Below are 72,089 nucleotides of genomic sequence, written 5' to 3'. Positions count from 1 at the left end.
AGAGCAGCAGCAGCGAACTCTTTTGGGAACTGACCGCTAGCTGAAAGGAAAACATTTGAAAACATGAACTGGAAGCCCAGTGAGTGACTAACATTTAAGCATAACGTTCATACATAAATTTCATATCAAAACTGAAAGCTTTTACTGAAACATAAACTTGGCAACTATTATTCATGTTATCATCAACATCATATAGCATTTTTATGCTTTGTTGGACTATGCCTTAGCCTATCAGTCTAGAGTGGCCCTCATGCTCACTCTTTATCATCCTTTACTACATTACTACTTAACTAGGAAGGAACATTTTCTGTTCACTTCCTACAATCATAATCTACATCCTTAGTTGGAAGATAACCTTTACTCAATCTCTCAACATCAAACCATGGCTAAATTGGAGTGTTCTCAACACTACCAATAACAACTTTACATTTATTTGTACAATTCTAGTTTAAGTACTGTCATACCTTAGGTACTATTGCTTAGATACCTTCTCCATGTACTTCAGTATCGAGCTGCTCATATACCTTCTCCATGTCCTTCAGTATCGAGCTATTCAAATTCCAGGACAATGCTTCAGTACCTTCTCCATGTACTTTAGTACTGAGCTATTCACATTCTAGTCCAAACCTCCGTACCTTCTTCGAGTACCTCAGCACCGGGCTATTTATACCTGCTTGCATATTCTTATCTCTTAATAACTTAGTTGCCCAAACACATTCCTTACTAACGCATCCTCATGGTCATTGTAAAGTATAACATAAACATAATATTAATGTGAGATGCATTGCTACATAGCTATTTGAGAATAATTGTCATATATAGCTTTCAGTAAAAATGCATTGCTAAACATTCATAAGCTTAAGCAATTGACTTAAAACATTTAAAGCATTTAGAGTCACTCACAGTCTTTGGCAATCTCCTTCAAGTATATGCTTACTGTGTGTTGAACACTTAGCCAAATTCTGAGGCCTTAACTTGACTAGGCAGTAACTTCATTACCATGCGTCCATGCCTTGCATCCATACATTGCGTTAGGCGTTCAAGCCTCCGATGCGTCCAAGTCTTCAGCTCATGCTTACTACCCATCGCATGGCCTTTCGCATAGCAATCTTTGCACCCATCGCTCAGCTCATGCACCCATCTTGTGGCACATCAATGCATGCCCCATGCGTTCGTTCGGTTGTGCCCATCATCCGACTTGTACGACCGTCTTGTGGCACATCAACACGTGCCCCATGCGTTCGTCCGGTTGCGCCCATCATCCGACTTGTGTGCCCATCTGGTGGCACATCGACGCATGCCCCATATGTTCATCTGATTGTGCCTATCATCCAATGCAACCTTGTACTTATGGTTTCAATATGCATTACATGGTCTGATGCTTCTCAGTGCATCCTTGCGCCCATTCAACCTCCAATGCATGTGCTTATCATCCTTGTCAAGCCCTTAAAGCTGCTTGCTTGCACAACCCAAGCAGCTGCCTGCTTGCTCAAGATTCCGATTTAATTTACAATTTTAATAACTAATTTTCCAGGCCTTTTCTCAAGTAATTTCCTTCTACAAACATTCTCTAAATTATCTTAGCAAGCTTAACTTAAAATTTCAGCTCAGAATTCCTTGTGGTTATGCCAGAATCCTTAAATTATCAAGACTAGCCCAACTTACCCGAGAATTCGACCTCCAGCCGGATTCTTCATACTCTAGCTCGATTCTGCTAGAATCTCCCTCTAACATATTAACCTCAACAACTAGACATACTTAGTGTTTGAATGGCTTTGAAATTACTTCATTTTCCTGAGTCAATTTCTCTAACCTTCTGTTTGAAGTCAGACTTCTTCTTTTAAACTAACAGCTGCATGCTTTCCTTTTAACATCAGGCTGCCACCTCATGCTTAGAGGATTATGTCAAACCTGAGTATGACAGCTGGCTTAGCTAATCAATCTCCAAGATAATCTTTCCTTCTTGGCTATTAACGCAAGGGTCAGCTCCCAGGCCAACGCTTGCAACCACATGGCCGCATACCTCCTTCTCAACGCATTGCCCAATCTAGTTAACGCATAGCTCATCTAGAGGCTTTTGCATCCTTCCTTTGGTCGCACATTTCTAAGCCAACGCATTTCCTAGCCCATGCATAGCTTTTATCATATCAACCATGCATTAAACCTTCCTCGCTTCGTAGCATAACACCAAAACATAGGCCGCATGGCGCCAACGCATAGGCTGTATAGTACCAACACATAGGCTGTATAGTACCAATGCATAACACTTTACCAACGCATAGTACCTTACCAATGCATAGTGTAGCACTGCTGCGTCCATCGCGGCATATCATCGTACAACACTGTCGTGTTCATCGCGTCCATCGCGGCATATCATCGCATAGCACTGCCGCGTCCAATGCCGCATGCATCCCTCGCTACATGCCATCCCTCGTCCCATGCCTCGCACCGTATCAACGCATGCCTTCGCCTCACCGCATGCCTTTGGCTGCTTACCAACACATCATAACTTTCACTCATGCATTCACCCTTGGTACCAACACATAGCTTATCCTTACCTTCAACACTTAGCCTCTACAAGCCTTGGTTGCTTCACAGGCAACCTCATGCGTCCACACTTCTCCATCAACGTATGTCTATACTTTGCTTTCATACTTAGCCAAATTTCCTCTTGTTATATAATCTAAATTCACACATCTAAGTATTTCTAATACTTAGAATTTTCTTTCTCCATCTTCCCACTTCCTTTATCTCCTTTCATAATTTTACTTAACACATTTGTTACTTACTTTTGTAGGAAAAATAGAGTACGGGGTTGACACACAAACTGGTGAATCCCAAAGGAAACAAAAACTAGTGAATCCCGAAGGAAACACAAACTAGTGAATCCTGAAGGAAACACAATATCTGGTGAATCCCGAAGGAAACATGGTGGGCATTCTAACTAATCAGTAAAATCACTATCACAATCTCGACATCACAATCTCAACATGGTTCTATAACATACATATATATCTCATCATCATGATTCTACAATATACATATAAATTTCTTCATCATAGCTTTACAACATATGTATGCATCTCATCCTAATCAGATTCAACAGGATGTCCAATAAAAATAATATACTCCAATCATACTAGTATTCAAACATCTCTATGCGCAACTAGCCCTTTAAACTCTCATATCAGCAAGGCATACATAAACATCAAACTATCAATATATCCTCAGTAAATCATATTTGTCAATTCCTGACTCTAGTCATTTCAAACCTCAGTCAATGAAGGAAGACATAAATATCATGCTAACTAATAATTCCCAATAAATCATAATTATCATTGTCGGGCACTAGGCCAGTTCCAGTAGTAAGATTACTTACCTCAACTTGGTAAAAAAACACAAAACAAAATCTCCTTAGAACTTCTTTAGCACACTTGAATCAACCTAAAGTTGTGGCTTGGTCCAAGACAAATTCCAATACTCGATTTAATTAGCCAATCTGATCATGAATTAAATCCAAAATCAATAACTTAATTTTCCCACTATTACTCTCGATCCAAAAGAATAACCATCCAACCACTTATAAAACTTACCGATCTTCACCAATTTTCTGCAAAACAAAATGGTATCTAGCTTAATGGTCAATGCCTCAAAACTTCCAAACCTTGAATCTAAGTTTCAAACCACAGAGAGGTTACTAATTTCCTAAAATCAAAGGGGTGAAATTTACCTCCCAAATTATAAGGAAAAAAATAAGTCTTGCCCAAGGTTTTCCTCAAAATTCCGGCAAAGATCAGGGCAATGGCAACCGACTGCTCGTTGACTTGTGGTTGCCATAGATAGGTAGCGTGTGTTGCTGTCGGACGACATAAATTGTTTAGGCTAGCGACTGGTAGTGAGGGTCTTGCATGAGGAGGGTTTGCGAGAGTAGGAGAGAAGGGGAATTTCTAGTTTACAGATTTTATTTAGCAGTGATTACAAATAAAGCAAAGCTTCAAACAATGATCCATCCATTCAAAATGAAACTCTATATGTCTCGAACAGACTGACCAAATTTGAGCACGATCCAATGTTCAAACTCTGGGAATTGACACTTTTGTGGAAGCAATCGCTGAAAAACCGAATCGCTTTCTCCCCCATTTTTACCTCTTTTCACTCTCATTTAATTTCGAAAAAAATCTCAATTCTTTTACTTTTTTCAAATTTTCAAAGGATAAATAAAATATTTTATCAAAATATCTCCAAAATCTCTAAAGATTCTATTAAATTTAGAAATCAATTAACTTTTCAAATTATCTTAATTTATGCTTCAAAAACCAAAATTAAAGGGCATAAGATCCATAAATTTGATACAAATTAAATTCTTCTAAATATTTAAATCAATTCAAAACCACATGAAATTAATTATCTCTTTTATTTTATTTTTTTTAAGTTGGCCCTAAAACCCAAAATCAAAGGGAAGCAAAATTCAATATTTTCAAGATAATCAGTTCAAATATTTAATCAAATAAATTCAATTTAACCAATAAAAGTTTTTCAATTATTTCAATTTAACCACAATTTTTCAAATGAAAGGGAAATTTAAACTCAATAATTTTAGATAATTAACTTAAATTTTCCTGAAATTCGGGATGTTACATTCTTCCCTCCTTAAGAAACTTTCGCTCTCGAAAGTTCAAGTCCTTAAAGGCTTGTGATACTTAGTTCTTATCTCATCCTCATGTTTCCAAATTTCTTCTTCAGATCGATAATTCTATCAAAGAACTTTTAATTAGCACTATCTCCACGTTTCAAAAAGTCTTCACCTCCTACCATGAATTGTATAACTTATCTGAGATAATACCATGTTACCCTTTAATCTTAAAATAAACACATAACACCATTTAGACCCTCCTTTGCACGAGTCTGAAAATCTCACTTAAATGAGACTCTTGAAGTCCCCATAAAAATACATCACCATAACCTCATAATAGCTGTAACCATTACCTAATGTCAGTTTCTAAGATAAAGACCTTCATAATTGCATACATCTATATTGAGAATGTTCACACTCCATAGAGTGGGTCACCTCACTGTCCATGCAATAGAAAATATCTCTCTTGTGGAATCTCAAGTACAGGATTCAGAATTCGGATTTGGCACCTAATTGCCCTGACAATCCCCTACAACCGAGATACACTATCATATTCAATTCGTAATAGTTGATACAAAATCACGTGAATCATCTTTCTTTCCTAATAAACAAAGCTGGTGTGCTCCAAGGCAAAACATTAAGGCACATATGAAACACTTTGCTAAATGGTTCTTGTATAAATGACTTGGGCTATTCCAACTCTGCTAGAGTCCTTCTATGAGGAGCCTTAAGGATAGGAGTTTCTCTCAACTCAAGTTCATCTCTAGTGCTAGGGGTCATTCTGGGAGAACAAATTTACTCAACCTTAATACTCATATAGCTTGTTTCTTACTTGGAGCTAGATTACTTTCACCTTCAAATAAAATTGATGGCTTCATTAATTCCTTGTTCTAGATATTCATATCCACAATCAAAACCTCAAGACCTTACTAATACCTTTCAACGCCTTCCCCCTCTTTAACGAGGCCTTACCCCTTCCATTTCTATAGTTTTTAGCAACTATTGCTACTAAACATCCTTTCATAAAATGTTATTTCCTTCTATTCTACTATAATTTGAAGAAGATTGCTAAGCACTCTTCCAACGCGTGATAGTCTAGCTTAATCAAATTCTCATGCTAAAATTGAGTTCTATGACCAATAGCTTAGGCAGGATATCCATTCAACCAACAAATACTAAGATCCATAGTTCCAAATAGTAATGAGATTGTTCATACCAACTCTAAAGGTTCGTAAACATATATTTCCTATCTTGGACACCAAACCAAACCTTTGTTCTTAATCTCAAAACATCAATTCCCCTTACCTTCTCAAAACAACAAAATATTTCTCAAATCCTTTCATCTTCCCTTATCTTTTCCAAAACCAATAAATCCAAGATGCTCTATTTCACTTTCCTAGTGAAATATATCTGTACCAAAACATGTGACTATTCTAATCCCTTTTCACAGTCTACAATCCAATAACCTAAGCAAGCTATATATTTATATATATATTTTCGAATAATGCCTACTGCAATCCAAAGTTCCAAATAGTAATAAGAGATTCCTCCTTTACACTAAAACCAACGCCTCTTTTACACTAAAACCAACGCCTTATATCCACTCATATCATGTTTTAAAATCCAAACCATACTTAACTATTTGGGAGTCTTGAACACATTAATTTCCATTTATCCCCCCAAATGAATAAAACCCTTCCTTAAATACTTTTATTTTTCTTCATATTTATCCTTGCTTAACCCAACAACTTGAAGGTGCACTTTTCATTTCCAGAGTGAAACATAATCCCTAAACCAAGACATATGACCCTTTATATCCTTTTCTATAAATCTAAAATTTCATTCCAAACTTGGAACCATAGTAGAGTATCCCCACAAGATCACATTGCTTTTAAACATCAAAACGTTTATCCTTCCTCTTGGTATGGTTAATTAAACTTGAACCTTTTCCTTGCAACAACCACATAGTTCAAACCCAAGCACCTTAAGAATTTCCAATCCAATAACTCATTTTCTCCCATCTAAAGGCAACTATAAATTCAACCATCTTGACATTCCTTGACCAATTCATCTTACCTAGGTCTTGTAAAGAGTTCCTCATACTATCGCTTTATGCTCCATCTAGTAATTCTTCTTCCTTTTATGCACGTTACATAAAGAACCAAAACACCATACATTAATCGCTCCACCAACTTTGATACCATGAAAGTGATCATGACCTATTAATCCTTTCATTTTTTTTTCTTGGAACATTTTGACTTTAATATTTAGTAATTCTTAATAAAATTTATAGTTTCTTCTTCACCTCTTTCTTATCTTATAAAGAAACTTTAATTTCGTAACTAAGAATGTGTGCCTTGTGATAAAGTTCCTTGTAGCACCACTAGTTTTATTCTCGTAATGCAAAACTTAATATTATTCCTCAATGAATTTCCAGTTCATCTACCTTATTTTATAACTTAACCAAATACATCCATTTTTTTCTTTCATGTCATAAGTGCATAACAGTTCATAGTTCTATCAGGTTTCAATATCCCTGAACAGAAATATATGTCCATTTCTAACAGTCCTTCCATGAATTAAACTAACGTCAAATGGCCTTATTATGATTCTTCCTTCTTTCTATAATGCCAAAACAAATTAGCCATCTCATACTAACTTCTTTTAGGTCGTTAAACTAGCAATAACAATCAGTCAATACATAAATCTTAGACATGAAGGCTTTTAAATACATCTTCCATAAAACATTTAATGAAAGAACATACCTGGCGAGGATGAAGGATCCGTGAATAACCATAAAGGACACAAAACCAAGACTTACATCGTAAGTTAGTCTATCGAACCTAAAACTTAGGCTCTAATACCAACTGTAACGACCCAACCCCTTAGGACTTAAGTTAGGCCATTACTAAATACATGCATGCATGGAACTTAAAACGACACTCATTTATGGTGAAATAAATGTTAAATAAATAAGGTAAGTGCAAAAGGTTTTCATTAAATTCAAATATTAAAAACAACAATAGGGTACCCATAAAACATAAATGATAATAAATAAGTCTGAAAACGATTCTTAATAGTAAGTTTCAAACATCAAAAATGAAAGTTAAGAAAAACATGAAAAGAAATCTAAATGTCATGAGCGGAAGCATAAAACTAGTTCCAGTGGCTCGATCACGAATTTCGCTTGTTCATCGCCGGTCCATCTCTACCCTTACCTGAAATAACAACATGAGAAAGAATGGGTATAAAATATTCAGTAAGTAAACCCACTACTGGAGTCAAGTTAGGCATCTTTGTCCTCTAGATGCCTACTTCTGGTGGAACATATAAACTGTCCTGGTCCTCATGGGACACATACATACATGAAAAACTGAGTTCTATCCTACTATAGCTAAATATGCCCACTATCTCTGGTGAATCCCGAAGGAAACACAAACTGGTGAATCCCGAAGGAAACACAATATCTGATGAATCCCAAAGGAAACACAAACTGGTGAATCCCGAAGGAAACACAATATCTGGTGAATCCCGAAGGAAACACAAACTGGTGAATCCTGAAGGAAACACAATATCTGGTGACTCCCAAAGGAAACACAATATCTGGTGAATCCCGAAGGAAACACAAACTGGTGAATCCCGAAGGAAACACAATATCTGGTAAATCCTGAATGAAACACAAACTGGTGAGCATTCTAACTAATCAGTAAAATCACTGTCACAATCTCAACATGGTTCTATAACATACATATACATCTCATCATCATGATTCTACAATATACATATAAATTTCTTCATCATAGCTTTAAAACATATGTATGCATCTCATCCTCCTCAGATTCAATAGGATCTCCAATAAAAATAATATACTCCAATCATACTAGTATTCAAACATCTCTATGCGCAACTAGCCTTTTAAACTCTCATATCAATAAGGCATACATAAACATCAAACTATCAATATATCCTCAGTAAATCATATTTGTCAATTTCTGGCTCCAGTCATTTCAAACCTCAGTCAATGAAGGAAGACATAAATATCATGCTAACTAATAATCCTCAATAAATCATAATTATCATTGTCGGGCACTAGGCCAGTTCCAGTAGTAAGATTACTTACCTCAACTGGGTAAAAAAACGCAAAACAAAATCTCCTTAGAACTTCTTTAGCACACTTGAATCAACCTAAAGTTGTGGCTTGGTCCAAGACAAATTCCAATACTCGATTTAATTAGCCAATCTGATCATGAATTAAATCCAAAATCAATAACTTAGTTTTCCCACTATTACTCTCAATCCAAAAGAATAACCATCCAACAACTTACAAAACTTACCGATCTTCACCAATTTTCTGCAAAACAAAATGGTATCTAGCTTAATGGTCAATGCCTCAAAACTTTCAAACCTTGAATCTAAGTTTCAAACCAAAGAAAGGTTACTAATTTAACCCAAAATCAAAGGGGTGAACTTTACCTCCCAAATTATAAGGAAAAAAATAAGTCTTACCCAAGGTTTTCCTCAAAATTTTGGCAAAGATCGGGGCAATGGCAACTGCGTGTCGACTTGTGGCTGCCATAGATAGGTAGCGTGTGTTGCTGTCGGACGACATAAATTGTTTAGGCTAGCGACTAGTAGTGAGGGTCTTGCATGAGGAAGGTTTGCGAGAGTGGGAGAAAAGGGAAATTTCTAGTTTATAGAAATTATTCAAACAACGATCGAACCGTTCAAAATTAAACTCTATATGTCTCGAACAGATTGGCCAAATGTGAGCACAATTCAACGGTTCAAACTCTAGTAATCGACAATTTTGTGGAAGTTGTCGCTGAAAAACCGAATTGCTTTCTCCCCCATTTTTTACCTCTTTTCACTCTCATTTAATTTTAAAAAAAAATCTCAATTCTTTAATTTTTTCCAAATTTTCAAAAGATAAATAAAGTATTTTATCACAATATCTCCAAAATCTCCAAAGATTCTATTAAATTTAGAAATCAATTAACTTTTCAAATTATCTTAATTTATGCTTCAAAAACCAAAATTAAAGGGCATAAGATCCATCAATTTGATACAAATTCAATCCTTCCAAATATTTAAATCAATTCAAAACCACATAAAATTAATTATCTCTTTTAATTTTTTTTTAAGTTGGCCCTAAAACCCAAAATCAAAGGGAAGCAAAAATCAATATTTTCAAGATAATCAGTTCAAATATCTAATCAATTAAATTCAATTTAACTAATAAAATTTTTTCAATTATTTCAATTTAACCCCAATTTTCCAAATGAAAGGGAAATTTAAACTCAATAATTTTTTATAATAAACTTAAATTTACCTGAAATTCGGGATGTTACATTGCAAAACTAGATGTCACACGGGGCTCAGTTAGATTTTGCTAAACCATATTGGATGTTGTTTTCAACGAGTATTTGCTAAAATCTAATGTAGATCAATGTGTTTGTTTTTCCAGCAACATGAATGATTTTTTGTTAGTTGTCTCTTTTAATTTGGCCGATTACATACATTATAAAGAGTCCCTTAAAACATATTTCGTGGTAAACAACCTCGAGTTTGTCATGGTTGAGGAGTATCCTAAAGTCTCAACCCTTGATGCACTGTGAAATGTTCATAATGCATATGAAGTGTGGATGAAGGCTAACTCGTTGGCTTGACTTCACATTTTGTCTAGCATACCTGATGCATTGGCCAAAAGGGTTGAGAACATGGTCATTGCACGTGAGATCATGGACTCGTTGCACGAATTGTTTGAACGCTAGTTCTTACTTTTTGAGCACAAAGGGATAGATGACAAAGAAACCAGTAGTGTCAGTTCCCAAGATAACCTCCAATATTTCTTGAATGTCAAGGGACTAGAAGAGAAAGTAATTGTTGTTGACTCTGATGAAGTTCATCGACGAGAATTGTTCTCTGAAATGGAACTTGGAGCTTATTTAGGTTCTGATACTGATCCCACTACTCTCTATAAGAGGAAGAAGTCTAAAGACAGTAAATATGATTTATTTGTCTTGGAGATGTGTTTGGTAGAGAATGATGATTTTGCCTGGATACTTGATTTAAATGCTACTAACCACGTTAGTTCTTCCTACCAAGGATTTAGTTCCTGGAAAACGATGGAAGATGGTGAGTTGACTCTTCGAGTTGGTACTAGTGAGGTTGTTTCAGCTGTTGCTATAGGCAGCTGAAGATATTTTTGTACAAGAAACGTTATTTGTTACTTGATAATATTTTTGTAGTTCCTTATATCAAGAGGAACTTAATCTCGGTTTCTTGTCTCATTGAACAAGGTTATATTGTCTCATTTTCTGAGAGTAAAGTGTTTATTTTCAAGAATGATATGGAGATTGGTTTTGGTTCAATGGAAAATAACTTATATGTACTAAGGCCGTTAGTCATAAAAGCCTTACTTAATACTGAAATGTTCAGTACAGTGACAACTGCAAAAAGACTAAAGGTTCTCCTAAGGAAAACGTCCATCTTTGGCATCTAAGGTTAGGTCACATCAACCTCAATAGGATTGAGAAGTTGGTGAAATGTGGACTTCTAAAGAGTTTAGAAGAAAACTCCTTACCGGTATGTGAATCATGCCTTGAAGGCAAGATGACCAAACGACTTTTTACTGGAAAAGGTTATAGAGTCAAGGAAACCTTGGAGCTTATATGTTAAGACCTTTATGGTCCGATGAGTGTTAGAGCTCGAGGTGGGTATGAATATTTTATCTCTTTCATAGATGATTATTTTAGATACGGGTATCTATACCTAATGCAACGTAAGTCTAAAGCTCTTGACAAGTTCAAGGAGTATAAGGCTGAAGTTCAAAACTTGTTAGGTAAGAAGATAAAAACACTACGATCTGATCGTGGTGGAGAGTATATGGACCTCGAATTCCAAAACTATATGATAGAACATGAAATCACGTCCCAACTCTTGGGCCCAGGTACACCTCAACAGAATGGTGTATTAGAAAGAAGAAACAGAACCTTGTTAGATATGGTTTAGTCTATGATGAGTTATGCTCATCTTCCAGACTCGTTTTGGGGATTTGTAGTAGAGACTGCATATTACATTTTGAACAACGTTCCCCCGAAAAGTGTTTCTGAAAAGTGTTTGTGTCGAAAAATACTATCTTCTTGGAAGAAGACCACATTAGAGATCATAAACCACGAAGTAAGCTTGTTTTACATGAAATTTCTAGTGAGACTATTGAGAGTTCAACAAGAGTTTTTGAATAGACTGATAGATCAACAAAAGTTGTTGATGTCAGTTCATCTAGTCAACCATCTCAAGAGTTGAGACTGCCTTGACGTAGTGAAAAGGTTGCGAATCCACTAGAATACTAAATGGGTTTGATTGAAGCCCAAAACATCATGTATGATGATAGAGTTGAGGATCTATTGTCTTATAAACAAGCAATGGAGGATGTTGACAAAGATAAGTGGATTAAAGCCATGGACTAGGAGATGGAGTCTATGTACTTCAATTCTGTTTGGGAAATTGTGGATCTGCCTGATGGGGTAAAACCTATAGGAGTAAGTGGATCTACAAAAGAAAACTTGGTGTAGATGGAAAGGTGCAGACCTGTAAGACTAGACTCGTGGCAAAGGATTATACCTAGGTCGAAGGAATGGACTATAAGGAAACTTTCTCACCTGTTGTCATGTTGAAGTCTATCAGGGTACTATACCTGACATTTATTATGTAGTAGGGATTTTCAGTCGATATCAGTCCAATCTAGGATTAGATCACTGGACGGTGGTCAAAACGATTCTCAAGTATCATCGTAGAATGAGAGACTATATGTTCGTGCATGGAGATAAGTATTTGATCCTTATAGAATACACAAACTCTAACTTTCAGACTGATAGAGATTCTCGGAAATCGACATTAGGGTCAGTGTTCACTCTGAATGAAGGGTCTGTAATTTGGTGAAGCATCAAGCAGGGATGCATTGTGGACTCCACTATGGAAGCCAAATACGTAGCTACTTGTGAAGCTGCTAAAGAGGTTGTTTGGCTTAGGAAGTTCCTTACAGATTTAGAAGTTGTTCCAAATATGTCATTGCCGATCACTTTCTATTGTGATAACAATGGGGCTGTGGCAAATTCTGAGGAACCTCGGAGTCATCATAGAGGCAAGCATATTGAATGGAAGTATCATTTGATCAATGAGATTGTGCATCGCGGTGATGTGATAGTCACAAAGATCGCATCAGATCACAACGTTGCTGATCCGTTTACAAAGGCTCTCGTGGCTAAAGTGTTCAAGGGTCATCTAGAGAGTCTTGGTCTACAGGATATGCGACACGTTTTCTAGGGCAAGTGGGAGATGATACTAGGTTATAGAGTATGCCCTAGTTTATTGTATATTGCACTGGTTTTTCATGTTTTGTACATTAGTCTCCCGAGGCATTAGACAAGTGGGAGATTGTTAGGATTGGTGTCCTAATTCTCCCAAAGTCTCGTAGTTTGTAAATAGTTTGTAAACATTGTTATAAATAAAATAAGTGTTATTTTATTTGCATTTACTCATATCCAATAAACTAAGATCCATGGTTATTTTATGTAAACTTAAGCATGTATGTGAGACATACAAGTGGATCATGCCTTAAGTAATAACCTAAATGGTCTGTAGTATAAGGATAAAGGAGGGATACCTTATCTTGGTGACACTATGGATACGACCCATTTTGTAGATAGCTACAAGTGTTGTAACATGCTACAGATGGTCTGATTCTGACCATTCATGTGGAGACATGCGAGTGAAGATTCCATATACAAAGAGTTTATATAAGACCTGACCGTGAGATGATTAGTCTCTTTATATAAAGCTATTGATAATTGAGACTTACATTTCGATAAAACGACCATAGATGACATGACCTTAATCCTGAGTGTTTTGGGAACTCTTGCCTATGAGGGCGGTCCTTTAATTAGTATGGGTGAAAGTGGCTAGATTGCCAACTCAACAAGCCTACCTTTTTGGGGATTCGTCTAATTGGGGAGCTGGAAACTCAATTACACAAGGCGGAATTCACTCCTTCCTCAAAGCAGGGGTAAGTAGATAAATTGCTCCCTTAAGGGCTGATTCTGGGTCTTGAACATAGTGACCATATCCTCTCTTTGGAAGAGAGGACCCAGTCATAGTAGGACTATGACTTATTGTTCATTAGAGAAATCAGTGGTACTTAAGGAGTTAGATGTAACAATAGGGGCAAAATGGCAATTGGCCCAGCGTACTTACGAGCGATTTGTGAAGGGTTATCACACTATTGATTGGTTATATGGACACAAAAATATATCTGTAGTAAGAAGAGTGCGGCTGTCAGTCTTTAGTGGATTGCTCGACAGTTAATGGATGGTGGATCTCATGACTAAAGAGTTTAGTCAGTTATTCACGTACCGTTGGAGCTTCAAGCTACAGGTCCATAAGATCCCCTTAGTAGCTCAATGGGTTCAAGTTGAGAATCAGATTTTGGGTTAGTTTGAAGTGTTCAAATTAACAAGAGGAAATTCAATTATATGTGATATAATTGGTATGCTGTATGAGACACATTAATTGGAGGAATTAATGTAAATATGATTTACATTAAGTACCATAAAATAAAAAAAGAACTATAGTTTATATATTTCATGAGATGAAATATTAAAACTATATGTTATAAATATAATATAATAAGTTGGATATCATTTTTATTTATATTCTTTTTCTGTAATAATCGATTGAGTGGGAGGTTATTGAAAATTTTATGGTAACCGTGAGATAAAAAGAAAATTAGTTTTCCTAAATTTAGAAGTTGTTCCATTCGAAAATTACTCACGGAAAAAGCTATCAAGTAAAAGAGTTTTACTAAGTGATAACGATGATAGAAACTAAACGATCGTGTAGAGTTGACTATACGATAGTCATTCAGCTGATCGTTGCTACACGATTGAGTAGCAAAGTCTATGTGATAGGCTTCATTTACTAAACGATCGAGTACATCGTCTATGCGATAGACAGTTTCATATCTCCCACTTACTCGATCGTCTACTCGATCATAGACCTCCTCTCTTTCTCAAGCCAAGATCATACAGAGCCCACAACTCCTAGATTCTCACACCGAGAATACCAAGGTAACATTTATGGTAGTGTCCTTACTCTGTTTGTGAATCAAGTTGGCCTCGATTGGGTTCGTGGAGGCTGTGTTCATTGTTCGTGTTGTTGGTCATAGTCTGTTTATTGCATTCGAATGTTGCTGTGGACACATTGTAGACTGGTCGAGGAATTCTTAAAGAATGGTTCTTCAAAGGTACGCATACTCTATCCCTTAAATCACTTATAGCATATTGTAATTTCTGTATATGCATGACCAGTTAATTTTTGTTTTAGAATGTAATTGTTTGTGTCCAATCTGAATGGAATTTGAAACGATCTCTTTCGCTGCTCATGAAAATCCTCGTGTTTGATTTCCTTCAGAGCCTACTCAGTAGCTTCTTCAGATTTCTTTGAGGTAGACTTATGGCACAAGAAGCTATCTCATAAAGGTTCTAAAGGCCTTGAAGCCCTATCTAAGCAAGGCATACTATCTAAAGACATTTGTAACCAGCTTGCTTTCTATGAGCACTGTGTCCTAGGAAAAGCTAAGAGGCATTGCTTTACAGAAGCACATCATACTACTAAGGGAATCTTTGATTACATCCACACAAACCTATGGGGACTAGCCTCAACCACAAGCCTAAGTGGTTGAAGGTATATCTTATCCTTAACTAATTATTTTTCAAGGAAAAGTTGGGTTTACTTTCTAAAAACAAAGGATCAAGTTTTTGGAAAGTTTAAAGAGTGAAAACTCATGATAGAAAAATAGGCAGGTAAGGAAATTAAATATTTGAAGACTAACAATGGCCTGGAGTTCTGTGGAGAGGATTTCAGTAACTTTAGTAGAGAAAATGGCATCACAAGACAAAGGACTGTGAAGTATACACCTCAACAAAATGAAGTGGTTGAGAGACTCAATAGAACTATCATGGAAAGGCAAGATGCCTATTGTCTGACGCTATCTTAGAAGAGAAGTTTTACGCTAAAGCAGCTGTCTATTCAATGTATACTCTGACTAGGAGCCCTCATACCCCACTAGAGTTCCTAACACTAGAGGAGAAATTGTCTAAACACCCCCTTGATCTAAGTGATCTTAGGGTGTTTGGATGTTTTAGGTATGTACACCAAAATCAAAGGAAACTAAAAGCTAAAGCTGCTAAGTGCATGCTTGTTGGCTTTACTAAGGTGCAAAAAGTTTCAAAGTGTGGCACCCCACTGAAAAGAAGTTCATATTCAGTAGAGATATCACCTTCAATGAAGATGATATGTTTATACAAAAGGGTGATAAACTTAATAAAGGGGCAGAAACCACATAAACCTATACCACTTGAATTAAGGAAGACCCAATAAGTGAATTAGAAGAAGTAGAGGATACATCAGGGGAATAAGTTGAAAATGTTGAGTTCAACCTGATTTGAGTCAATACTCACTAGCTAGGGACATACAGAAGAGAGTTATTATACCTCCAGCTAGATATGCCTACATTAACTACATGAACCTAGTGTTAAATGCCACTATGGCCCCTAATGACCTCAAACCTGTTGGGATATATGTTATAAACCCATAGTTTTTAAATTTGTAAACAAATTTTCTATATAAATAAAATGTTATTTATCTTTAATTAATAATCGTTATTTATTTAATCACTTAAATAAAATCTAATAAACTAAGATCCGAGGTTATTTTCATGCAACTTGAACAGTATGTCTGACATACAAGCGAATCATGTTCAAGTAATAACCTAAAATTTCTATAGTATATAGATAAGGTTGTGTGTCATATCTTTGTAACACTATGGATACGACCCACTTTGTAAGTGTTACAAACGATTTGATTGAAATCGTTTATGTGGAGACATGCGAATAGCAGGATCCTATGAAATGAAATTGTATAAGACTGGACCACGAAATATATAATTTCTCATTATAACACCGTTAGCTGAAGAGATTAATATTTCAAATGATTACCATATAACTCAATTTGAAGCCTGAGTGAGTTATAAACTTCTATTTATGAGGATCATCCTTTGATTTGTATGGGCGATAGTGGCCCTAGTTGTCGACTCAATAAGCCTACCATCTTAGGGATGATACCGAATGGAGAACTGGGAACATAGTGTCACAAAATGGAATTCACTCATTCCCTTCTTTAGGGTAAATAGATAGGTTGTTCCCTTAAATGATGACTCTAGAACTTGAACAATGAGGTCTCACCATCTCACTGCTTCGAGAGAGATTTTGTTTATGGTTGGATAGTAAATACATTGTTCAATAGAGGATCAATGGTACTTAAGAAGCAAAAAGTAACTATAAGGGTAAAATGGTAATTTCAACTAATTGCAGTTACATAACAACATGTGAAGGATTAACTTACAAGAAATGGTTAAAAATCAATGAACACATAAATATTCTACAGTTCATAAGGTTGCAACTATGGGTCTATAGTGGAGTGCTCCATAGTTAATGAATGTTGATTAATTTAATTAAAGAGTTTAATTAATTAATCTCGTATTGTTGGAGTTTATAACTATAAGTCCATGAGGTCTCTCTACTAGCTTAGAATGGGATTAAACAAGGATTTAGGTGTTGTAAACTTGAAATGTTCAAATTATTGTTTAAGGGATTCTATTGTATATGATACAATTTAATATAATGTATACATATACATTATAATATATAGTTTATTTAAATTATATTCAAATTTAAAACTAAACAATATGAGAGAATAATATTTGAGCTTCAAATGTTAAATAATATGAATTTGGTCATATTAAACTTATATAGTAAATTTAATGTGAATGAGATTCATATTAAAACTATAGGTTATGAGAGAGAAGTATACTTGAATATGGTTCAAATATTAAATTAATTAAATATTTGATATTTAATTAAAATTAAATAATTTTTAATTTGATTATTTATTTATTTATTTAAATTAAATTAGATTTAATTTAAGTTTCAATTAAATAAATTAATCAGTTATCTCCTCTGCATTGTAGGGGAATGGTTAATGAGGTGAGAGGATTTAACTACTCTTACGTTTTATTCTAAACCAAAGAAGACTAAGAGATACAAAATAACTTTCTCTCACACTCACATAAAAAAAAGAACATAGAAGAGTTATCTGGTTTTACCTTCCCTTTCTCATAGAACATTGTTCCAAAGAGAATAGTAGAAAAGAACGATGGTCGTGTCTTGCTCGTGGTTTGATCGTGCAATGGATCTTGAAGATTGGAAAAAGGTCTTTGAGAATTGATTCGACAAATGTTGTATTTCATCTTCCCTAATTATTTTTTTGTATAAAGCATGTTTAGCCTATATGTTCTTGTTCTGTAATTTTTCAGTAACAAAATTGGGACAGCGATAAATCGCTTCCGCATTGGGATTCAATCCCTTTAGAACCAACTACATTTGAGGAAGCAGTGAGTGGTTTTGATGCCAGACAATAGATAAAAGCTATGAATGAGGAAATACGCTCACTGAATGTGAATGACATATGGTTATTAACATCTCTACCTAAAGGATACAAACCAATTGCATCAAAATGGATCTTCAAACTAAAAGAGGAAATTACTAAAGATCAAAAGCCTAGATACAAGGCAAGATTGGTTGCTAAAGGCTTTACTCGGAGAGAGAACATTGATTACTCAGAAATCTTCTCTCCTATTGTAAAGCATACCACAATAAGACTTCTCTTATCTTCGATAGCTCAAAATGACCTTGAATTGGATTAGCTAGATGTGAATACAACCTTCCTACATGGTTATCTAGATGAAACAATCAATATGCAACAGTCTAAAGGTTATGAGATTAAAGGGAAATAAGACTTATATTGCCTATTGAATAAGTCAATCTATGGCCTTAAACAGTCACCTAGATGCTAGATGCTGGTATAAGAGATTCAATGACTACATAGCTAACTTGGGTTTTCAAAGAAGCTCTCATGATATGTGTGCCTATGTGAACTCCACCACCTATAAAGGAGAGGTATACTTGTTATTATGAGTTGATGATATGCTCCTTGCAGGGAGCTCTAAGGCTGATCAATCTCCAGTCAAAAGTCTTTTCAGTAAAGAATTTAACATGAAGGACTTGAGTGAGTCAAAAAAGATCTTTGGTATTGATATTACAAGAGACATGGATCAATCTATTCTAAACATAAATCAGATAACTTACTGTGAAAAATTGATCAAAAGATTCAATCTAAGTGAAGCTAGTCCAGTCACTATTCCTATTCCTCAGCATTTTAAACTCTCGTCATCTAATTTCCCTAGTGACTTTGACTTAGAACATAAACAACAAATGGAGAAAATTATCCTACAATGAAGCCGTGGGAAATTTGATGTACCTAATGGTCTTAACAAGACTGGACCTATCCTATTCAACTAGTCTTCTAAGCAAATACATGTCTAATCCTAGAAAAAGACACTAGGAAGCCACAAAGTGGATACTAAGATATCTAAACTGGTCTAAAGAAGCTAAACTAACCTATCATAGATCAGATAAATCAGAATTAGAACTCTATAGCTACGTAGACTCAGATTTTGCAAGGGATATAGACAAGAGGAGATCATTATCATGCTATGTATTCGTATTTGGATCTAACCTAATTAGTTGGAAAACTACCCTACAATCTATAGTAGCCCTATTAATAGTAGATTGGGGTTGATGCCATCTCGTGATCTTGTAGTTTGTAAATCGTATTTGTATAAATATATTATTTATCTAATAAAATAAGTTGTTATTTATTTGATATTTAGTTGCATCAACCAAAAAACTAATAAACTAAGATCCAAGGTTATTAGATGTGACCTAAACATGTGTGGAGACATACAAGTGGATCATGTTTAAGTAATAACCTAAACGGTTTGTAGTAGATGGATAAGGTCAAGTACCTTATCCAGGTGATACTACGAATACGACATGCTTTGTAGTTGTTATAATTGTTGTAAAGTGCTATAAATGATCTGATTCTGAGCATTCATGTGGAGACATGTGAGTAGGGGTATCCTATACAAAGAGTTTGTATAAGACCATACCACAAAATGAATAGTCTCTCTTTATAACATTATTGCTAGAAGAGACTTACATTTCACCAAGATGACCATAAATGACTTGACCTGAATCCTGAGTGAGTTATGAACTCTTGCCTATATAGACGATCCTTTGATCTACATGGTGAGAGTGGCCAGATTCATCGACTTAATATGCTTACCATTTTGAGGATCCGTCTGATTGAAGAGTTGGGAACACAACTACAAAAGAAGTAATTCACGCATTCCCTATTCTTAGGGTAAGCAGATAAACTACTCCCTTAAGGGCTGATTCCCAGGCTTGAACAATGTGGCGCCACACCCTCTCCTTGCCCGAGAGAGGTTCAGTTATAGTAGAACTATAACTAATTGTTCATTAGAGGGATCACTGGTACTTAAGAAGTTTGATGTAACTACAGAGATAGAACGATACTTTTGACCTAGCAATACTTACGAGCAATTTGTGTTGTGAAGGGTTAATACACTGTTGATTAGTTATATCCAATGGACACAAAAATATATCTATAGTGCAAAGAGTGCAGCTATTGGTTTTTAGTGGATCAATCGACAGTTAATGAAAGATGATTAATTTAATTAAAGAGTTTAATTAATTAATCAAATATCATTGTAGCTTCAACTTATAGGTCCAATGATCCTCTTGTTAGCTCAATAAGGATTGATGAGAATCAAATTAATTTTAGGTTAATTTGATTAATATAATGTATATGATACATTATAATGTAAAGTTTAATTTGATTAATATAATGTATATGATACATTATAATACATTATAAGATATAACTAATATAATGTATATGATACATTATAATGTAAAGTTTTATTGAGAAAAATAAATATTTGAATATGTTTCAAATATTAATTATATGAATGTGATTCATATAAAAACTATAAGTTAACCTATAGTTAAAATTAATATGAATATGATTCATATTAATACTATAGGTTATATGAGAGATTAATAAACTATAGGTTATATTATATGTGATATAACATATAGTTCAATATATCTATCTATCTATATATATATATTAAGTTAGTTATTATAATATATATATATATTATTAGAAATTCAAAATTTTGAATTTTGAATTTATTTTTTAAAAAGGGGGAGGGAGTTATTTTTTAATAACTCCCTCAAACCCCTCTTTAATCTCTCAGACTTAAGAACATTGTTTAGCATCTTCATCATTTTCAGGCTTTCTCAGTTCTTTATGTGCAAAAAACCTATGAAAATTCTCTTAGACTAATCTCCTCTCTTTTTCAAAATTAATCAATAGAAGCTCACACCTCTCTATTAATTCTCATCCTTGAAAACAACTTAGACTCCTTATGGTGGTGTTCAATTTAGACCAACATTTGTTGGGTTGATGTCTTTTCAGTGTTCGAGTTTGGTTGAAGAAGTCAGTTCGTGATCGTACTTGCGATGAAGAGAAAAAGCAAAGGAGAAATGTTCTTCAAGGGTGAGTTTGTCAATCCTTTATCCTCTCTATAAATTCACCCATAAAAGCATGTTTGCTGTAGAATGTTTATAATGTTTCCATTACTTTGTAATTTCATGTTCTATAAAATAAAATGAGACACTAAGCATTCGTTTGCTTCCACTTCGGGGTATTCCAAACCCTTCAATTGGTTCAGAGCCAAGTTGTGTCTCTGATTTTCGTTTTTGTACATCAATTCAAATTTTTTGGTGGGTGTATGTCATGCATTTTGAATGTTGATGGTTTGCGCTTGGATGTTTCGAAATTGGCATAGTTGTTTATTACTTTAATAAGTCCATTTGTAAGGGCCCGATGTATTTTTGAGTGTTTTCATTTTTGCAATTTAGTATGTAATTGTCCATGTCACCCATGATATGGTTCTAGCTTTAATTTGGAGGTTTTTGGAGCAAGAATTGGACAATTCAGATGAAGGATCGAAGCTGAGGAAACTTTCTACCTTCGAGCGTAATGCACAACATAATTATGTTGTGGATTATGCTATAAAGTAGAATGCCCAGCATAGCTATGCTTAGCATCAACATTGTGGCACTGATGCGGAGTGTAGTAACACTACATACAACGTAACGCTACGCTTTAGCAAGGGAAAAGGCAGCATAGGTCTACGCTATGACAAGTGAAAAGCCAGCATAACGATGCTGGCCCAGAGCGTCGTGACACTCCAAACGTGGTTTATGTCAAGTTGCAGTTCCAAATCGTGGTTTCGAGCTTACCTTAAGACAGTTTTTCTTTTTTACATATTTATATAATTATTAATTTGTAGTAATAATTAATTATTTATTTATTTTTCATTAATTAAATTAATATAAGTGTTATATCAATTCAATTAATATTTAAGATGCCAATTTTGGTCCAATGTTGCTTTTATATTTATTATACATGTGATGTATAGCTTATTTATTATATTGCATAATGGATGCCATATAGTATAAAAATTCCACCATAGGTTAAACATTATTTCGTGCATCATTTTATTATAAATGTTATATTATATAGTTGCATGATTTAATTCAACATGACCATGCATCATATTTAATATAATTGTTATATTATATGATTGCATGCATTTATAACATGTCCATGCATCATTTATATTATAATTGTTATAATATATAGTTTGGATGATTGATGTATGTTATGTATATTTTCATTACTTTATTATATAAGTGTTATATTTAATGTAATGAAAATGGAGATGCATGAAGTATGACACCACATAAGAAAAATATAGTTGCTATATTTTTAAAGTATGTCATGAGATGCATGTATAGGTTTTAATTATTTCATTAAACTTTATAATTGTTATAAGTTAGTGAAATTAGAATTAAAACTATAATCAAGAGTTGCATGCAAATATAGGTTAAATTAATTTTAAATGGTTTACATTGATTTCACATAGACCTATGTTAACAATATTTCTAATGAGATTAGAAATAGGTTTAATCTTTTAATTCCCTTTTAATAGGATTAAATTGGAGTAAATAAAAAATTAAATTTATAACATAGTTATCTAAAATTAAATTTATAACATAGTTATCTATAAGGGACATTTGTCTTAGGAAGGTTAAGTCTAGGTTGGGGTATTTAAGCTGATGGAAACGGAACACCTCTACCTGGGAACCGACCTAGAATGTGAATTAGATAAACATGGTATAAGCATGTAATAAATGATTAAGATTTATTAAAGTGTTTAATAGACAAGAATAATTATTGTTAAACTATTCAATATAAGAGTTATATTGGAAAAATTTTAACAATCATTTAGTAAAAATTATTAGTCGAATTTTTCTAACCTTTGGTTAAAAACACTTAGTGGGAGGAAAATGACGTATATAATACTTCAATTTCTTTTCACGTTATTCTCTAAATAGTTCACACCATAAGATCTATGCTCGGCCTCGAGACACCTTTGCTTGTGTCCCCCTACGAATGACATTTAACATAGACAATAACAAGATGAATGGAGAGAGTGTTTATCGTAAATGGGAGAGAGATGTGCATCAACACATCCCACATTCTCCTTCATTGGTTAGTTCTAAAGTTTCATGCTCGGCCTTGAGGCACTTTTGCTTGAGTCCCCCTATAGATGACATTTTGCATGAAATTTTACACTAACTCCATAAATGGATAAGATGTTGAGTTTTATGTCCTAAAACTCGTGGTTTGTAAACAATAAGCTTATTCTGAAAATTCAATAAGTTTTTATTGAATATATGAATTGCTTAATTTATTTTAGAAATAAATCCAATAAACTAAAAAATCCATGATTATTACATGAGTACTTGAACTTTATATTGAGACATAAAAGTGGATAAGGTTCGAGTAAATAGTCAAAATGGTCTATAGTATATAAATAAGGTTAGGTGCCTTATTCTGGTAACATTGTTGAATGCGGCCCACTCTGTAGTTATTACAAAGAGTTGTAAAATACTACAGACGAAGTGATCCTGATTTGTACATGTAATGACATGAGGAGTGGGGACGTCCTGCGCAATGAGTCTGCACAAGATCGGACCACGAAATTAGTCACTTTTACTTTATAATACTGTTTACTGTTTAAGACTGACTATTACAAAGCGATGACCTAGGTAACTTAACCTGAATCCTGAACTAACTATGAACTCCTGTATATTCGGGATTATCCTTGGATTTTCATAGGCGAGGGTTGGCTCAACAGCGCCGGCTCAATAAACCTCCATTTTAGGGGTAAGACCGGGTAGATAGCTAGAGACATAGGGTGCAAGATGGAATTCACTCCTACCTGCTTTCAGGGAATTAATTATTGAATTAATTTTGTTAAATATTATATTTAAATATCAATTAATATTAATTAATTTTGAAAAATCAATTAATATTTAAATATGATTTAAATATTAAATTCATGAAGGTAGAATTAGTGTTAAATTAATTTGATATTTGATATTGAATTAATTAAAATTAATTAAATTATTTATTTAATTATTTATTATTCATTTTATTAGAAAATTAATTATTGAATCAATTTTGTAAAATTAATAAAGATTTCATTTTGAAAATAAAAATTGATTTTAGAAATCAATTAGAAAATCAAAATTGAAAAGAAATGGAAAATGGAAACTTTCTATTCAAATAACTCACAGAGCTCAAATTTTCAAATAGAAGGTGCAATTCATGTAGCAATTGTTCTTGCATGATTATCATGCAATATATACTGAAGAATCTCAGTGGAATTGAGCATGCATTTGGGTGGAATAAGCTGAAAAACTTCAAAGGTTGAACATAGGTTTTGAGCTGGAAAAACCATAACCTCTCCTCCTTGTTCTCTCAATTCAAACTTATTTTGAGTCCCACAACTTAATCCAAGATATCAAGAGGATAGTACGGAAGGCCTTGAGGTGGTTCACGAGCTGATTTCAAGGAGATTGTAGCTGAGATTCAAGATTCAAGTGTTTCTTCAAAGGCATGTCATGAAACCCTCTTGTTAGTTGATGAACATGCTTAATTCAAAGCCAAAATTAATGAATTAGAATCCTTAATGATCTGTTTTCTTCCGCCGCATATTTTCTAACTCTAACAATTGGTATCAGAGCATTATTTAAGCATTCAATTTGTTTTAATTTTGGCTTGGTGGGTGTTTTTTCATTAGATATATGAAAATTGTGCTGATATGGTTTTCTGAGATTTGACATTAAAATTCTCTTTGATTCCTTTTTTAAATTTGTAATTGGCTCTTGATTGATGAACTTCTATGTGTGCCTAAGAGTCTGTAATTAATTTGGAGTCATTAAAGTTAAAATTAAGATGTAATTGAAGAAAAAAGTGAAGAAGGTCGAGCTGCAGAATTCTGATGCTGAGCTTCTATCCAATGTTGCCCTTGAACATTGCAACGCTATTGATATTGCCGAGTGGGAGTGACACAGAAGATAGCGAGAAGCGTCACTAGAGCTAGCGAGCAGGGAGATTGAATCGAGTGACGAGCGAGAAACGAGATTGAACCAAGCAACGAGCAAGAGCTATTGAGAGTGGCCGGTTCGACCGATTTGCCTCAGGTCCTATCCGGTTCAGCCTCAAATGATTTTTGGCTGGTTCGGTTCAGGTAATTCTAGTCCGGTTTAAGTGGTTTAGGTCTAGTTCAAGCAGTTTAGGTCCGAGTTGGGGTCGTTCTAGTGGTCCAGAAGCATTTTGGAGCTAGTTCTTGCTGAATTTTGTAATAATTAGGCCTTTGTGATGTGAATTCAACCATTGAACCATTGCATGTACCTAAAGGACCAATTACAAGAAGCAAGCAAAGAAGATTCAAGAGGTATTCACACTACATCTTCAAAACTAGTAAATTCACAAGAACTGACAAATAATTTTGAGACCAAAGTTTTATATAATGTTAGTTCAATGAGTCAAGAAGAGAATGGCATGAAGATGGCATGGGAAAAGTCCTATAGTTTGGAAGATGACACGGTGGTAAAAAAAAGTGTGCAGATTTTGTGAAGAAAATGCTGTCAAATGTGCACTACATGGGGAAATGTGATGTCAAACCTTGTCAAACGTGCATAACTACTTTGCCACCTTCTAAAGGAGATATTTAAGGTAATTTGAAGACTTTCTACATTCCTAGTTTTGCATTTTGACTTATAATTTAGTATGCAATTAAGTTTCAATTTTCTTGGTGTTATTTTCTACAATTTGCAATTAATTATATTTGAATGACTTTTGAGTTTCTTGGTTTATCCACGATCATTTGGCCTATAAAATGGCTTGTAATGTTCTTCAAAACTCAGATTATCGATGTAAAAAGCTTGTGCTTATTTAACCCTTTGGTGTTGTCTTTTTCTTTCAAATCTTGCTTTAGATTTGATATTTAAATCAATTCATCGGATTAGTCTTGATCAAGCTAATTTTGGATTGAGTTGTCTTAGGATCTAAGATTGACCATCATAGATTCTATGTTCGATCTAAGTAGCTTTCTTTGTGAGTGTTTGCAAAGATCCTAGAAGGACCTCTAACTTTGCATCCAACAAGCATCGCAGGCTTTTATCATTTGGTATCAGAATATTTGTTCATCTTTCTTGGCCAACTTTGGAGGTGTTATCTTTACTTTATTTCAATTTATTTTATTTCATTTTTTTTTCTCCATAGCAATTGTTTACATCTTGTAGAAAGACATACTACAACTTGTCTTGAAAACTTCTTCAAATCAACTCTTGAATCATTAAAAATAAAATAAAATTTAAAAAAAAGTTAGCAAGGAAAAAAAGTCAGGAAAAAAAAGAAAAAAAAGTAGCAACAAAAAAAAAAAGGAAAAGAAAGATCCAAAGCACATGAAAGTTTCTTGTCATTCATTTGAGAAAAAAAAAAATCAGATTTGTTTTATTTTTAGCCTAAGTTTAGTTACTCTCGTCTTAATTTGTGAGAGTTGATAATTTTGAATTGGTTTTTTGTCAAACGTTTAGTGAGATTGCACCAAAAATATAAGTCAACCCTTACATCTTTGACCTAGTACAAAAGTCTACCCTTGAGTGATAAACACGAGTGTTCTTGAGTGAAATTGGTGAGAATTGTGGTGAGATCCTTTTATTACTAACTTTAAAATGTCACAAGGTGAAGGAGCACCATAAGTACAAGATACTAATATGGCTATTCTTCAAGTCATTCAAGGCATGATGGAAATGATGAGGGAAGATAGGCAAGAAAGAAGGGCACAACAACAAAGAGTTTTACAAGAAGATGAGGGAGTAATTGACTTAGTTGAACAAGAAAGAAAAATTGGAGGAAGAGGAAACATGAGAGGAAGAGGAAGAAATAATATGCACCCTAGACGAGGAGAAAGAATCTATGAAGATAGAGATAGTGGAGTCAAGCTCAAAATTCCACCATTTTGTGGAACGTTGGATGTGGAGGCATACTTGGAATTGAAAAGGAAGATAGAACATGTGTTTGATTGCAACACCTTCAGTGAGAATAAGAAGATGAGACTTGCCGTTGCCGAATTCACTAACCGTGCGGAAAATTGGTATCAACATCTCAAATCCGAGAGAAGGAGGAAAGAGGAGGATCCCATTGAAACTTGGGAAGAACTTAAAGAAGCCATGAGAAAGAGGTATGTTCCAAAACATTATGAAAGAGATTTGAAAACTAAATTGCAAGTTTTGAGGCATGGAACAAAAAGTGTAGTTGAATATTATCAAAAGATAGAAACTTTGATAGAAAGAGCAAATATTCGAGAAGAAGAAGAAGACACCATGTCTAGATTCCTTGGAGGTTTAAATTGAGAAATTGGTCATATCGTTGATAGATATCCACAACTATACTTGGAAGATATGTATCATTATGAAATCAAAATTGAAAAACAATTGAGAGAAGAAAAGGAACATTTCAAGAGGTATAATTCTAAAGCTAATACTTTTTCAAATTCTAATCTTTGGAACAAGGATGGTTTTGTGAATAGTGGTGAAGCAAAAGGGAAGTTTGTGGCTCCTAAAAGAGTGGAAGCCGGGAGCACCTATACTAAAAAGAATGAAGCTTCAAAGGGGGAAAGAGAGAAATCTAGTTCCATTCAATGTTGGAAGTGCAAAGGATTTGGGCACATGAGCAAAGATTGTGTCAATAAAGAAGTCATGGTCATAAGAAATGGAATTATTGATTCAGAAGATGAATGTGATGAACAAGGAGGTGGTAGCCTTGAGGAAGAATCCAAAGCCTTTGATGATGAGTACATTGAAAAAGGTAACTCCATATCCTTAGTTACAAGAAGAGTACTTAATGTGTAGATCAAGGAGGAGAAAGTTGAAGATCAAAGGGAGAACTTATTTCACACAAGGTGCTTGCTTGAAGGAATCCCATGTAGCTTGGTGATTGATAGTGGAAGTTGCACAAATGTAGTAAGTAGTTTTCTTGTAAAAAGACTCCAGCTCACTACTCATCCACATCCAAAACCATATAAACTTCAATGATTAACAAAAAAAAGGAGAATTGAAGGTAAACTCCCAAGTTCTTATTTCTTTTACTTTGGAAAGATATAAGGGTAAGGTTCTTTGCGATGTAGTACCTATGCATGTGGGTGATATGTTATTGGGTCAACTTTGGCAATATGATAGAAAAGTCACATATGATGGTGTGTTGAACAAGTACACATTTACTTTGAATGGGAAGAAGTTTACTTTGCTTCCATTATCTCCATATGAAATACAATGCGATCAAGTGAAATTAGAAAAGAAAAGAAAAGAATTTGAGGATCAAGAGAGGAGAGAAGAAAGTAAGTTAAAGGAGAAGAACAAAAAAAGGAAGAAAACTGAGGGGCAAAAGGTGAGTGAAAACCAAGAGAGAAAAAAGAGTGATTTTGAGGAAAAAAAGAAAGAGTGTGAGTTTGGTTATGAGAAACGGGGAAAAGAATATGTTTTCATTCGAAGCACCAAACTTTGTACTTATGTGCAAAGGAATGTGTTTAGTAAATGAACCTAACTCTAGTGATGGTTTGCTTAGTGCTTTAAAATCTCTTTTGCAGGAATTTAATGACATGTTTCCATATGAAGATGCATCTATGGGTCTACCTCCTTTAAGAGGAATTGAGCAGAAAATTGACTTCATACCCGGGGCAATGCTTCCAAATATGGCAGCCTACAAGACCAATCCAATCGAGACCAAGGAAATTCAAAGGCAAGTGGAAGAACTCATGGATAAAGGTTATGTTCGAGAAAGCATGAGTCCTTGTTCAGTTCCAATCATTTTAGTGCCCAAGAAAAATGGAACATGGAGGATGTGTGTTGATTGTCGAGCCATCAACAAAATAATGGTAAAGTATCGACATCCTATTCCTAGATTAGATGACATGCTAGATGAATTAAATGGTGCAAACTTGTTTTCAAAAATTGATCTTAAAAGTGGTTACCATCCAATTTGAATGCATGTGAGAGATGAGTGAAAAACAGCTTTCAAAACAAAATTTGGCCTTTATGAGTGGCTTGTTATGTCATTTGGTCTTACCAATGCACCAAGTACTTTTATGAGGCTAATGAATCATGTTTTGAGAGAATACATTGGAAAATTTATTCTGGTATACTTTGATGATATTCTTGTTTACTCTAAAAATTTGAATGAACATATGTTACATGTCAAGACAATTTTGCTTAAACTTAGAGAAGAAAAGCTTTATGTCAATTTCAAAAAGTATAGTTTTTGTCTAGACCAAGTCAATTTCTTAGGATTCATTGTTGGAAAGGATGGGGTGAAAGTTGATGAAGAAAAGGTCAAAGCTATTCGAGAGTGGCCAACACCCACCAATGCAACCGAGGTGAGATCTTTTCATGGTTTGGCTAGTTTTTATAGAAGGTTTATTAAAGATTTCAGTAGCATAGCCTCACCATTGAATGAACTTATTAAAAAGAATGTGAAATTTGAATGGAAAGAAAAGCAAGAAAATGCATTCAATGAATTGAAGGATAAATTGACTAATGCACATTGTCTTGCTTTACCTAACTTTGACCAATCTTTTGAAATTGAATGTGATGCAAGTGGGATAGGGATTAGAGCTGTTTTGATGCAAGAAAAGAGGCCAATTATGTTCTTTAGTGAGAAGTTAAATGGAGCACAACTTAGCTACCCCACATATGATAAGGAATTACATGCACTTGTAAGGGCTTTGCAAGTTTGGCAACATTACTTGTGGCCAAAAGAGTTTGTCATCCATACAGATCATGAAAGTTTAAAGCACCTTAAAAGCCAAAAAAAAGTTGAACAAAAGGCATGCTAAATGGGTAGAGTTCATTGAGACATTTCTATATGTCATTCATTACAAGAAAGGTAAGGATAATGTGGTGGTTGATGCATTATCAAGAAGGTATGCATTGTTTTCTTCCCTTAGTGCAAAAAATTCTTGGTTTTAAACACATGATTGATTTGTACAAAATATAGACATCTTAATTTCATGTATATTCAATGTTTAGAAGGGAAAAACGTGAATGATTATATTGTGTTTGATGAAATTCTTTTTAGGAAAGGAAAACTTTCTATTCCTAAGTATTCCATTCGAGAGTTGCTTGTGAAGGAAGCTCATGGGGGAGAATTAATGGGCCATTTTGGGAAATTTAAAACATATAACATGTTGGCTGAACATTTTTATTGGTTGAAAATGAGAAAGGATGTGCATAAAGTGTGCAAACTATAAATGTAAGGAGGCTAAGTCTAAGATACAACCACATGGTCTTTACACACCTTTAGATGTTTCTAGTGAACCTTGGGTTGACATTAGCATGGATTTTGTTTTAGGATTACCAAAGACTAGGAGACATCATGATAGCATTTTTGTGGTAGTTGATAGGTTTAGTAAAATGGCACATTTCATACCATGTAATAAAATAGATGATGCTACTAACGTAGCTAATCTTTTCATTAGGGAAGTGGTTAGATTGCATGGAATTCCTAAGACCATTGTTAGTGATAGAGATGCAAAATTTTTAAGTCATTTTTGGAAAGTTTTGTGGGGTAAATTGAGAACTAAGCTTTTGTTTTCAACAACTTGTCACCCACAAACCAATGGGCAAACTGAGGTGGTTAATAGAACATTAGGAACTTTGCTTAGGTCATTAATGTCTAAAAATCTCAAGTCTTGGGAGGATACTCTACCTTTTGTAGAGTTTGCTTACAATAGAGCAATACATAGCACCACTCATTGTTCACCTTTTGAGGTTGTGTATGGCTTTAATCCATTAACTCTGTTAGATTTGTCACCCTTGCCACCTAATATGTTTACTAGTGATGCAGATGTTTCAAGAGAAGAATACATAAAAAAAAATTGCATAAAGAAGTCAAAGAAAGGATTGAAAAGAATAATCAAAAGCTTGTCAATAGCAAGAACAAAGGGAGAAAGAAAATGATTTTAAACCCGGTGATTGGGTTTGGGTTCATCTACAAAAAGAAAGGTTTCTAGATCAATGGGTGTCTAAAATTCAACCAAGAGGAGATGGTCCATTTCAAGTGATAGAGCGAATCGATGATAATGCCTACAAATTGGATCTTCGAGGTGAGTACAATGTAAGTTCTACTTTCAATGTGGCTAATTTGACTCCTTTTGATGTAGGGAATGAAGATATTAATTTGAGGATAAATCCTTTTAAAGAAAGGGGAGATGATGTGAATTCAACCGTTGAACCATTGCATGTACCTAAAGGACCAATTACAAGGAGCAAGGCAAAGAAGATTCAAGAGGCATTCACACTACATCTTCAAAACCTAGCAAATTCACAAGAACCGAAAAATAATTTTGAGACCAAAGTTTTATATAATGTTAGTTCAATGAATCAAGAAGAGAATGGCATGAAGATGGTACGAGAAAATTCCTATAGTTTGGAAGATGACACAGTGGTCAAGAAAAGTGTGCAGATTTTGTGAAGACAATGCTGTCAAGTGTGCACTGCATAGGGAAATGTGATGTCAAACCTTGTAAAACGTGCATAACTACTTTGCCGCCTTCTAAAGGGGATATTTAAGGCAATTTGAAGACTTTTTACATTCCTAGTTTTGCATTTTGACTTATAATTTAGTATGCAATTAAGTTTCAAGTTTCTAGGTGTTATTTTCTACAATTTACAATTAATTGTATTTGAATGACTTTTGAGTTTCTTGGTCTATTCACGATCATTTGGCCTATAAAATAGCTTGTAATGTTCTTCAAAACTCATATTATTGAAAATAAAAAGCTTGTGCTTATTCAACCCTTTGGTGTTGTCTTTTTCTTTCAAATCTTACTTTAGATTTGATATTTAAATCAATTCATTGAATTAATCTTGATCAAGTTAATTCTGGAGTGAGTCGTCTTAGGATCTAAGAGTGACCATCATGGATTCTAAGTTCGATCTAGGTAGCTTTCTTTTGAGTGTTTGCAAGGATCCTAGAAGGACCTCTAGCTTTGCATCCAACAAGCTTCGCGGGAGCTTATCACTTTGTTTGTTTGAAAATGCCAAAACTAAAACCATATCAGTATGTGTTTAATTATTTATACATGTGATGTATGTTATAATTAAATAAATCTTGTATGTTCATAAGGTATGTCATGTAGATTTAAAATCTCACCATAGAAAGTATGTTACATGCATTGAAAGTATGTTATAAAATGTTATAATATGTAGCATGCATGTTTAGGGTTTCTTTTATTTAATATAAGTGTTATATTAAATATTGAATGCCTTTGATGTATATTGTGGATGTTTAGCATGTCTAAAATTTTGTAAGTTTTTATAAAATTGGGTTAGACATTTAAAATCCATAACAAATAATAGTTGCATGCTCACGTAGGTTAACCACTTGTTTTAAATAGTTAAAATAAGTCGTTAAACTTGTAAAACAAGGGTTACAAACTCAATCGATATATAATCATGTCTAAGCCTGAAGGTATTTAAGTTGACGGTTTACGGAACACCTCCTACCTGGGGATTATGGCTAAATTATTGAGTGTTGTTAAACGGTTTTATGAGTAATACGTGAGCGGTGTGAGGTTGTAAAACTGGTTTATCACCTAAACATCATAGGTTAAATCCAAATATAAACGTCATACTTGGATATAAAACCTAGACTTAGGTTGTTTAATTAGCCGGAACAAGCCTAAGAAAGTGTATACCCAGTTTATCGTTAGAAAACTTCAGTGGGAGTTTAATAACATATATGTATGCTATTATAACACTTCAGTGAGAATAAAATAACGTATATGATATGTTAGAATGCTTCAGTGAGAGATTAATATACATATATGATATGATTATTTTTATCTCTCGCGTCCCTAAGAGTTCACGATCAAAATTCATGTTTCACTTCGTGTCACCCTGGGAGTGACCTCCATTCAGAAAGTGTTTACATGAATCAAGATTTTGGTGAATAGTGGAAGTTGTTCACCATATAATCAAATGTGATGTTTTGATTTTAATTTTCACGTTCCAAGATGTTCACGCTGTGAGGTTCATGTAGCACTTCGTGTGGGAATTGGGCAATTAGTTTCAGTTGTAGCAATGGGAGGCCTCTATATACTTTTACAAATAACCTATTTATTATTAGATAATGTATGTGTGGTTTCTGATTTAAAGAGGAACCTGATTCCTATAAAATGTCTGCTTGAATAAAACTATTCTATTAATTTTAATGTAAATAAAGCTTTGTTTACAAGAATGGTGCTTTTATTTGTTCAGCAAACTTAGAAAGTGGCCTTTATGTGCTAAGGCCGTTAGTATCTAAGACCCTTTTTAATATTGAAATGTTTAGAACTGTAGTAACTCAAAATAAAAGACAAAAAGTTTCTCCTAAAGAAAATGCCAAACTTTGGCACCTAAGATTAGGTCACATAAATCTCAATAGGATTATGAGGTTGGTTAAGAATGGACTTCTATGTGAGTAAGAAGAAAGTTCTTTACCAATATGTGAGTCATGCCTTAAAGGAAAAATGACTAAAAGACCTTTTACTAGAAAAGGTCATAGAGCCAAAGAACCCTTGGAACTTGTACATTCAGACCTCTGTGGTCTAGTGAATGTTAATGCAAGAAGAGGGTTTGAAAATTTCATCTCTTTTATAAATGATTATTCTAGGTATGGGTATGTTTACCTAATGTAACACAAACCTAAAGCTCTTGAAAAGTTCAAAGAGTATAAGGCTGAAGTTAGGAATATATTAGGTAAAAAAATTAAGACATTTCGAACTAATCGAGGTGGAGAGTATATGGATTTAAAATTCCATGACTATTTAATAGAACATGGAATTTTATCCCAACACTCAGCACCTGCTACATCTCAGTATAATAGTGTATCAGAGAGGAGAAATCGAACTTTGTTGGACATGGTTTGGTCTACTATGAGTTATGCTCATTTACCTAATTCATTTTGGGGTTATGCAGTACAGACTGCAACTTATATTTTGAACTACATTCCATCCAAAAGTGTTTCTGAAACACCTTTGGAACTAACGAATGGTCGTAAAGGTAGTTTACGCTATTTTAGAATGTGGGGTTTCCTAGTACATGTGCTTGAGGCTAATCCTAAGAAATTTAAACCTCATTCTAAACTATGCTTATTTGTAGGCTACCCCAAGAGAACAAGAGGTGGTTACTTTATGATTCTAAAGATAAAGTGTTTGTGTCGAAAACGTTACATTTTTAGAAGAGGACCACATCAGGGAGCATAAGCCATGCAATAAAATAGTGTTAAACAATTTTTCCCATCGAAACTATTGAATCTTCAACAAGAGTTGTTGAAGAGCCTAGTACATCAACAAGAGTTGTTGATGTCAGTTCATCTAGTCGAACACATCCACCTCAACCGTTGAGGGAGCCTCGACGTAGTGGAAGGGTTGCGAACCTACCTATTCGTTATATGGGATTAACAAAATCCCTAACTGTCAAATTAGATGGCGACGTTGAGGATCCATTATCCTATAAACAAGAAATGGAGGATGAGGACAAAGATGAATGGATCTCGAAATGAAGTCTATGTACTTCAATTCAAATTGGAATCTTGTAGATCAACTTGATGAGATTAAACCTATAGCTTGCAAGTGGATCTACAAGAGAAAAAGGGGTGCAAATTGTAAGGTCCAAATTTTTAAGGCAAGACTGGTGGCAAAGGGTTATACCCAGGTTGAAGGAGTTGAAAATGAGAAAACTTTTTCACATGTTGCCATGTTAAAGTCTATCTGGATACTTCTGTCCATTGCCGCATATTATGACTATGAAATTTGGTAAATAGACATAAAGACTACCTTTTTGAATTGAAAACTTGAGGAGACTATATTTATGTAATACATAAGAGATTCATTTCCCAAGTTCAAGAGTAAAAAATTTGCAAGCTTAATCAGTCTATTTATGACTGAAACAGACATCTCGATCTTGGAATATAAGATTTGATACTATGATCAAACCTTATAGCTTTAATCAATGTGTTGATGAGCCTTGTGTTTATAAGAAAATCATCAACAGTTCAGTAGTTTTCCTATTATTGTAGTAGGTGATATCTTACTAATTGGGAATGACGTAGATCTACCAACTGATGTGAAGCAGCGGTTAGCGGCCCAATTTAAAGAGAATCAGGTTCCCACAGAAGCGTGTGATCACCTTACATTTTGAAAATAGATTCTATAAAACATAAAAACATTGAACTAATTCACACAAAATAGGATAAAAATTAAATAAACCTAACCATGATTCTAATGAATAAGAAGAGAAGAAATGGAAGAAGAAAACTCATCCTTGAATATTCCCCTTTCTTCACGATTTCCTCTCCTTTGCACATGAACAAATTTGAATCTCTCAACGACAAAGATGCACTGTAATAGCTTCCCCGTTATGCTCTATGATTCCAAGGAGCTAGATGTATAGGCTCTAATACCTTGGAAGAGGGAATGAAGGTAGATGGAATATTCTTGAGAGAATAGAGAGAAATATGAGAGTGGAGGATAAGTTTTCTTTTCACAAAATAAAACCCTTACCCTAAATGAGTTATAATGATATATTTATAGAGAGAGGGTAATCCCTCTCTAAGTTTTTCCCACTTTCCATCATTTTTTAATTGATTAATTAACTATTAATTAATCAATAAACATTTAAATCAAATAACTATCAATTAAATCATATTTAATATACAGTTAATTAAATATCACACATTTTTACTAGTATACATTCTCCATCATTTGTTAATTAATTAATTAACCATTAATTAATCAATTAACGTATAACTTAAATAACTATATAATAAATTATATTTAATATAGGGTTAATTAATTAACATATAAATATCACATATTTATATGCATACATCTCTCTTATTCTATAATTCTATATAAATTCCATTTATATGAGTTTAATATTTGAATCTCATTCAAACATATCTCTCTTATTTAATTTGGATTATAGATCATATCTATAATTATCCATATTCTATAATGTATCATAATACACTATATATTAATCATATTAATATAGAATTCCTTTATGTAATTTGAATAATTCAAATCATTCCTCATTACTATCCTTAGCGAACTAATAGGGGGATCTTATGAACCTGAATATTAGAAGTTTCAATGGTATGAGATTAATTAATTAAATTCTTTAATTAAATTAATCAATATTCATTGACTACCAATCACTCAACTAAAGAACAATAGCTACACACTACAAATATATTTCTATATCCATGGATATAACCAATCAACAGTGAGTCGATCCTTAACAAATTGATCATAACTACAACTGGGTCAAAATATCGTTTTACTTCTGTAGTTACATCCAACTTCTTAAGTACCACTGATTCCTCTGGTGAACAAGCAGTTTATAGTCCAACTATAAACTAACACCCCTCGGGCCAGTGAGAGGTTGGGTTTTCATTGTTCAAGACCCGAAATCAACTGTTAAGGGACCAATTTATCTACTTTTCCTATAATTAGAAAGGAGTGAATTCCTTCTTATGTAGATGTGTTCCCAACTCCCTACTCAGACAAATCTCTAAAATGATAAGCTTGTTGAGTCGGCTAACTTGGTCACTCTCACCCATACAGATCAAAGGATTGCCCTCATAGACAGGAGTTCACAACTCACTCAGGATTAAGGTCAAATTAACTATGGTCATCCTACTGAAATGTTGGTTTCTTTAAGTAACGGTGTTATAAAGAGAAATCAATCATTTTGCAGTCCGGTCTTGTATAAACTCTTTATACAAGATACCCCCACTCACATGTCTCCACATGAACATTATGACTCATATTGTCTGTAACATTTACAACTCGTTTAACAGTTACAAAGTAGGTCATATTCGCAATGTTACCAAGATAAGGCACCCAACCTTATCCATTTACTGTAGACCTTTTAGGTTATAACTTAAATATGAACCACTTTTATGTCTACCACATGCTGTTTAAGTAACATCACATAACCTAGGATCTTAGTTTATTGGATTGAATTAATGCAGTTTGAATATTAATAAAATACCTCTTATTTTATTAAATATATAATTTGTTTTTACAAAATACAAGTTATATTAGATTTAGGACACCAAATCCAACATTCTCCCACTTGTCCTAAAACGAGTAGGATGTAAAATATCAAATACAATACAATAAACTACGACATACAATATACCCAATAAAATCTCTCACTTTCCATAAATTAGATGACTCATATCCCGTAGACCTAAACTTTCCAGATGACCCTAAAAAAATCTTTAGCCGTGAGAACCTTTGTAAATGGATCAGCAAAATTGTGCTCTAAAGCAATATTTGTGATAATTACATCTCCTCATTGCACAATCTCCCTAAAGATATGATATTTGCGCTCAATATGTTTTCCTCGTTTGTGACTTTGAGGCTCCTTGGAATTTACCACAACACCACTATTATCACAATAAAGGGTGATGAGCAAGGTCATATTTGGAATGACCTCCAAATCTGACAAAAATTTTCTGAGCCAAATAGCTTTTTTAGCAGCTACATATTCTGTCTCTATAGAGGAATCAACAATGCATCCTTGTTTAATGTTATGCCATACTATAGCCTCTATATTCAGAGTGAACACTGCTCTTGATGTGGATTTCCTAGAATCCTTACCAGTCTGAAAATCAGAGTCAATATATTCTGTAAGGATCAAATCTTTAGCATCATACACAAGCATATAGTTTCTCGTTCTCCTAAGATACTTGAGAACAGTTTTAACCATTGTCCAGTAATCAAATTCTAGATCAATTGATATCTACTAACCAATCCCACTGTATGGCAGATGTCGGGCCTAGTACACAACATGCCATACATAAGGCTACCTACTGCAGATGCACAAGGAATTCGTCTAATTTTCTCAACTTCTTGAGGTATTTTAGGACATTTTTCCTTAGACAAAATAATTCTATGCCTAGAAGGTAATAAACCTTTATTGAAATTTTCATCAAATACATAATAAGCATTTTGTCAATATACGATACTTGAGACAGTACTAGTGACTTGTTCTTATGATACCTAATGATTTGGATCCCTAAAACAAACTATGCTTTACCCAAATATTTCATTTGGAACTGAGCAGCTGGCCATTTCTTAATTTTGGTCAGAAAACCTACATCATTCCCATTAAATAGGATATCATCTGCATACAACACTAAGAAAGCTACTGAATTGTTGATGATCTTCTTGTAAACACAAGGTTCATCAATATGATCAAAGCCATAAGATTTGATCGTAGCATTAAACCAAGATCGAGATGCTTTTTTCAATCCATAAATGGACCGATTTAGCTTGCAAACCTGTTACTCTTGACTTTGTTCAATGAATCCTTCTTGCTGAGACATGTAGATTATCTCATCAAAATTACCATTCAAAAAGGCAGTCTTAACATCCATTTGCCATATTTCATAGTCAAAATATATGGTAGTGGACAAGAGAATATGGATAAATTTTAGCATAGTAGCAGGCGATAAAGTTTTCTCAGTCCACTCCCTCAACCTGAGTATAACCCTTGACTACTAATCTCGCCTTAAAGGTTTGCACCTTTCCATCACCTCTTTTTCTCTAATAGATCCACTTGCAACCTATAGGTTTAACCCCATTAGGTTTATCTACAACTTGCTAGAAAAAATTGAAGTACATAGACACCATTTCTAGATTGATGACTTTAATCCACTCATCCTTGTCCACATCACCCATTGCTTGTTTGTAGGTCAATGGATCCTCAATGTCATCATCTTGTATGACATCTTGAGTTTCTATCAAATCCAAATAGCAAGTAGGTTAGGTTACAATCCTCTCACTACATCGATGCTTCCTTAACTCTTGAGTAGGATGTGATTAATTGGATGAAGCAATATCAACAACCCTTGTTGAAGTGCTTCCCTCTTCAACAACTCTTGTTGAAGTTTCAATGGTTTCTTTGGTAAGTTTATTTAATACGATTTTACTTTTTCGTCTATGTTCTCTAATGTGGTCTTCCTCTAAGAATGTTGCATTTATAAATACAAACACTTTATTCTTTTTTGGATCATAAAAGTGACCACCTTTCGTTTCTTTGGAGTAGCCTACAAAGAGGTATAATTTTGAACGTGGTTCCAATTTCTTCGGGTTTGCCACAAGCATATCTGCTAGACACCCCTAAATCTTGAGATGTCGTAAACTACTTTTACGACCTCTCCATTATTCAAAAGGCATTTCAAAAACACTCTTTGACGGAACTTGGTTCAAAAAATATGTTGCAGTCTCCACTACATAACCCCATAATGAGATAGGTAGAGAAGCATAACTCATCATGGATTGAACCATGTCTAACAGGGTTTTGTTTCTCCTTTCTGATATACCATTTTGTTGAGGTGTACCGGATATTGAGAGTTGAGATGTGATTCCATGTTCTATCATATAGTTATGGAAACCTATATCTATGTATTCTCCACCTCGATCTGATCGAAGTGTTTTTATCTTTTTACCCAATAAATTCTCAAATTCAGCCTTATACTCCTTCAACTTTTCAAATGTATCAGATTTATGTTGCATTAGGTAAACATACACACATCTAGAACAATCGCCAGTAAAAGTGATGAAGTATTCAAACCCCCCTCTTTCTTTAACACTCATTGAACCACAAATGTCTGAATGTATAAGCTTCAAGGGTTCTTTGGCTCTATAACCTTTTCTAGAAAAATGTCGTTTTGTCATTTTTCCTTCTAGATAAGATTCACTTACTGGTAAATAATTTTCTTCTAACTAGTGCATTCCATTCTTAACCAACCTCTCAATCGTATTGAGATTAATATGACCTAGTCTTAGATGCCAAAGATGAGTATTTTCTTTTGGAGAAACCTTTCTTCTTTTGTTTTGTGTCATTGCAGTATTGAACATTTCAACATTACGGAGCATCTTAGATACTGATATCCTTAATACATATAAGTTACTTTCATTTGTTGTAGAATATATATCAACACCATTTTTTGAGACAAACGCTTTATTATGTATAAATGATATATTATAGGAATATTCTAACAAACGTGAAATTGAAATTAGGTTCCTCTTAAAATTAGAAACATAGTAAAAATTGTCTAACAATATAAACTTTGAATTTAAAAATAACATTAAACTCCCAAATACAACCGCCGAGACGACCTCCCCTATTCCAACTCGTAGAGTCATCTCTCCAACCTCTAGCTGCTTCCAGGAACTAGTTTCCTTAAAGAAGTACGAAAATGGTTAGTGGCTCCCCGACAACAGCGCCATTTTGTTCAAGCCAGAAATTTACGTCGTTAATAAACCCCAGACCCAATGAAAAGAATATTTATAAATCACCGAACTACTACTTATACTACTAGGTAGCATAAGCAGTAAGAACGAGGTTGAATCATAGAGAGGCCAAAAATTAAATCTCTCTTAAGGTAAACTTGACTGTGGAAAGCAGTAAAAACGATGATTTGGTTTGTTTGATAGAATGGAAAAACATGCGAGAAATTAAATTGCAAGGGATAAATGTAAATAAGGATTGGTATATCTAGTTCTTAGATCAAGATAGACATCCAGTGCAATTTCTATCATCGTCTTTTGCAAATTAATAATGCAATCGAATTATGCATGCACTATTACTTGCTTGATTTGATCTAACTAGCCTTTAGAGTGGCAGATAACTAGCAAGACTCTAGCCAAAAAAGCGTCCTAATTATTAATTAAGGTCGGAAAACCAATACCCTAACTAATCTACATGCTTCTAAATTCTATTGGGTTCGATAGTGGCCATATAGAACTAAGAACACATGCATTACAATTTAGGATTTAATTGTGTCAATTAATTGTCAAGAAATCCATTTTATTAATCAATTTTATCTTCGAACCTAACAATTCATGTCCTAGGAATAGCCATCAAATGCACAATTAGCTAATGCTACTTAGGTGACCTTAGCTACACATTCTTATGCAAAAATACATTAAAACAATATATTGATGCAAGATTGTGACAAAACTAAGAATCATAGTGATTGTGACAAAACTAAGAATCATAGCTTATCATGCTAATGAGTGAAAAGTCATCAACATAAACATGCTCTTAGAAATTAAAGAGGATTCAAATAACACATAAATTTAGATTTGAAAATACTAATTAAACCCAAAAACTCAGGAAATAAGCAAAGAATTTTTAATCCAAGAAGTAGATGGAAATTACCTAAAAAATTCATAGAAAAATTCAAGAGGCGATCCAATCCAATCTTACAATCCAAAATAAAATCAATAAACCTACCTATTGATGCTGAAAATATATGGAGGAAGAAGAAAACCAGGCCCCTCCTTGGCCTTCATAAAATTCAACACTATTTGACCTAAAAACGAAGAGAGGTGTATATAGAAAATAGTTGGAGTGTCACAATGCTAGGGATAGTGTTGCGATGCTATTATGCAAAAGACCTCAAGCGTTGGATGGCCAGTGCAACACTAACGTGACGCTGGATTGCACAAAAGGCGCGTGTGTGGATGGCTAGAGACTTCGTAAAAACCTGTAGCGTTGCAACGCTAGCGAAAACTTTACGACTTTGCCCTGTATATTCAACTACTACCTCTCAGCATTGGGACAACGACAGCTTTAGGCATGATGAGCATTGCGATGCTTATGTCAGGGGTAGTTTGGTCATTTTTACTCCTTTGAAGCCCAAATGCTCAAATTACCTCCAAATTGCTTCAAATTAACCTCATTTGGCTCCAAACGCTCAGTTCTACCTCTTAGTTGCTTGATACCTACAAAATAGGATAATTAACATTAAAAATCTACTAACGAGCTTGAGTTAAGCTAGGAATTATAGCTTTTTTTAGAGCTATCAGTATCCAGTCATTATTATCATTTTCCAATAAACACGTTTCTAGAACCAGTAAATCAAATTTACCTTCTTTTTCCTAATTCTTTTCGACTAAGTACTTTGAGCAATTACATTTCCAGTGCCATCCTAGTTGCAATGAAAATTGGTTCCCTTTGCAGCTTTGACCTTTATGCCTTTGTGGACAGCAATAGGTGGAATAACTTTATTCTTCCCCTTACCACCTTTCTTTTTCTTCTTCCATTTCTTAGAGCCAATGGAAGAAGGCGCAGACTTAGTCCCAGAGGTAGAACCCCTGTGGAAATTTTTTGAGGAATTGGCAACATTTGCCTCCTAGTGTCATCTTTTGATTTTCATCAAGGACTCATAAGTCTGCTCGCTGAGAAGGATGGTAAGATTATATTCAATCTTGTTCATGACAACATTGCTACAGAACTGAAGATAACTCTTCCAAAGAGTTTTGAAAATAAAGCTTACTTGGTTGAACTCGTTTATGACAGCTCTATTCATCTTAGCGATATTGAAGTGGACCATCATGTTAAGGACATGTTCCCTAACAGACGATCCCTCATTCATCCAGGCATTGAAGATGAACTTCAGAGCACCATGCTTGAGATGTGTAGCTGGTTGGCCGAACATCTCACACAATGACTTCATCTCTCGTGTGCAGTGATCATGAGCTCATGATTTTTTGTCAAGACTTAAATTAAGCTTGCCAAAATATAGTCTCGGGGCTTATCATTGGCCTTAGTATATTTTTCATAGGCTTCACAAACGTTTTATGAAGCATTGGGTCCAGAAACTAGAGAACATTCCTCTATTAGGACGAATTTGAGGTTGTCGATGACGAGGACGGTGTTAATCATATTTTTCCATGTTGCATAGTTTTCCCTAGTTAATTTATTGGAGCCAAGAAAAGAAATAATTGCACTACTCATGATTTAAACAATGCTAATAATTATTTATATTAGATATGCAAAAAATCGTTTTAATCCAATCAGTTTAGCAAAAGAAATAATAAATCCCAACGTCATTTTATTTTGCAGTGATACTTCAGTGATTTAGAATAAATGTCACCTCGAGACGAAAAATTACTCATTCACTAAATTAAAACATTCTCAATCAAATATTATACCAGAATGACTCTTACCTATAATGTTTAATTACCATAGATTTGATCTACAAATTATTAACTAACTTAATGTTTTCTAATAAGTGTAACCCTTCATTTTCAGCCCTATAATCTCACCCCAACTAATTTGTCTTAGGGTAGAACGTAATTGGTGCAATTGATTATAGTGATCTTATCCATTTCTGGAGTTTGTTATGTCTCTTTCTCATGCAAACACCTTCCTAAGGGGATGCTTCCAGGGCACCACAAGGCCAAGCATGGAAAAAACATTTCAAACCAATGAAAGAGACCACAGAATGTGTTGTCACACGTCCTTCTCCCACTTACTATAAGCACTTTCTCCATTCACCTTGACATTGACCTATGCACCTTCTTAAGGGAGGGTGCGCCCAGGGCACTAGGAGACCGAGCATGAATTTCACATTGTGAACTTTTAGGGAGAACGTGAGTGGAAAAATAACATATTATATACATTTTTTTCCTCCCACTAAGTGTTTTAAAAATTGGTTTTATTAACTTAGAAAAATTCAGCTAATTATTTAACTAAGTCCTTATTATTTTTCTCAATATAGCATTTATATTGAATATTTTAAAAAAATGTGATTTTATTTATTAAACTCTTTAATAAATAAAACTATTTTATTGCATGCTTATAAAATACTCGCCTAATTCACCTCTCAAGTCTTCCCAGGTAGGGGTGTTCCGTTTAAGTCAGCTTAAATACCCCAACCTAAACAGAGCGTTCCTTGACAAAGATCCCTTATAGGCCATTATTTTATTAATCTTTTATAGAATTCATTTTAATTCTATTTAAACAAATTAAAAGATTAACCTATTTTTAATCATATAAGAAATACCTTTAATATAAGTCTAGATTAATCAATCTTAAACCATTTAAAATTAATTTGGACCCATGTTTACATGCAACTCTTGATTATATATTATTATCTAGTTCATTAAACTTATAACCATTATAAAATAATGAAATTATTAAAAACCTATAATTTGCATGTAATGACATTGATCAAATATAACTATTATATTTATCTAAGTAACGTCATGCTCGATGCAAAATTTGTTTTCATCCAATAATAATAATGTTTTTAATTATCATCCATGAAAATAAACATACATATTCATTTTCATTAAACAATATAACAATTATATTATTACTAATGAAATAGCTATATTCTATCATACTATATAATAGTTATATTCTAGTATGATGCATGAGTATGCTTAATTAATCATGCAACCATAATATGACACTTATATTAAAAGGATGCATGAAACATGTTTATCCTAAGGTGGGATTTTAAATCTATGACTGATGCATGTTCCTTAGGGTTCATGTTTACGACTGATTTATATACCTTCGAGTTATACATTACAACTGATGTGTGTTCCTTCAGGATCACGTTTATAACTGATAGGTGACCTTTCAAGATCACTACGACTGAAATGAAATGGGTGTACATTGATGCATAGATAAACTTGCTAAAAGGTAACCTAGAGGGCCCAGTAATGGGTCACTTACTGGGTATTGTTATACTCATCCTTTCCTCTTCTATATTTTTCTTTCATGCAATGACAGGAATGGACTGGCGAGGGACAGACAGGACTCATGATAGAGCCATACAAGAAACTAGAAAACCATTTCGCACCTGTTCTATTTTTTTTTCTTTTTTATGGTTTTTGTTCCTTTCATTTGAGCATGTTGTCAGATGACATGTTTTTCACTGATTTGCTTTGGATCATTTTTCTTGTAAATGTTTTAATTGGGATCCCAACTAAATGTTTTGGTTATTGGATTTATAATATTTCGGCTTAAAATGGTTATTCATTTTTTCACTATATTTACGTTATGACGGTCAAAATATTTGAATGAGAATGTGCATTATGTCATAATGGCCCTTGTCTAAGTACTTGAAAGGTCGGGTCGTTACAGTTGGTATTAGAGCCTGAAATGCCAGAGGAAGTCTGTTCTTGTTGGCTGAACTCACCCAAAAATTACTAATGCAAAAGGTGAGAAGGAACTCAAACCAGAAGTAGAATGGTCCGAGACAGAGGATGAAGCCTCCTTGGAAAACTTTCGTGCATTAAATGGTAGAAGAACAGTCAATATGCTAATATTGAGAAGTGGGAACAGTCAAATCGCATGTGTCTGATAATCATTCAGCACTTCGTTTTGGAGTATTTCTGTGGTTCTATTGTGGAGAGCGAAAATTCTAATAAGTTCTTTACTCAAATTGAGAAATATTTTCTAAAAATGAAAAAGAGGAAGCAAGTAGTCTTTTGACTTCTTTGGCTTCCATAAGGTATAAAGGCAATGGAATCATAAGAGAGTATATTATGGAAATGTCCAATCTCGCTGGAAAGTTAAAGACACTTTTTCTCGAGATAAATGAAAATTTACAAATACATTTGGTACTTATCTCTCTTTTTGCACAATTCACTCAATTTAAGATAAGCTATAATACTCAAAAGGATAAATTGAGTATTAATAAGCTTATCTCACAATATGTGCAGAAAAAAGATAGGATTAAGAGAGAAAAGACATAAAGTGCTGCTCACTTGGCAACTGGCTCTCGTGATAAGAAAAAGAAATCTATGGGTGCTGTAGAAAAGACATCTCAGCAGAATAAGAATAAGAAGCCGATTATTGAAAATCCTTGTTTTGTATGCAAACAAAAAGTCGCTTCAAGAAAGACTGTCCCAAATATGCTAAATGGTGTGTAAAGAAGGGTAAACTTCTTACTTTAGTTTGTTCTGAAGCTAATTTAACTTCTGTACCTATAGATACTTGGTGGATAGATTTTAGTGCTACTACTCACATAAGTATATATATGCAGGGTTACATGTGGAGTTGACTGCCAAGTGACGCTGAAAGATTCATCTATATGGGCGATGGTAAAGCAGTTTTAGTTGAAGCCATTGGAAATTTTAGATTACTTTTGAAAACTGGTTGTTATTTCGATTTGAATGATATTTTTGTTGCACTGTCATTTCGATTAAATTTAGTTTCTATATCTAGTTTGGGTAAATTTGGTTTTTCTTGTTCTTTTGAAAATAATAAAGTTACTCTCTTTCAAAATTCTAAGCTTATTGGTACCAATTCTTTAATTTATAATCTATACATACTTGATTCTTTTGCTTCGTTTAACAAGATCCTGTGTTATCTAATTCATGTGGTACAAAGCATAAATTAAATGAGAATTTTTCTATTTTATGGCACAAGCATTTAAGTCACATCTTTAAACATAAAATTCAGAGACGTGTTAGATGGAAACATTTATGAGACGATTTATATGGTGTAACTAGAAAACTTTGTTTTTGGTAATTCAAAGTCTATGATGCGAAAATTGAAGAAATCCATTTATGGTCTCAAGCAAGCCTCTTGTTTATACGCACTTAATATTTATGTGATTTAATTAATTCCATGAAGTAATTACCTCATTTGATTTTGAGGTGAATATAATGGAAGACTGTGTATATCACAAGATAGTAAGAGTTAATCTATCTTTCTGGTATTATATATCGATGATATACTTACAGCAAGTAATGATGTAGGTATATTGCATGACACTATAAGAGGTTTCTCAAAATAAATTTTGAAATAAAAGATCTTGGTGATGCCTTTTATATTAGGAATTAAAATATTGCAAGATCGTTCTCATAGTATTTTAAGATTGTCACAAAAGAATTACATTGAAAATATTTTTACTAGATTTGGCATGAAAGATTGTGCACTAGACGATACTCCTAATGCTAAAGATGTTAAATTTCATTTAGGTCAATGCCCCAAGACTAAACTCTAGACTAAGGAGATTTTGAAGGTAGCCTATGCATCGACTGTTAGAAGTCTAATGTACGCTAAAATATGCACGTGTCCAAATATAGCGTTCATAATTGGAGTGTTGGGAATATATTTGAGCAAACCGGGGATGGATCATTGAAAAGCAGCCAAACGGGTTATAAGGTATTTGCAGAGAGCAAAATATTATATGCTAACTTATCATAGATCAGAAGTTTTGAAGATCATTGGGTATTCAGATTCCGATTATGCTCGATACCAAGACACTTTGCGATCCACTTCAGGCTATATCTTCATGTGAGCTGGAGTAGATGTATCTTGAAAAAGTGTTAAACAAACACTTATCACTTCTTCTACCATGGTTGCAAATTTTATAACATGTTATGAGGCGTCCAATCATGGAATATGATTGCAAAATTTTTTCATTGTGATGTGGATAGTGGATGACATAGAAATACCACTAAAATTATTTTGTGACAATAAGTCAAGATGATGTATTCTAATAACAACAGAAGTAATAAGAAGTGAAAGCATGTAGACGTCAATTTTTCAATTATGAAAGAAAGAGTTCAAAATGGTAAAATTTCAATAGAACACATAGGAACAAATTCTATGGTAGCATATCCACTGACTAAAGGTTTAGCACCTAAAGTTTTTCATGAGCACATGGCTCTCATGGGTGTTAGTCACTTTTCTAATCTCATGGTCTAATGGGAGTTTGTTATTGTTGGGTTTTATGACCTAGAACTCGTAAATAGTAAATGTTATTAATTGACCGTCATCAATAAAGAGTTGTGGATGTTAAATCAATAAATGGTATTGTTGGTATTGTTCTCTATTTTGTCTTAATAACCTTAAATCCAATAAACTAAAATTTAAGGTTGTCTTATGAGTCTTGAACTGTATGTGGAGACATACAAATATCAATGTTCAAGATGTAACCTAAAGGGTCTATAGTATAGGAAGAAGGCAGGGTACCTTATCCTAGTAACACTATGGATACGAACCACTTTGTATTTGATACAAAAGTAATGATCCAACATATTCGTGTAGGTGAGACACAAGTGAGGGTATCCTAAGTAATGAGTTTGAATAATACTGGACCGCGAAATAGTAACCATTAAATGTAACACCTGACTAGTTAGGTTTCTATTTCAATAGAATGACCTAGGTGACTTATTTTTAATCATGAGTATATTATGAACTTCATTTCACAAGGGATTGTCCTTTGATTTTCATGGATGAAGGTGGCCAGTTCGCCAACCCAATATGCCTACCATTTTGGGGATGAGATCGAGTGTCGAGTTGGAAAGATAATAATACAAGATGGAATTCGTTCCTTCCTTCCTTGAGGGCAAGTAGATGAGTGTTCCCTTAAGTGGTGTCTCTAGGGACTTAAACAAAGGTCGTATCCTCTCATTGGTCCGAGAGGGGTTTCTATTTATTGGTTGGACCATAAACAGGTTGTTCATTAGAGGAGCACTGGTACTTAAGAAGCCAGAGGTAACCCAAGGGTAAAACGGTAATTTGACCCGATTGGAGTTACGAACACTCATGAAGGACTAATTTACTGGTATTGGTCTATATATATAGAAACATAAATATATCTGTAGTGAGAAGAGTGCAGATGTGGGTCTTTAATGAAGTGTACCCACAGTTAAATGAATATTGATTAACTTGGTTAATGAGTTTAACCAATTAATCTCATATAGTTGGAGCTTCTGATCTACAGGTCCACTAGGTCCCCTCGTTAGCTCACTGAAGAATACTTAAAAGGGATAGTTTGAATTGTTCAAATTAATTTGAGAAAACTATATATTAATGGCATTAATATATAATTAATTATGGATATGATCTATAACTAAATTGGAGAGAAATATTTGAATAAGATTCAAATTAATTAATTCAAGTGAATTAGATTCACAAAGAATTAACTAATAGAGAGGTTTTGCAAATATTCATGGGATGTGTATGATAATTAAATGTATACATTAAATTGGGTTTAATGTATAAGTAGTTATTTAATTATTGTGCAAATCAAAATTAAATAAATGTTATTTAATTGTGCAAATTAAATAAGTGTCATTTAATTGGACTAATTCATTGAATAAGTGTTATTTAATTGAATGGGCTAATTAATTAAATAAATGTTATTTAATTAATTATAAAAAAGAAAAATATTTTGGGAAAGATGTTTGGCCCTTAACTATATAAAGACCTCCCCATGGCCCTTCGAGAATACACTAAATACACCGTTCTTATTGTAGAGAGACTTTGACAATACACAGCTCCTTAGTGTTATTGTGCAAAATTTATCTAAGCCATAAATCCTCTCTACTCTCCAAACCTTAATCTCTTCTCCCTCTCCCAATAGTTGGATACCACCTATCCTTCTATTGGAATCCCAAAGAATAATGAGATAATTCTCATGGTAGTGTTCGAGATCACTCAATGAGTTATTCGTGATCAAGACCGTTTGGAGATCCGTTCGTTGAAACCTTGGAAAGGATTGTTCGTAGCACTTGGGGAATCTACAAAGGTAAGAACCATTCTAATCCTTTCCCCAATAGCATGCTAGTTTTCATGTTTATATATTCTATTTTGTATAATGATTTTGTTTAATGTAAAAATGAATTACGGGATGCAAGACGTTCTAACACAATGCTTCTACTGCAGGATATGATCCCTATAATTAGTATAAGATCCAATTCCTTGCACCTTCTTTCTTCGTATTTTTCGATACAGAATCGTTTAGAGGTGGACTTTAATATTCTGCATTATGAATGTTTGAATGTTGGTTTGCAAAATTGGATGTTTTCAATTTTGGCCCAGGTTACTTTTTAATTAGATTAAATTGTAAGGGCACATTGCATTTTTGGGCATTTTATTTCTTGCTTCGAGTCTGTAAGTCCGTGTTGATCAATAGAGTAATTGTTGCTGAAGAGATCGAAAAGAAATGAAAGTGTTTGGGGCAAGTTTGGAGCCAAAAACGAGGAGGACAACAGTATTCTGTCGCTCAGAATTGGGACGCTACTATTGCAGCATTGCAGCACTCTTAGGATTGACAGAGTGATGCGGCGCATGCGGGACGTCTCGACGGCTGCTTCTTTAACCTAATTTTCCTTTGTAATTTTTTATATTAATTTAATCGATTAATTTTTGCATTAGGGTGCACAATCGGCCCAATTTTTGCTGTTTAATTTAATTATGCATTGGATGTATGTTTTAAATTATTTTTTGAATTCATATTACATATGATTAAAAAAATACCCACCTTAGGATAAACATGTGCATGCATCATGATTAAATATAAAGAGTTATATTTCATAGATGCATGATTGAATTAGCGTGCTCCTGCATTATAATATAAAAGTTATGTTAGTGATGTTTGATTAACCTAACCATGTCCATACATCATATTATATATTAAAATTGTTCTAATAAATAGTGGAATGATGTATGTGAATGCTTGATGTGTTTATAGATTTAATAATTCATTAATTTTTAAAAAGTTATAGTATTAATGAGATTGATTAAAATCTATCATTTAGATTACATGCAAACGTAGGTTCAAATATTTTAAATTGTTTAAAATTAGCTTATGTTATTTCTAATAGAATTAGAAATAGGTTAATCTTTTAAATTTATTTTAATAGGATTAAAATGAATTTCAATAAAAGATTAAATTTATAAAATAATTGCCCATAAGGGATCTTTGTCTAAGGAAGGTTATGTCTAGAGGGGGTATTTAAGCTGATGGAAACGGAACACCTCTACTTGAAAACCGACCTGGAAGGTGAATTAGGCAAATATTTTATAAGCATGCAATAAATGACTGATTTTATTGAAAGAGTTTAACAAATGAAATCAAGTATTGTTGAATTATTCAATATAACTGTTATATTGAGAAAATGTAAAGGACTTAGATAAATTTATTAGCCAGGTTTTAACTAAGTATAATAAAATCCTAATAAAATATTAGAATACTTTAGTGGGAGGAAGTTGGTATATATAATATATCAAATTTTAGCTCTTACGTCCCTAAGAGTTCACGCCGTGAGATCCATGCTGGGCTTCATGTTGTACTGGGAGTAACGTCCCTTCGGGGAGTATTTGCATGGGTCAATAACAAGGTGAATGGGAAAAGTACTCATACTGAGTGGGAGAGGGACGTATGTCAACGTATCGCACGGTCTCCACCATTAAGTTGTAACATGATATTCCTATGATTCGCCTACGTGTCGTCCTAGAACAACCATCCCTTAGAGAGCCTCATCATAAGGATCAAAACAGTGCAAACTCTAGCAATGGATAGGGTTTCTCAGGTTAATCTTCAACAGTTGTCTTTCCCTTCGGTAACCTATGAAACTACCCCTGGGATCTGAAAAATGGGAGGGTCACACTTACAGGAGGAGTTTAGTCAGTTAATGAATCCTTGACCAAAAAATGGTAGCTAAAAACTATAGGAATAAAGAGTTATTTTGGTATTGGTGATTGGCTGAGATTGTCTCAATTCAAGGGAGGAGTGGTTGATCACTCTTCGGTGGCTGTTGCGCTGAACCTCTGAAGTATCGTTGCAAAAACTTAAATCAATAATTTAATTAGGGTTCTATGATTAAATGTGCTTTTTCTAAATTGATTGGATAATTAAGTAATGGGTTATGACAAAGATAACTTATAAGGTCAATTGATTGTTATGTGTTTCAGCATGTCTTCCACAATCATATCTTTGCTCAAAAGTGAGAAATTTTCTGGTGAAAACTATGCGATATGGAAATTTAACTTGAATACGATTATGGTTGTTGATGATTTTCAGCTTGTCTTGACAGAGGAATGTCCTCAAGTCTCGACTCGAGTCTACATCTTGCCAAGTCTGTCTGGCGTTCTTATCAAGAAGCATAAGGCCATGATGACTGCACGTCAGATGATGGAGTCCCTCCAGGAGCTGTTTAGACAACCGTCCACTTAGACCCGGCATGAGGCCCTCAAGTATATTTATAATGTGCACATGAAAGAGAGTCGATCAACGAGAGAACATGTTCTTGACCTGATGGTCCATTTGAATGTTTTCGAAATAAACGGTGTGATCATAGATGAGCAGAGTCAGGTGTCCTTTATTTTGGAATCTCTTCTAAAGAGTTTTCTTCAGTTCCACAGTAATGTGGTAATGAACAAAATACAGTACAATCTAACTACCCTTCTGAATGAGTTACAAACTTTTCAATCTCTTATGAAAGATAAGAGACCAGTAGAAGGAGAGGTAAATGTTGCTCATTCTAAAAATTTCTATAAGGGTTCATCCTCTGGAATCAAGTCTGTTCCTTCAACTTCTAGTACTAAGAGGATCCAGAAAAAGAAAGGAGGGAAGGGGAGGCTGCCGCTGCTAGCGAAGGCAAGGGCAAAGCTAAGGCTGACAAAGGGAAATGCGCCCACTATATTGTGGAGGGTCATTGGAAGCACAATTTCCCCAAGTACCTTGCTGAGAAGAAGAAAAAGAAGGAAGGTAAATATGATTTACTAGACCTGGAAACTTGTTTAGTGAAAAATGAACATAATGTATGGATACTTGATTCAAGAGCCATTAATCATGTTTGTTCTTCTTTACAGGGAATTTATTCCTTCCAATAGCTAGAAGAGGGTGAAATGATGCTTAAGGTTGGAACAGGAGATGTCATTTCAGCTCGTGCAGTTGGAGCTGCTAAGTTATCTTTTGGAAATATATTTTTGTTTCTAGAAAACTTATACATTGTTCCCAAGATGAAAAGGAACCTTGTTTCTGTTTATTGTTTAATTGAACAATCATACACTATTTTTCTTTTAATTCAAATGAAGCGTTCATATGAAAAATGGTGTGATTATTTGTTCAGCTAAACTAGAAGAAAACTTATATGTGTTAAGACCAACTCAATCAAAAGCACTTTTCAATCATGAGATGTTTAAAATTGCAAATACTCAAACTAAAAGGCGAAGAATTTCTCCAAGTAACAATGATACGTACCTTTGGCATTTGAGATTAGGCCATATAAATCTCAGTAGGATCGGGAGATTGGTAAAGAATGAACTTCTAAGCAAGTTAGAAGATGATTCATTACCTCCATGTGAATCCTATTTCGAAGGAAAAATGACTAAAAGACCTTTTAGTAAAAAAGGTTACAAAGCCAAAAAGCCCTTAGAGCTCATACATTCAGATCTTTGTGGTCCGATGAATGTAAAGGCTAGAGGAGAATATGAATACTTCATCTCTTTTATTGATAATTATTTGAGGTATGGTTACTTATACCTAATGAAACATAAATCTGAAGCTTTGAAAAGTTCAAAGAGTATAAGGTTGAAGTTGTAAACCTCTTAGGTAAAATAATTAAAACACTTTGATCTGATCGGGGTGGAGAGTATATAGATTTAGAATTCCAGAACTATTTGATATAACATGGAATTCAATCCTAAATCTCAACACCTGATACACCTCAGTAGAAAGTGTATCAGAATGGAGAAATAAAACCTTATTAGATATGGTTCGTTCTATGATGAGCTATGCTCAATTTCCTTACTCATTTTGGGGATATATAGTGGATGTTGCAGTTCACATCTTGAACAATGTTTTCTCGAAGAGTGTTTCTGAAACACCTTTTAAGTTATGAAGTGGGCATAAACTGAGTTTACATTACTTCAGAATTTGGGGTTATCCTGCACATGTGTTAGTGACAAATCCTAAAAAGTTGGAACCTCGTTCAAGATTATGCCAATTTGTTAGTTACCTTAAAGAGATGAGAGGTGGTTTATTCTATGACCCTCAAGAAAATAAAGCGTTTTTATCGAAAAATGCTACATTTTTTAAGGAATACCACATGAGAGATCACCACGTAGTAAAGTAGTATTAAGTGAAGCTACTAAAGAAGCAATAAGGGTTGTTGATGAAGTTGGTCCTTCATCCAAAGTTAATGAAGGAGCCAGCACTTCAGGTCAGATCCTTCTTCATTGTGGAGAGTGCCTTAAAGTAGTGGGAGGATTGTGATACAACCTAACCGTTACTTGAGTTTAATTGAAACTCGGGTTGTCATACCAGATGATGGTGTTGAGGAACCATTGTTCTACAAACAAGCGATGAATGACATAAACAAAGAAAAATGGATCAAAGCCATGAACCTTGAAATGGAATCCATGTACTCCAATTCGATATGGGAGCTTGTAGATTTACCTGAAGGGGCGAAATCCATAGGTGTAAATGGATCTACAAAAGAAAAAGAGATGTAGCTGGAAAGGTATAGACCTTCAAATCTAGACTTGTAATAAAGATTTATGCCCAAAGGGAAGGGGTTGACTATGAAGAAACTTTTTCCCCTATTACTATACTTAAGTCTATAAGAATTCTCTTGTCCATAGTCACATATTATAACTATGAAGTATGGAAAATGGAAGTCAAGACTGCTTTTCTGAATGAAAATCTTGAAAAGAATATCTTTATGTCTTAGCCCGAGGGGTTCATAGCCAAGATCAGGAGTAAAAAGTTTGCAAGCTAAATCAATCCATTTATGGGTTAAAACAAGCATCCAGATCTTGGAACATTAGGCTTGATACAGTGATCAATTTTTTTTGGTTTTGATCAAAACGATGATGAACCTTGTATCTATAAGAAAATCATCAAAGATAAAATATCTTTTCTAATACTTTATTTGGACAATATCCTACTCATTGGGAATGATGTAGGGTACCTTACTTGTCTAAGGAACGGTGTCTTAAAACAGCTCAAGAAGTTGAGGATATGAGACATATTCCTTATGCCTCAGCTATGGACAGCTTAATGTATCCTATGATCTGCATTAGGCCAGACATTTGTTATACAGTGGGAATTTCAATAGGTACTAGTCCAATCCAAGGATAGACCACTACATAGCGGTTAAGAACATCCTCCTACAAGCTAGTATATGGAGCTAAGGATTTGATCCTTATATGATACACTGTCTCTGATTTTCTAACTGACAAGGATTCTAGAAAATCCACGTCAGAATTAGAGTTTACCCTAAACGGGGAGTTGTAGTGTAGTGTAGCACCAAGCAAGGATGTATTGTAAATTCTATTATGGAATCTAAGTATGTGGCTGCTTGTGAAGCAAAAAAGGAAGAAGTTTGGCTCAGGAAGTTCTTAAGTTATTTGGAAGTGGTTCCAAATATAGACTTGCCCATCATTTTATATTGTGACAATGATGGGCAGTAGCCATTGCTGATCCATTTACAAGGCTTTCACGGCTACAGTGTTTAAGCATCATCTAGAGAGTCTATGAATACGAGATATGTACATTGTATAATCTAGGGAAAGTGGGAGATATATTAATGGGTATATGGATGCCCTAGTTTATCGTATTTATTTACAATAATCCCGCCTCTTGGATTGTTTACAACTCACTAACTAGAGATTTAGTTCAAGTGGGAGTTTGTTGGTTTTATGCCTTAAAACTCATAGATAGTAAATGTTATTAATTGACCGTCTTCAATAAAGAGTTATGGATGTTAAATCAATAAATGTTATTGTTTGTATTGTTCTCTATTTTGTCTTAATGACCCTAAATCCAATAAACTAAATCCAAGGTTGTCTTATGAGTATTGAACTGTATGTGGAGACATACAAGGATCAATATTCAAGATACAACCTAAAGGGTCTATAGTATAGGGAGAAAGTTGGGTACTTTATCCTAGTAACACTATGGATACAAACCACTTTGTATTTGATACAAACATAATGATCCAACGCGTTCGTGTAGGTGACACACAAATGAGGGTATTCTATGCAATGATTTTGCATAAGTTGGACCACGAAATAATAACATGTAACACCGTTAACTAGTTAGGTTTCTATTTCAATAGGATGACCTAGGCGACTTAGTCTTAATCCTGAGTATATTATGAACTTCTATTCATGAGGGATTATCCTTTGATTTGCATGGGTGAGGGTGACCAGTTTGTCGACCCAATATGCCTATCATTTTGGGGACAAGACCGAGTGGAGAGCTGGGAACATGATAATATAAGATGAGTGTTCCCTTAAATGGTGTCTCCGGGACTTGAACAAAGAGCCTTACCCTCTCATTGGCCCGAGAGGGGTTTTTGTTTATTGATTGGACCATAAACAGGTTGTTTATTAGAGGAGCACTGGTATTTAAGAAGCCAGAGGTAACCCAAAGGTGAAACGGTAATTTAACCCGGTTAGAGTTACGAACACTCGTGAAAGACTAACGTACTGGTATTGGTCTATATACATAGAAACATAAATATATCTGTAGTGAGAAGAGTGTGGCTATGGGTTTTTAGTGGAGTATACCCACAGTTAAACAAATATTGATTAACTTGGTTAATGAGTTTAACCAATTAATCGCATATCGTTAGAGCTTCTAATCTACAAGTCCACCAGGTCTCCTCAATTGCTCACTAAAGGATACTTAAAAGGGATAGTTTGAATTGTTCAAATTAATTTGAGAAAACTATATATTAATGAGATTAGTATATAATTAATTATAGATATGATCTATGATTAAATTAGAGAGAAATATTTGAATAAGATTCAAATTAATTAATTCAAGTGAATTAGATTCAAAAGAATTAATTAAAAGAGAGGTTTTGCATAGATACATGGGACGTATATAATAATTAAATGTACACATTAAATTGGGTTTATTGTATAAGTAGTTATTCGATTATTGTGAAAATTAAAATTAAATAAGTGTTATTTATGTTGGGATTGGTGTTCTAATTCTCCCAGAGTCTCATTGTTTTGTAAAGATACACATTGTTTAATGTATAAAATAAGTGTTATTTAATTCTGCCATTTACTCATATCCAATAAACAAAGCTCCTTGGTTATCTTATGTGAACTTAAGCATGTATATGTGATATTCAAGTGGATCATGCCTTAAGTGATAACCAAAATAGGTTTGTAGTATAAGGATTAAGGTGGGATACCTGATCCTGGTGACACTACGGATACGGCCCGTTTTGTAGAGATTTGCAAGTGTTGTAAACTACTAAAGATGGTAGATCCTGACCATTCATGTGCAGATGTGCGAGCGGAGGTGTCCTATACAAAGAGTTTGTATAAGACCTAGACCACGAGATGATTAAACTCTGTATATAACGTCGTTGATACTAGAGACTTACATCTCACCTAAACAACCATAGGTGACACGACCTCAATCCTGAGTGTTTTGGGAACCCCTGCTTTTAAGGGTGGTTCTTTGATTAGTATGGGTGAGAGTGGCCAGATTGCCAACTCAACATGCCTACCTTTTTGGGGACTTGTCTGATTTGGGAGCTGGGAACTCAATCCACAAGATGGAATTCACTCCTTTCCCGAAGCAGGGATAAGTAGAGAGATTGCTCCCTTAAGGGTTGATTCTGGGGCTTGAACATAGTGGCCACAACTTCTCTTTGGAAGAGAAAACTCAGTCATAGTAGGACTATGACTTATGTTCATTAGAAGGATCAGTGGTACTTAAGGAGACAGATGTAACTATAGGGGCATAATGGTTATTAGCCGAGTTGTACTTACGAGCGATTTGTGAAGAATTGTCGCACTTTTGATTGGTTAAAATGGACACATAATATATCTGTGGTAAGGAGAGTTCAGCTGTCGATCTTTAGTGGAGTGCCTGACAATTAGCGGATGGTGGATCCCGTGACTAAAGAATTTAGTCAGTTATTCACGTACTGTTGGAACTTCGAGCTACAGGTCCATAAGGTCCCCTTGGTAGCTCAATGGATTCAGTTGAGGAACAGTTCTTGCTGTTGATTTGAAATGTTCAAATTGACAAGAGGTATTTTTATTATATATGATATAATCGGTTTGATGTATGAGATACATCTAGTGGAGGATTGATGTAAAAGAGATTTACATTAAGTACCATGGAATAGAAAAAGAACTATGGTTTATATGTTTCATGAGATGAAATATTAAAACTATAGGTTATAAATATAGTATGATAAGTTGGTTATCATTTATATTTATAATAATATTAATTATTGGATAATTAATTCTTTTTCTTTAATAACAAATTAAGTGGGTGGTTATTGTCAATTCATGGTAACCGTGAGTTAAAAGGAAAATTGTTTTCCTAATTTTAGTAAGTTTTACAAAAGTTTTTGACAAACATTGCAAAATAGTTTTGAGATTTATCTTGACAAAAAGAAACTCACGACGCTTGTCAAGTAAATACGGATTTACTAAGCAGCAACTTGTTTTAGTAAACGATCATGTAGTGTTTTGTAGGCAACAGACACTGAGCTAAATGATTGCTTAGCTTTTGCTAGACGATCGCTTAGCTTTAGCTAAACGATTGGGTATCGACCTATGCGATACGTTCTTGTCAACTCCCACTTGCCCAATCGTATACACGATTGTTCTTCCCTTCTTCTTCTGCCTCAATCCAAGTCCGAATAGAACCCACCCTCTGAATTCTCACACCGAGAATACCAAGGTAATTTCTTGGTGGTGTCATACGAAACTCGACACCGTCGAGGTTTTGTGGAGGTCGTTCATGTTGCTGAGGAGTTTGTGACCGAGGTGATCGCTAAGGACAAGCACGAAGTGTTCATGCAATATTGCGGTCGAGTTGTTCGAGCATTTGAGGTTGCTGTCTTCGAGAGTTCATGAGCAAGGAGCATGGAGACAAGTCTACAAATGTTCATACAGTTTTCTCCCTGTTCATTTGTAATTGTCCATGCTGTAATTCCTGTATTAATTGTATAATCGCATGTTTTGTATACGACTGTAATTTGTAATGTTCATTCATGATTGTAATTTGGAATGATCTTTTTTCCGCTACTCATGGAAATCTCGAATTTGATTTCCTTCGATTTAATTGTGCAAATTAAATAAGTGTTATTTAATTGGGCTAATTCAAAGACCTCTTTGTGGCCCTTTGGGAATACACTGAATACACAAGTCACATTGCAGAGAAACTCTGACAATACACAACTTCTTAGTGTTATTGTGCATAATTTTTTCTGAGCCATAAATCCTCTCTACTTTCCAAATCTTATTCTTTTCTCCCTCTTACAATAGTTGGATACCACCTATCCTTCTATTGGAATCCCAGAGAATAATGAGGTAACACTCGTAGTAGTGTTCAAGATCGCTCAAGGAGTTGTTCGTGATCAAGACCGTTTAGAGAACCGTTCATTAGAACCTTGGAGAGGATTGTTCGTGGCACTTGGGGAATCTACAAAGGTAAGAATCGTTCTAATCCTTTCCCCAATAGCATGCTAGATTTCATGTGTATATATTCTATTTTTTATTGATTTTTTTAATGTAAAATCAAATTGCAGGATGCAAGGCGTTCTAACACAATGCTTCCATTGTAGGATTTGATCCCTACAATTAATGAGAATGTTCTTTAATCTTATTTTTTATTTTCTATATAGAATAAAGTTGATGGTTTGTGTTATATGATCTAAACATTGTTTATCATGCATGCAGTTTTGCAAATGTAGTTTAGCATAAAGATTTAAAGAATTATCTCATTAAGGAATTTGGTCTAGTTGCAAATAGGCAGATCTAGGTTACTTTGCATGTAGTTTCCATACTATCCATCCATACTTGATCTATGTCATTGAATGTACTGGTACTACTGATCAAAGAAGGTTTAGTTACGAGGGTAGTGACAAAAATCGCTTTGACTTCGTGCTAATACAGGAGATAAACTAGATTGAACTATGGGGAAATCTATTATTGAAATAACCGATTTATGCACACTTAAGATTTACGTCATTTAATACATCAGGTACATAGACATAGCCCAAGTGGGAGATTATTGGACATGTTTTATTTTAACATGTATAATTAAAGTATGGGCTATGTATGTGAATTAGTATTTTATCACATTGGGTTATTTTATTAGTTTTGACTCTATTATGTGATCTGTTTAATTTAAGGCCCTAGACTCCTAATTGAGTATGGACTTAATGGGTAGAAGTTCATTCCTATATAATTAGGGTATAATGGGAATCCTAATTGAGCTATTATATAAAGAGATCTTAGAATTATGGTCCCTAAGATACCAAAAACATACGCACTCAGTCTCTCTATAGTTCCATCCAAGGAAAGATCTCACTCAAGACATGTGGAGTTTTTATTGAGTTAGACAATAGCCATCTTGTAGTTACCATCAATCTTGCAATTGAATCCTGCATATTATTTATTCTTGACAATTTATCATAAATGATCCTAAGGATAAATCTTTTAATATAAATTATAAGGATTTTTATCTAACAGTCTCCTCCCTCATTATCACTCAGAAGTCATATAATTATCATGAAACTTATGTCATATAGTCTGAACCCCAATTATCATGAAACTGACTAGCAAATGGATTATCGATACAATAATTACAAAAATTTGCAATTTTACTTTCACCAAAACCCCTAACGACAAATTTCAATCAAATTCGCATTCACAACAAAAATTGTAAAATACATAATCAAAAGTAAATACCCAAAATTAAGCAGGGTCACAATGAACACAATAATCACAATATGACCAATTCTACTTCCACCATGCCTCCTCTCCACCTCTTCTCAACAACAAATTTAAATGTTCATTCCAACCTCATTCCGAACAACAACAATTACAACATGCATAACCAAAACTAATTTTCACTAATCTCAAAACTAAGCATAGTCACAATCAACAGAATAAGCACAATAACTTTTGATTCTAATTTCAGAGTCACAATTCTTAAATCTAAGCAAAGTTAATCAACAAAATAATCAATGAAACTAAATTTCAAAAAAAAAAAAAAAAAAAAGAGAAAAAACATTTATGGAATATGAACACAAGTTAAAAGTTATAAAATTACCTTACTAATAGATGAACTTTGCTCTAGTAAATCTTTCTAAAATTTCATTCATTTAACTAAACCTTCTTTCGTAATCTTGATGCTGACTTTCAATAAATTCTTATATCATTGAAAGGCGAGCCTCTAATGATAGGACATACTCATATGATAAAGATGTCCCCTTCTTACATGTTCATTGTTTTAGTTCATATCTCGTGTCTTTAAGAGGGTGTTTGGCTCACCAACATGAGTTGAGTTTAGTTGGTATAATATACCAACTCAATTTTTGGCCCACCAACTTTAAATATGGGTGGAGTTATACTCTCACCCCAACTTAACTACTTCCAATATTTCAAATGACTCTACCCATCAGCCACTGTCGACGACTCTTGCTGTCACACTCCGAAAACCAACTCTAGACTCTGACAACCACCTCCGATGACAATTTCAATGACCAACTCCTAGCTTCAACAATCGTCTCCGATGACAACTCTAGCGACCAATTCTAACAACCACCTTTGCAGGACCAACTTCGACAACTAATTCTGGGCTTCAACAACCACCTCAAATGATACCTCTAGTGGCCCAACTCCGCCGACCACTTTTGCACGACCAACTCCAACAACCAATTTTAGGCTCTAACTACTACCTCTGACAACAAACTCCAATAACTAACTCCAACAACCATATTCATAGGCTTCAACAACCAATTCTGACTACAAACTCTGATGAAAATCACCTTCGATAATGAACTTCAATGACCACCTTCGAGCGAGCAACTCCGACGATCAACTCCGGGCTTTGACAACCACTTCCAATGACAAACTCTGGCAAACAACTCCAATACCACCTTCATACAATCAACTTCGGGCTCCAACAACAATCTCGAACTACAAACTCTGATAAAAATCATCTTCAATTATCAACTTCAACAACCACCTTCGCACAACCAACTCTGGGTTCTATAAACCACCTCTGATGACCAACTTCAATACCACCTTCATGTGACCAATTTCAGGGCTAACAACAACCTCTAACTAAAAACTTTAGCGAAAATCCTCTAGTAATCAACTTCAACAACCACTTCCGACTATTATAAAACTGATGACCGATAAAGTATGTTATAGGGCTATTGATTATATAAATAATAGTATTTTGTCTATATTAAGTGCAATATTTATACGTAAAAATTTGTAAAATTTGTATTTACTTAATTGAATTAATATCAAATGTGTTAAGAATATTTGGAAGAGAATGTATGCAATTAAAAGTATATAACATATAACAAAAAAAAATCATAAAATGGAGATTTTTTTCCTAGAAAATTTTCTAGCAAGAATTAACGAAAAAAGGGAGATTTCTTCTTTGATGATCCTCCAAATTTGGAGGAACTGATAGTGAAATTATTGAAGAAATGTAGTAGCATTCCATTGGCTGATAATATGGTGGGGGAAATTCATTTTAAAAAAAATCATAACAGAGTAAAAATACAAAGCAACAATAGGAAAAAGAAGAAAAAGAAGAAGATTAAATTCATGGAGAAAGTTTAGGAATCAAATGTTTTGATTTCTCTTTGGCTTCTCATTTTATTTAACCATATTTCTGCAAGAAATGTATTGGATTAATTGTTATTCATTATCCAAAAAGAATAAAAAGGAAGCAAGGAAGGAAGAAAGAGAGAAAGAAAAGATTTAAAAATTAAAAGAAAAAATCGCAATCCATATTTTATTCAAACAAAATGGGTAGAATTATTTAATAGCAAAGTTTCAAAAAAAAATAATCATCATAAAAACAGATTATTTAGAGTTCAAAAAATTATACCAAATACCTCTGATATATGAACTCAATTCTGCACCCCAGGCACAAACATATGAACTCAGACCAAATAACTTTGCATCCCAAACACAGATTTATAAACTCCACAGATATATGAACTCCACAGACATATGAACTCCAGACATCATATCTCAACTCAACACCCCAAACAACCCCTAAGCTTGAACATATACTGAGTTTTTGTCTAAGAATGGTAGCTATATGGTATGCGTTAGGTTGTATTGCACCATATTAATTTTCATTCTTACTCTACTAAATATAGCAAGAGAAATACGAAGTCGATCCTCAAAGAGCTTATTAAAATTTCTTAACCTCAAAACTTATATGACGTAATCAGATGGTTTGTGAAACTAATTAATGTAAATTGCATGAAAATGAAAATAATGTGAAGTAAATTAAATGCACTGGGTGAATTAAGTGAATTTTAATGTGAAAATTTATCAATCGAAACAAAACACTTAGCTTGGTTCGACCTAGTTTGTTCCATTCATTTTAATTCAATCATGGACTTAATCATAAAATTAGTGTGAGACTTTCCCATTCAAACTTAGCCTACTCGCTTAGAATCCTAACCGGTAGTTCTTAAGATCAAGTTAATTTATAGATTGAGCAAGAATCGTCCACTAATCGATAAAATAATAAGCATTAAGTTTAAGGGCATCTTAGGCCAAATAATTGATTTCCGTCGTTTAACCAACTATTCGATTGAGATTTATCTAATTATAAAGTAAGGTTTATCAAATGGAATCCCAATTTGACTTTACAAACTTACTTAATCCTTACTTCTAGGTGATTAACTACCTAACAATTACAAATTAGGGCTAATCAAAAGCAATCAATCATACCAACATGGCTAATTTGTCCAATCATCCCATGCAAGATAGATTGAAGAATGAATTCAAGATGAAACCTCCCAACAAGAATACAGCTCAAGTCTCAAGAATAAAGAAGGAATGGAAGTAAACTACAAGACCCAAGCTAAGCACTTACCTCTTAGCCACAAATCATCCTCCAAAATGACAATAATTAAGCTCCAAGATGATTAAAAAATTTAAGAAAAAAAAGTAAGAAATTAGTGTTTACAGTAGAGGGGAGAAGAAAACTAGTGAAGAAATAGAAAACCGGCATGATGGTCTAACATTTCGAACTGAAAAATGTTATAAAACAGGTGCTGCAGCATTGCAACACTATGCAAGAGTGTTACAACGATGTCCTGTCTTTGCGAGAATGTAAGGCTACTACCTTTTAGTGTTGCACAACGCTCATCCGCAACACTCCAACTAGGGATACAATGGTAATTTCTTGGCCTTCTTTCCCTTTTGTGTAATTTAGCTTCAAACTTGGCCATTGTATTTTCTTTTCGCACCAAACGCCTTATTTAACCTCTTATGCAGTTGAGACCTATAAAAACATCAATTAAACTCATTAAATAGCCTAACAATCCTGAATTAAAGAGGGGAGATAGCATATTTTTTGTGCTATCAAACACCCCCAACTTAACTCTTAATCGTCCTCGAGCAAGATAGAACAAGAAATCATACAAAAGTAATCAGCTTACTAAGCTACAATGTTCCAAACTCAAGCTTCAACAGTCAACTAGAATCATACATACAATCGATTAGACAATAAAAAAGCATTCAACCATTCCAATAAAATTTTGAAATTTGTTCAAGTTTGTCATGCATGTATAAGCAAAAAGTTACCTATTTTGAACAAGAGTAGGCCTGGAATAGCCTTATGAACCCTCAGTTCGTTTTTCCTCTACTCTGGCTTGGTTGATTTGGAATTAGGTTGCCTAAGCTGAAAATGGCAATGTCATTAAATAGGAGTGGTCAAAATCGATCTACTCATCACCCTTATTACATATTTTTTTCTCTTCCCATTTTTTTTCGTTTTGCTCATAATTTTTTTCTTTCGAATGGAGATTGAAACTTTATCACGGAAGGCTTCTTTTTTTTTGGCTTGCCCACACAGGTTACGTGAAAGACATCCACCTACGAGTCGACTTCCTTTCAAAAGTTCCTAAGCTTACTCATTCCACTGGGGCACTTTAGTTCAAAGGAAAACTACGGGTGTCATAGTCGCCCCAGGTTAACTATACCTTTGAGAAGAAGAGTAAACCTCTCCTTATCTCCAATTCTCCCATTTTTTTTCTTTTTTTTTCCATTAGGGTAAATGGTGATGTCAATTGACTTCATCTCAAAACATGCATTACTAAGTTGAACGTTGGAAAAACTAACATCCGTCACTAAGGCCTTTCGGAGTGACAATAAACCTATGGCCTCATAATTCAATTCTAAGAAAGCAAGAGTCAAGGTAGATATGCAAAGACCTGAAGATGCACGAAAAAGATCAAGCAAAATTTCCACAAATGCCTAGGAAATCATAAATCCTTTCTTCCGACCTATTTTCAAGAAACACAATTCATACGAGTGTGTCATAGCCTGGTCATGGCCAGGAACAAAATAGCGAGGCAAACAACAAACAAGCATGCATCATCAAACATGGTCCGAGCACAATGTTCAAGGACCCCAAACAGTATTATCACGAAAAAACTGCCAAAATCCAAACACCCCACCCCCAACTTTTAAATCTCACACTATCCCTGATGTGATTGAAAATAAAGCATGTGGGATCAGAAAACTTCCCTGAATAATGGAGTGAATGAGGGATTTGTGTCACTCGAATCAGCTCTTCTCCACCAGCAATCCTAACAAATCAAGAATGATAGAAAATATTAGGCTCAATGATAAAGGAAAAATTTCGAAAATGAAATCTAATCTAGGAAAGCAAGTAAATTTAAAGCCTGGTTACCTCCATGAAGCACAATTTTTAGGGTCGGTTGCTTGACCATGGTGACTCATTGTCAGATGTAAACCAGCGAGTCCAACCGATAGGCAATGTCAAAGTAGTCTAAAGACTCCTCATCATGAAAGATCTTAAGCCTATGCCTGTTCACTTTTAAAATTTTCCTTGTCTCAAGATTTATTATATCTACTGCAACATAAGGTAAAATGTGAGAAACGCCAAATGGCCCAAGCCACTTGGATCGGAGTTTTTCATGGATAAATTTCAAATGAGAATTATATAAAAGAATCTTTTCCCCTTCCTGAAACTCCTTAGGCGCGATCATCCGTCATAAAATTCTTTTGTCCTTTCTTTATAGATCAGAGAGTTTTCAAACGATTCCAGCCTAAGCTCTTCCAATTCTTGGAGCTACAAAAGTCTGGCCTCACAAGCTGCCTCAGAGTCCCAGTTACTTTGTTTCATTGCCCAATATGCCTTATGTTGAATCTCAACTAGAAAATGGTAAGCTTTTCTATAGATTATCCTATAGGGATACATCTCATTCGGGGTCTTGAAGGTCTTTTTGTAAGCCCACAAAGCATCTATAAGATGAAGGCTCCAATCTTTCCTTCTTGGGTTCACCACTTTCTCCAGAATGGTCTTCACCTCCCTATTCGACACCTTTACTTGCCCATTCATCTGAGGGTGGTATGAGGTGGCAATATGATGTTGTACACCATACTTTTTCAACAAGGAGGCGATGACTCGATTATAGAAATGTGATCTTTGATTGCTGATGATTTCTTTGGGGAAGTCATACCTACATAAGATATTAGACTTCAAGAACCCTGCAATAACCTTAGCATCATCAATAACAGTGGCATTGGCTTTCACCCATTTGGAAACATAGTCTACTACCAATAAAATATACTTAAACCCACAAGAAGAAGGGACCTTCAAATATCTCACAGAAAAGAATGGGGACTTAGGGCATTTCATTCCTATGGGACTGGCCTCCAAATTTTTTACAACGCTCACGAGTCTTACAGTAGAAATATGCATCCTTAAACAAAGTATCTCAGTATAGACCAAAGTTCAAGACTTTTTTAGCAGTTCATTTAGGACTAAAGGATCCACCACATGCATGCTCATGACAGAATGCTAAAATAGAAAAGAATTCATCATTAAAGATACACCTTCTAACAATCTGGTCAAAACAAAATTTCCACAAATCAAGCTCTTCCCATACATAATACTTGGACTCACTCTTAATTTTTTCACCCTAATGCTTATTCAGTCCGTAAGGGAACTCACCTATGGTCAGATAATTAACGAGTTCTACATACCATGGAGTTATAGAAATACCATCTACCTACATTAGTGTGTGGTTGGGGAAGTCTCAATCAGAACTAAGACACCCACCTTCTAACACTAGTCTACTCAAATGATCGGCAACGACATTCTCATTCTTTTTTATGTCTTAAAGCTTCAAGTTAAACTCCTAGAGGAGAAGAACCCACCTCAACAATATGGATTTGGACTCCTTTTTCAACATAAGATACTGCAAAGCTGCATGGTCAAAAAAGACAACAACTTCAGATCCAATAATGTAAGAATAGAATTTTTCAAGAGCAAAAACAAGAGCTAAAAACTCCTTTTTCATTGTGGTGTAGCAGCATTAGGCCGGATTCAAGGTCTTTGAAGCGTATTAGATCATATGATGTCTCATCCACCTTCTAGCCCAAAATCGTTCCAACAGCATAGTCGAAGAGAATATCCCAACGAGGAACCTAAATAATCGAAGCACACGACAAGGCATTCTTCAGTGCATCAAAGCTTGCTTTGCATTCATATCGAATTCAAAATCTACATCCTTGTGAAGAAGAGAGGTCATTGGTTGAGCAATCTTGCTGAAATCCTTATAAACCTACGGTAGAAACCTGAATGCCCAAGAAAAGATCGAACCTCCCTCACGTTTGTGGGGTAAGGGAGCTTAGCAATAACATTAACTTTAGTAGGATCAACCTCTATACCATGCTCAGAAATAATATGTCCAAGTACAATCCCATCCAAGGCTATAAAATGACATTTTTCAAAATTAAGCACAATGTTAGACTTAATACATCGCTCTATTACCTTAGACAAGTTTAATAGACAGTCATGAAATGTGTCCCCATAAACAGTGAAGTTATCCAGAATCACTTCTATACAATTCTCTATAAACTCAGAAAAGATACTCATAATGCAACATTGGAAAGTACCTGGAGCACAACCCAAATGACATCCTTCTGAAAGAAAATGTGCCAAAAGGGCATGTAAAGGTCATCTTTTGTTGATCTTCTTGGTTAATCGAGATCTGATAAAATCCAAAAAAAACCATCAAGAAAACGAAAGAAAGGCTTTCCAACTAGCCTCTCAAGCATTTGGTCTATAAATGGGATAGGGAAGTGATATTTCCTAGTAACGTCATTTAACTTCCTAAAGTTTATGCACATTCGTCTTCCATTTTGAATTCTTACAAAAATTACGCTACCCTCTTCATTTTTAACTACAGTAACACTTGTTTTCTTAGGTATTACATGTATGGGGTTAACCCATTCACTATCAGCAATAGGGTAAATAATACCTACATCAAGGAGTTTAAAGACCTCTTTCATCACAACCTCCTTCAGAACAGGATACAAATGTCGTTGGGGTTGTTGACATAGCTTAGTTCCTTCTTCAAAAGTGATCCCGTGCATACACACAGCAGGGTTAATACCTTTGATGCCCGCCAATGTCTACCCAATGGCAAGCTTGTATTTTTGCAAGACCTTCACCAATTGCTCCTTTTGCTCACCCGCCAAATTCTTTGAAATAATCACAAGCAATATTTCAACTTCTCTAAGATAAGCATACTTTAAATGGTCAGGAAGCTCCTTCAGTTCAACTTTAGGTGCCTGCACGACAGAAGGAAAAACCTTTTCAGATGAATCATTATCAGAACAAGGAGGCATACTTACTAGTTCTGTCATGGATAAAGTGGAAAGCTCCTCAAGTGAGATCAAATCGTCTTAATCATCCTCGTCATCATCATATATGTCCCAAACTACTTCTGACTCAAGACAATCAAATATATTAATCTGGCACAAAGACTACACATACCTAACGATGGGGGACTTCATAGCATCAAAATTATTAAATTTAACTACCTCACCATCAAACTCAACATATATGTACCTTCATCCAAATCGATTTTGGTCTTGGTCATTTTCATGAAAGGCCAACCAAGCAAGATCGACGCAGATGAAATCGACGTGGGCTCTTCCATTTTAAGAATGTAAAAAACAGTAGGGAAAATAAGGTCATTAACTTGAACAATGACATCTTCTAAGATTTCTAATGAATGAATAAAAGACGTATTAGCTAATTATATTACTACTCCTGTCTCAGTTAGGTCTTTTAATTCTAGTTCTTAGTAAATGGAGTATGGCATTACATTAATGGACGCATTAAGATCTAACATAGCTCTTTCTATCATTTTCTTTCCAATCACACAAGGAAGAGAAACATACCTGGATCCTTTTGTTTTTCAGAAAAACTCTTTTGAAGGATCGCGAACACTAACTAACTTACCACCATCCTCTCTTTCTCTTTCATTTGCCTTCTTCATTTGGCACAGTTCCTTAAGAACTTGCCATATTTGGGAATTTGTTTTACAACATCAAGGAGAGGGATGTTGATTTCCACTTTTTTGTACATCTCAAACAGCTCTCGATCCTTGTCTCCCACAAGCTCTTTTGACCTCGCAAGCTTGGAAAGAAAAGGTGCTTTAGGCATGTAAACATTTAATGGAGGAAGATGGTTAGAGGATACTGGTCTATTTTTCTTATCTTGTTGTGGTTTGATTATGAAATCTGAAGAAATACTTTCTTGATCTTTCATCTCTGCCTTCATTGTTTCAACATGTGGCTCCAACTCTTGCCACTCTGGAGTGTTATGGGACTCACATTCTCCCTCGAGTTTAATTTTGGTTGAAATAGGAGCTTTCTAGATTGTCTCTCCAACTTGATCACTTAGGTGGCAAGCTGTGAGACTTGAGTCTCCAAGGTATCAAGGGCACTCTTGGTGTCCTGCTGAAATTTAAGAGAATTGTCAGCTAGACTTTTTACAATGTCTTCTATGGACATACCTGAGCTAGATGAAGCTCAATAACCAGTTTGAGTTTTCTCGTTCTATCCATCCCATTTGAAATTTGAGTGGTCCCGCTATCCAGGATTGTACCTCTGACTGTAAGGTTCTCATCGTTTGTTTTGTCCGTTAAAGTTGTACCCTCCAATAGCATTCACCTCAGGCATCTCCCTTGTTACACACTTGGGCCAACATCAACTGTGTGTCTTGCTCCAAGATACACTTGACAAATAATAACAAGCTGGCCATTCTCCTTAGAAAACGCAGATTAGATATTTCTTTATGAAGTTCACTTACCTCATAGCCGATTTCACATTAACGGAGGCTCCCGTGCCAAATTGTTGAGAGTTGGCAGCCATGATTGCTATCAATTTCATCACTTCAGTGAGGGTTTTGTCGACTAAGGCTCCTCCTACCGTGGCATCAATGTTGCTCTTATCAGACTGCATTAGCCCCTCGTAGAAATACTGAATCAGCAGTTGGTCTGAAATCTGGTTGTGAGGGAATTTTGCACAAATCTTCTTGAAATGCTCCCAATATTCATGAAGTGTTTCCCCCATCAAACTGTAGTATGCTATAGATTTCCTTTCTTATGCTAGCAACTCGAGATTAGTGAAAAACTTCTCCAAAAACTGCCTCTGTAATTCCTCCCAGGATGTAACGCGCCTTGGCGGCAAGATGTAGAGCCACTCCTTGGCGTCGTCCTTCAATGAGATGGGGAACGCCCTCATGTTGATCTGTTCCTGAGTTACCTCATTCGGTCTCATGCCATCGCACACAACGTGGAACTCTTTCAAATGCTTGTGAGGACCCTCTCCTGTAAAACCAGAAAAGGAAGGGAGTAAGTGAACTAATCCAAATTTCAGTTCAAAATTACCTTTTGTTTCTGGATAAGCGATGCAAAGAGGTTGTTAAGTAAATTCAGGTGCTCCAAGCTCCCTAAGTGTCTTTTCACGGTCAGCCATGATTGGTGGTGCATTTTCAGGAACACCTTCTTCTTCTAACTTGTCTTCAACACGGATATTTCCTTCACATGTAGCTTGCTCTCTTCTTTCTCTTCTTATCCTTCACTCCTCTCGATAAATTTCTATAAAGTATAATAGTCTAGAGCGCTTGGAAGCATCGGTCATGCATCAAAAAGAGAAAAAGGATTAGCAAGAAAGAAACTATAAGCCTCAAATTTAAGAAATTTTTTGGCTCCTCGGCAACGACGCCAAATTTGGTATGCTCTAGGTCGTATCGCACCAAATTAATTTTCATGCCTTACTCTACTAAATATAGCAAGGGAAGTACGGAGTCGATTAAGATTTCTTAACCTCGAAACTTATAGGATGTAATGGGGGGGGGGGGGGGGGGGGGAAGTTGTGAAGCTAACTAATGTAAATTGCACGAAAATGAAAATGATGTGGAGCAAATTAAATAAACGGAGTGAATTGAGTGAATTTTAGTTTGAAAATTTATCAAATGAAACAAAACACTTAGCTTGGGTTGGCCTAGTTTATTTCATTCCTTTTAATTCTATCATGGACTTAATCATAAAATTAGTATGAGATTTTCTCATTAAAACTTAGCCTACTCGCTTAGAATCCTAAAGATCAAGTTAATTTATAGGTTGAGCGAGAATCCTCAACTAATCGATAAAATAACAAGCATTAAGTTTAAGGGCATCCTAAGCCGAATAATTGATTTCCATCGTCTAACCAACTATTCGAGTGAGATTTATCTAGATTAGGAAGTAATGCTTATAAAATGAAATCCCAATTTGACTTCACAAACTTACTTAATCCTTGCTTCTAGATGATTAACTACCTAACGATTACAAATTAGGTCTAATCAAAAGAATTCAATCATACCAACACGGCTAATTTGTCCGATTATCCCATGCAAGATAGATTGAAGAATGAATTCAAGATGAAACCTCTAAAATTTAGGATAATCCCACAAGAATACAACTCAAGTCTCAAGAATGAAGAAGGAATGGAAGTAAATTACAAGACCTAAGCTAAGTACTTACCTCTTAGCCACAAATCATCCTCCAAAATGACAATAATCAAGATCCAAGATGATTAAAAAGGTAAGAAATTAATGTTTACAGTAGAGGGGAGAAGAAAAAAAGTGAAGAAATGGAAAATCGGCATGATGATCTAACATTTCAAAATGAAAAACGTTATAAAGCAAGTGTCGCAGAGTTGCAACGTTGCGCAAGACAGTGCGCCTCCATCATAATTCGCAATGTGTAGCATTGCAACACCGCCTATCTTCGCAGGAATGTAAGGCTACTACCTTTTAGCGTTGTGCAACGCTCCTTTTGAGCATCACGATGCTCCAACTAGAGGCATATTCGTAGTTTCTCGGTCTTCTTTCTGTTTTTGTGCAATTTAACTACAAACTTGGCTGCTTTATCGTATTTTCACACCAAACGCCTTATTCAACCTCTTGTGCACTCAAGACATATCAATTAAACTCATTAAATAGCCTAAATCTTGAATTAAAGAGAGGGAGATAACAC

The 72,089-nt window shown here is 34.5% G+C and overlaps 1 protein-coding gene and 1 pseudogene across 1 annotated transcript; one reads left to right on the top strand and one right to left on the bottom strand.

The window, feature by feature from the left end:
• The first annotated feature begins 27,024 nt into the window (after positions 1–27,024).
• LOC150035086 (uncharacterized) lies at positions 27,025–30,404 on the top strand (annotated as a pseudogene).
• A 35,435-nt stretch (positions 30,405–65,839) lies between these two features.
• LOC150035085 (uncharacterized) lies at positions 65,840–69,346 on the bottom strand. The gene is made up of 6 exons (XM_090315225.1): positions 69,088–69,346; positions 68,630–68,788; positions 68,224–68,417; positions 67,672–67,766; positions 66,931–66,979; positions 65,840–66,364 (listed from the first exon to the last, which is right to left on the bottom strand). Exons 1-6 carry the CDS (start codon positions 69,344–69,346, stop codon positions 65,840–65,842), a joined length of 1,281 nt encoding a protein of 426 aa, XP_090171351.1.
• Between the last annotated feature and the right edge of the window lie 2,743 nt (positions 69,347–72,089).

Source organism: Benincasa hispida, chromosome 7 (genome assembly GCF_027475165.1).
Source record: "Benincasa hispida cultivar pf3 chromosome 7, pf3_genome.v1.1, whole genome shotgun sequence".
Taxonomy (NCBI): domain Eukaryota; kingdom Viridiplantae; phylum Streptophyta; class Magnoliopsida; order Cucurbitales; family Cucurbitaceae; genus Benincasa; species Benincasa hispida.
The sequence above is the reverse complement of the archived record's forward strand: the minus strand, read 5'-3'. Positions and strand labels throughout refer to the sequence as shown.

What these genes read in the sequence shown, in the direction of transcription:
- LOC150035085 (XM_090315225.1), bottom strand. Translation starts at nt 69,346, where the DNA reads ATGAAGGCAGAGATGAAAGATCAAGAAAGTATTTCTTCAGATTTCATA. An exon ending in CAAAATCGATTTGGATGAAG is followed by an intron (nt 68,418 to 68,629) that starts GTACATATATGT and finishes TATCCATGACAG; the next exon opens with AACTAGTAAGTATGCCTCCT. An exon ending in TCCAAATCCATATTGTTGAG is followed by an intron (nt 66,365 to 66,930) that starts GTGGGTTCTTCT and finishes AGATATTTGAAG; the next exon opens with GTCCCTTCTTCTTGTGGGTT.